Source organism: Talpa europaea (assembly GCF_964194135.1).
Source record: "Talpa europaea genome assembly, chromosome: 2".
NCBI lineage: Eukaryota > Metazoa > Chordata > Mammalia > Eulipotyphla > Talpidae > Talpa > Talpa europaea.
Window position 1 is genome coordinate 69,698,314 of NC_140068.1, and position 72,089 is coordinate 69,770,402.

A 72,089-nucleotide genomic window follows, 5' to 3' on the forward strand; every position below is an offset into this window, starting at 1 on the left:
TCATAGCCTTTTTAGTAAGAATTACTTTAAAATTATTAAGTAAAGCTTAAAATGCTTGTTTCCATTGAGATCAAAGTTACACAATGTCTGTTGTGACAAAACATCTCTTTTTCTCAAGAACACTGGCAGCAACTATAAAGGTGTATCTTAACAAGGTCCCAGGAATTTAACCTACACTTTAATCCTTTCAGTAAACTCACAAAGCAGATAATATCACCAATGAGAGACCAGAGACCCTGAGAATTTATTTTACCCAAAGCCAAATATAAATGATGTTGCAATACGGACCCGGTAGAGGTGCCCTCAAAGCCAACTCACCCCACTAAACAAAATGTATCTTTGCCCTAATTTCTTACCCTTTCAGGGCTTTTTCTTTTTCATGATAGTTGAATCATCCATTCAAGGATCACAGACAACCAGAGTGTTCTAAGGTAGGCTGTCAGATCTCACTTAGTTCACCTCATCTACCACTTCCTCTTTGATTTTCCTACTTCCTCTAACTCTTCCCTCTCCAAAGATCAGAGTAGACAAAAGCTATTTCAATCACAACAAAAATGTGTTATACACTATTCGAAGAGAAAAATTTGTATGTTCTGTAGTAGTGGTGACTATAATTATAAAAACAGCTGACTGCTAATTAATGTTGCAAAATTAATAAACCTAGTCTTCCTGAAGTTAAGTCAAATTGATGCTGACTCTCTAATCTCTCTCTTTAGTAACCTATTTTAAAATATACTCCCAATTAATCCTACTTATTCATGGGGATAATCCCAAAGGCAGGAGAATCTTTACATGTTCACTGTGTCATCAGTTTGACGCCTTAGTCACAATTGCCAAAAACCTAAAATCACCCACAAGTTGGGGCCTCTCTGGTGGCGTAGGGGTTAAAGACAGCACTATCAAGCTATGCCAGCCACTGCAGCATGCAGGGAGGTGACCCACATGGCACAGCAGACCTCTCCTGTCTCACCTGCTGCTCCCCTCAGAGGTGTATTTCAGTAGATCTGCCTGTTCTGCTCCCCACGCTGTCTCTGGTGAATCCTCTCACCCCTGCACTTCTGGCCTACACCCCAGCTCTTGTATGCAAAAATAAAAAAAAAAACTTAAAAAAAATAAAAAATAAAATCACCCACATGAAGTCAAACTGCTTTTATCTAAAGCCAAATCTTCTATCTAGGTTGGGATTTCTTTCCAACCCTAGAAAACCAAGTTGTCTGTTTTGCATACACTGGAGTCTTAAAAGTAAGGAACATATTATAAATCTCTTCTTCAAACACTAGCCCATATTAAATTTTACATTCTTGAAAAAATGCAGACTCAGTTTTGCATTTTTCACTATGCTGAGAATACCTGTTCTCTAAAGATTTTATGTTGTCTTCAGACATTCAACCTGCGGGAAAAAGAAAACCTCTAAATTTTCTACCATCGGAATATGGCCATTTTTCCCCATAATAGCTTGTGTGCATTTCTCTCTCTGCGAAACAATTCATCCAAAAGGCTGCAATTAAAATCATGCTCACTCACCACTGTGGTTAATTTTTTCCCCACTCTATCAATTTCTCAATTGTGCACAATGTGATTTAATTTTGACTTAAAATTTATTCTTTGTTCTCTCATTCACCCTTTCCTTGTCTATATGTATCAATGCAATCAAACTCAAATATCAAACTCATCTACATCCATACTGTCTGTCCTGTGACATCTAGAACAGTCTTCTCTCTAACTTCACAACTACATTTTAATTAAAATTTGATTTTTTTATTTTTACTGAGGTTACATTGGTTTATAGCACAGGCCATATTTTAGGATACAGGCTCATACCTCTTCAAATGTATGTTACCATACCATGTGCCAAAATTTAACTTTTTAAAAATACTAGCTCTCTTAAATGAAATGTCATTTCTGTTATTCATTTTCATTCATCTGGCATTAAAATAAAATAGGGAGCTAATAATAAACATACAAGTATTTACACACCTCACCTGTCCTCCAAAATCTCACAATAACAACAAAAAACACGTGTGAATAAGATGTCATCCTTCAAAACAAAATATTTCTTTTATAGGATAAAAGAAGGAAATGTTGATGTTATATGATAATCATAAAAAATATATGCACAGTCATAGGGAAAGAGCAAGTCACTTGGTCCAGTTATTTAAAAATATTTTAATCATGCAAAACCAACATAATATACTCTAACACAATGCTAAAATGTTAGCTAAGATTAAGTGGCTTTTATTCATTTTACAGGATGTATATTTGGCGATAGTTTTTTAAAAAATTACTCTAAAGGAACTCTAAATGTATTTGTTTAGAAACAATATTCTAAAATACAGCAGTAAGCAACAGAAACTATTGCTCTTTATACATTTTTGGCATAACACTGCCATACAGTTACAGAATTATAAAATAAGTGTTTCATAGTACCATACAGATCCAGAAACTGGTTACAACTCCTACCACATACACATGGTATTGGTACTGTCAGACATGCACAGCATCCTGTGATTCACACTGCAGTGAAGACAGACACAGAGAAGGCCCAGCAGCTGCTGGAGAATAAGCGCTTAAGTGGGAAGTAAAACACAGCTTTGCAAAATCACACCCATTTTCCTGAAATACTTAAAATACAAAGGACACAATAGTTTCCAAAGTGGAATAGTAACTAGACACAGCCTGCTATATGTCTTCTCAGGTAATACTAAAGAACTGCCAATATTTCACTTAGGAGAAAAGTAAACGTCATTTATTTTTAAGGGGGGAAATGCTTGTTAAAGCACTAACACTTTACTATTGCTTATTTCTTTTCATTGTAGTGCCGTACAAATAATATGCTGCCAACCCTTGATGATATGGGAGAGACTTTATTTATAAACTGTCTATCACTGAATCTTATCTGCAGCTAGTCCCTCAATTTAGCTTCTTGTTTAGAAACCACCAACTGTTGGTACATACCAGCAAAAGAAATTAAACTTGGTAACTTGGTATCTGATCATTTGATTTTTCTGTCAGTCTACTGGAAGGTTTCACTTTGGAGTAGGCAGAATTTATGGTTCAAATGAGAGTATTGATAAGATTCTGTTTCTATACCAGTCCCTGATCTCCATGACACAATATATAGAGCTTATTCTTAAAGCATGTCCTTACCATGAAGCTTTTGTACGTTATCCCTCATATGCTTCCAATAATTCTGGCACTTGTATAGCCTGTAATTGTTTATATCTTACTTTGTGGTAAGTTTCTTGCTACTGCTTCTCATCTTTTGTTAAATCCATCAGCACTGAAAAAAATGCTACCTTGACCAATGAGTGCAGAACTGGACTGTTTCTTAACCAAAGCTTATTATAAAACTATCCTCTCTAGTTAAGGTAAACTATTCCAAAGCTTCACTGTAACTTAAAAAAGTAAACAATAAAATTTCATAGTTTAAATATATTTCATAAGGTTTCTGATTTTTTAAAGGGATTATTTTAGCACAAGTGAACATTGATGTCTTTTCCCCTTCACTTCATTTTTAAATCATTTTATTTAGACTTTTCTATATATACCTATGAAAGTACAACCCCAAAGAATTTTGATTAATCAGGGAAAAGAAAAGGCAGAATTGGTATTTCAATATGTTTCCTAAGATAGTTATAAAGATTCAGTTATACATAGCAGGTGCTCAATTGCTCACAATTTCCTAAACTACAAAATGGTAGCAAATAAATTGTTACAGGTATTTTATGAAGATGGAAACCAATTAAAATTGTGTATGGAGTCCAAGTGGCCTGCCTTCCCCAGAAGTCAAATGGGGCCTAACACCTTCATTATCCACAGGAGGCTCTGAGGAACCTGTGTTGCCTGCATTTCACTCAGATGCACACTCTGGTTCTTGGTCACCTTTCCCTCTCTAAACTCTATTTCCAGGCAGAGTTTGGGTCATAAAACAAAGCACTTAACTGTATCCTCCACATAAAAATTTTAATTCCAAGTAACAAACATACTAAGAAGTTATTTCCTACAAATAACTAAAACAATAAGTTCAGCAGAATAGTAAAGAAGTATAAGGTGACAATGAACATTCTCTCTAATCTGGGGAAAAAAAGCAAGAATCGTGCATATTAAATGTTTCTAATAAAACTATGGCATAAAAGTTTTTCAAACTGATTTCAGATTCCCCCAAGTATCTATTGAAATTAAACTTTTAAAAATTCCTCTAAAAGAAATCCATTTCTGCATCCACCTGTTCCTAAGAACAAGAAATAAAATACACATAAATACTATTTATAGTAACTAAGAAATGTTTAAGATGAAAATTGTAGCAGGTATCAATAGTAAAAAAAAATTGCAAATATAGTAAACAACATGTTTAATCTTTCTTAAACACTTTTTGTCAAATATAACTTTGTTGAACATTGTAGTGAATACATTTCTTTAGGAGCTGATGCTATTGTCACAAATGGAGATCTCTCCAAAATGAAAAAGCACCAAAGTAAATTTCATCCAAATAAATGGTATGCATGGTTTGGAAAGTTCCTTGTGGTTAAGATTTCATAATGGAGTAAAAATTTAAACTTCTGAATGAAAGCCATTTACATTAGGTAAGGCACATCTGGACACCTCCAGGCATTCTTATTTATAATTACTATTAACTTCTGTAATAAGGGATTTCTGAAAACATAGTCTGTCCTGGACACAATCTGCTGGGTGGGCTGGATAATTAGAACAGAGGAGGCACAGTAGTACTCACTGTCACCCTAGAGTACCCACACAAATCTGTCCATGTAATAATCTGTACAGGATCCACAGCACACTCCTAATTTTCCAGATCCTACATTAACCCAGACCATCTTTCTCTACAACTACACCTACATTTGAAATGATTATAGCATGTCTAACTCTAGCCTACTTTATATTTAACACATACACCCCAAAAGAGAAAGGGAGATTTCCTAAGTGGGAAAAATAGAAATCTTTGAAACTATTCTTATAACAAAGGATGTCCACTCAGCACAAACAGACATGAAAGATCCATAGATGTGTATAACCAAGCAAAATCAAGAACGCCCTTCTTTTCTCAGGTTAGAAAATAAAGCTTTTAGAAGAGCAGCAATTGTAACAGGGCAAAAAAACCCTGCTTGATTTAGTTACTCAGTTGATTATAAATACAACCAGAACTACACTATAAACTCAGGAAATTTAACTTTAAGCAATTAACCAAATATGCTCTGTCAAGTCAACCAATTTTTGACTGTTTGATATGGAAGTTTACTTACTAAAATGATTTATTTAAAAAATAACTCAGGTGTACTACTGCACTGTTTTTCCTTTTTCACCAGATAGTACTTTCACTCAAAGTATAAAAGCTAGAAGCAGAATAGGTAATTTCATATAACAAAATATAAAACATGACTATGATATATATTGTAGCATTTTCATATTTATAATTTACTACTTAGCAAAACATCTTAGAATTTCTCTATTAACTCCTGAGTTGTAGGTTTTATTTTCTCTTTGAAATTCAAAAAAAAGTAGTTTCCAACCCTAAATTCAACATAAAACTATACAAAATAATTCTTGAGCTAAGAACTGAACTTGATGTAGAGCTATTTTTCACTTCTATCATGATTCTTTTGAGTTTGTTATGAGATTAAGCATGAAAATGTATGATGGGATGATATGCTTAATGTTATAAACTTTTCCTCTACTGTACAGAAATATATCTTATAATTATATATCATTTTACAGTATTTCAAAATATTTTCACATATATCATCTTGAAGATACGAAAACACAAAAATTAGAAATGTACGAGATAACCAAGCAGCATAACATCTATTTTTTTGTGAAATGCAAGTTAATGTTTATCAATAGCCAATAGTTAGTATATTTGCAGTCTGTGGTACAATAAAGACTCTACATTTGCAAAGACTCAATAATATTTCTAGCTATTTGGCCATGCTTCACTGCATTTTTTAACAGCTTCTCACTAAATTTCTGCAGGCATATGGTTTAAAATTTAAAAATACAAAATATCAGCGTCAAACCCAGAGGACGGTTTCATATCTAAGACACACAGAAATACATATCTGTAGCACTTATTTTAAAAACTACTAAATGTACAAAGTATTCTTAATAGAAAAAATTCTAGACGCTGATCATTTTTATCTGCAAGAGGAATGACATCCTCACTTGTTCTCCGCTGAATCATTCTTTCATTAGTTATTTACAGATTAAATGTAGGAAACATACTGTTATATGTGAATATGCATTTAAAAAACAACATGTTGGAAAAAGGCCACTGTTTCAGATGGAGCCAGGCAGTTTCCCCCTTAAAACTAAATACTGTCAAATGGCACTATCTAATCAAACCCCCAATTAGGAATAATATTCTGCAAGTTACACTTCTGAACGTAATGTTTTTACTTTTAAAGGTTCTGATATGCTAGTGTCTAAGTCATTCAGATTATATCCACTTATTTTACTAGCTGGCCACTGTTTAGTAAAATGTTAATATCTGGTCACAAATTTTTAATATTATGCACTTAGAAAGTAGCCTGAACATGTTAATGTTATTATGCTTCCAAAATGATAAGATGTTTTGAAAGGAATTAATCATCTTCCTAAAATTCAACCTTATGCAACAATCTACCCTTATTCTCTAACCCTGTAAAACTAGTAAGCTCAGTGGGGACATTGCTACAACTAACACCACGTGAGAGGATCCACGTAGTTCCTGTATGTGAAAAAGAAACTGAAATGTGAAAGCAGATTGTTTCCCTAAATGCTGTACTCAACTCACAAAACAGTGAAAAACAAAACAAAATTTGGCGTAGTATGGGAACTGAAAATGAGAAAATGTTCTATATTTCTTGGAATATGATATATCACAAGTGTCATTAACATTAAAAAATCAGGGTTAGGCAGCTGTGATGTTTCATGTAAACTTTAAGATAATAAAACCCTATTTCTAAAGGCATATGATTGTGTTTATTTTCTAAAAATCCTGTGCTGAACATGTGGATAAATGAGGTAAGTGAAGATATGATGTGATTAAAAAATAGGATATTGCAAAAATGCTTTGAGGGCTAAAGTGAATAGAACTTTTCTTAAAAGCCTAAGAGATACACACAAGTCAATCCCTTTCTATGTGAAATGAAGTAAAAAAAAAAATGTTTTCTACTAATTGGTTTAACTATACTTGTATGTATGCTTTGAAGTTTTTACCATAGTTTTGTTTTATAATAATTAGTCATAATATTACAGGAATTAATATTATTTGCTCTTACCCACTATTAATATATATTAAGTGCTTCTAAAACTGAGTATATGGAATTTCAAATCTATTCTCAATTTCAAGGTTTGGTAACTTAAAGCTGTACTAAATGGTGTGTGTATGTGTGTGTATTTTTAAGATACACTGTGGATTAAGCAATAGTACTAGTTTCATAATCCACATAACACTGAGATATACTTGGTTTTAGGGACCACCACCTTGTTGCCAATGCAGGAGGTTTTTATTTTAAATAAATCATTTCCTTTCTTTTTAATTTTTCAGTCATTTGTACTTACAAACAAGCACCAAATTTATATGGAAGCCATAAAAAGCAAAATTGTTTTCTTGAACTTTTGCATCAAAATTTGTTTTTAAGCACTTAATGGAAAAATTATTTTTATTATTTTAATCAAAGAAAATTCTAATAATCAGACAGTTGAAATTGCCCTCTTAGTTCCATTTAAATTTCAATATAGGAGACCATCTGAATGTACACTAGAAATGCACATGCTAACTGGCAAGATGAGGGATTATGCTAAGTGTGGATTTAGGGGAAAAGAAAAAGTCTGTGGGACCAACAAAAGGGATGGGAGACTAGGGCTCCCCAAGAACATCCATTCTACTTCAAAAATAAACATGTTGAGGCGTTGTAATGAAAACATCCAGATTACTTTGTTAATCCACTTGCAATCAACTTCTTTCTTCCCACTTAAAAAATTTAACCCATAAATCAGGTAAAGGTTTGGCAACACATAAAATTATCCTCTTGATTTTCTTCATGTAGATTGTAATCTCTCAAAATAATCTGACATATCAAATACGCCATGATTATTTCCAGATAGGTTGAAAGCAATTTTAAACTAATTGTTGTGTATAGAATTTGAAAAGATATCCTAAACATGTTACAGAATATATTCCTTTATTGGGTCTTGCCTTAAAATTAATTATTCATCACATTGTGATCCAAAATCAAAAACAAGGAACAACAAAACGCTTACAACAGAAATCAGAAACAGATGGCTAAAACCTGAAATGTGACTTCTATTCTTTAAGATAAGTTGTAGAGTCTGTTTTCCTCCCTTACCTAAACTTGTGGATGGGATCTCTGATATTTCACTGTGATAGGGTATCATCATGAGAAAATGTATTTCCAGAATTTTCACAGTCTTTGTTGTGATTTTCACCTTCTTCATCTTTTTCAGAAGTAGATGCGTTCTCTTTTTTCTCTGCCAGATTATTCATTGCTTTTACGGTTTGAGGATTTGAATTTTCAGCATTACCATCCTTCTCTGTGTTTCTTGGCCTTGCAGCTTCATTGTTGAGCTCTGCACTGGGCCTTTCTGTCTCTTCAGGATCTCGAGGTGCTGCCTTTTTATCTTCAGCTGTTTTGCTATTTACATTAACTGCTGAGGAAGAATTTTTAAGGTCCTTGGATTTTTTGTGCATAGAAGTTTGGCTGTTGTGACTGGAGGCTGGAGGGGCAGGCATTTTCTGGGTTTTACTTCCTTCTGACTGTTCTTTCTTAGGAGGTCCCCAGATAAAATTCTCTGAAGGCGTGTAATGTTTTTGGGCAAAACGTAGGAGCTTTCTCCTTTCTCTTCTGTCTCTAATTGTATAAACAAAATACTCCAGAGCACTCTGTTTAATATTGGGAATAGTATTTTCCACAAGAGCTTCGTGAAGAATAAATTTCACAAGAGGAGATTTAAAACTTTCATATCCAAGCTCACCAAGGCTTTTAAGAATACGAGTGATTCTTAAATAGTTGTGCTGGGACCTGGAAGAAAGAATTGAATAAAATGAGGAGGAAGAAAACAGGTGGACGAACATAGGAGTGAAAATGATTGGAAAACATTTTTTTATGGAACTGTAAACCATAGAAATAAGCCTTGTAATGACTTTAGAAGTTATATAGATACCATAAAGAACAAGTTACAAGGTATTAAATCCCTATACCTCAGTGTAATGTCAATCTATGTGAAACTCAAATGTGTACCATAAATTCTTCTTGCTTCTATAGATCTTAATATTTGAAAAATATTTACATATAAATATTATTCCCACTGATGCTGAATTGTTTGGTTTTTTAAGTACACTGAAGATGAATAATGTAACAGCATTTATTTGCAACAACAGTATTGTAGCCATCATAGGTAATCAGTGCTGAGAATACACGCAACTTTACCTATCTGCTGAAATACACAATGTATAATGTGAGCTGATAAGCAAAAGCCTCCATGTTAGCCAATTCATAAGGAAAACAATAAAAAATACTCTACCTTGCTAGAACAATTCTGACAAAGGATGCAAATCTGTCTCATCTGAAGAGGTGTGAACCTCTTCTACCAAATCATATACAGTGTTTGCAAACCAATGTTACCTCAATTAAAAAAAGAAGAACGTGGAGTTTGAAGTCACCTCAGTTCACACCCTGGTTTTCACTTAGGATTATAATGTCTCTCTAAAGCTCAGTATCCTCATCTATAAAGTAGCCCATACCTCACTGGACTGCGGTAAAAATCAATTGAGTTCATATGCAAAGCATATAGAATTCAGTTCAAATATTTAATAGCAATAGTAATATTAATGTTAAATATTATCTAACATTTATTAAGGGCCACCACATTTGAACATATCCCAGCATAATAATTTAATTATTTTCTATCCCTGATCTCTCCCCTGCTCTTTTCCTATCAGAGAATTTGAAATTTGCTTCTAATGGCATTGATTCCAAATCTAATATTTTCCCAAATTGCACTAAAATCTTTCTTCTCCTAAAACTAAGGCCATCATCAGATGTCATAATTCATAATCTGCCTCCCTTACCTTACTCAGTATAATAGTTGCCTTATTACACATGCCTAGCTTGCATCCCAAAGGAATCCTCAGCTACATAAAATAATGATCTATCTCATTAACAGTCCAGGTATTTACCCAGTATCACTGCAGTTATTTCCAGTATTCATAGCTATCACTAATTTCTAATTTCCTAAAACCTGTTTTACCTCAGACACCAAGTCTTAGATAACCATTGCCGATACCTGCCCTGATTTTCAGAAGTGCTTGCAGTATTTGATTTAGGAATGACTAGCAAATTATTTGGGAAATGAGAAGGATGCTGAATTATTTGAGGGATTGAAGGAGTAGTTCCATGGTCTTATATTTTAAGAAGAGTTTGTACAAGATAAAAATCTTAATGATTCAGGCTAAGCAAATACTGAAAAAGACAAATCCGGAAGTTTTTATTACCTCCTTCCTTATGTGTATTTACCAAAATAGTATTAATATTAAACTCTTTGAAAGCCAAAAAATAAAATATATAGCACAGATGTGTTTCAGTTTTATGAATCTCTTTTTTCAATAGTTAATAAGAGTCTTTTGAGACAATACAAATTGGGGTGACATTAAGATAATGTGACTTAATGGTTAGGTTGGTATAGAATTTGTATACTCTAAAAACTTGAGTAATACCTACTTCATAAGTCTGTGAGAAAGAAATATATGGAAGAGTGGAAGAATATATTTTTTAAATCTCAAGGAGTTATATGGTACAACAAAATTTACTATATTTGCAACCAGTTCAATTTCATAAATATAATTAAGGTGAATAGCCAAGCTAAAATATCTGTATTATCTGAATCTACACATTCTTCAAACTAAAAGATTGGTATTTACATAACAGTAAAATAGGGCAAGAACTTGGGCTGAAGAGAATGAAGGTCAGGATTCTGGAATAATATTAGTTGAGAAAGAAATTGGATTTTCGATATGATTAGAAATAATTATCACAAATAAAGACAAAATGTGGGAAGCAGTCTTCAGGATTGCACAACAGATAAAGAGAGAGGCTAGGTTTCCAGGTAAGGAGAGTAAACAACTAAAGCTGTCAAAAAGATTAGGTAGGTGAAGAAAAAAATACACAAAAGGCAAAACCCACGGGATGGAAAAGAAAAGAGGGTATTCCAGGATCTAAAATTGGCTCAGTAGTCCAAGATGATTACAAATAAAATTGGAAATACATCTTCATAATTGGTCTGTATATTTGTATTCTCACATTTGAAAGTATTTCATCTCTTTTAGTTATGGTCACTTGTACACTGAACATGATTTCATTTTATTTTTTATCAATAGTTTTTGTTTGTTAGGCTACTACAATATATTGAATTCCCTACCTATTCTTACAAATTCAAGCTACATAATAAAACACAAAATAACTTACTAGGTTTGAGGATAAATCGGAAAAGAATGAAACCACAGAAAGAAAACAGAAGTCCAATATATGCTGAATGGCCAAGTTAAAATGTCTATAGTATGTTCAAATCCAGTCAGAACAATTTTTTTTTTTTTTGCAATTAAATCAGAAGGGAAATTTGTTCTTGCAAGATTCTAGGCCATTAATTCACAGCTGGAAAAGATCTGAGAAATGCCCACGGAAAGGAAAAAAAAGACAATGGATGGAGGAAAGAGAGTTGCATAGAATAGAGGAGTGAAAAATGACCGTTCAGGCTTCCCTCCCCTGACTTGAGAGATCATTTAACTAAAGTCTTCAGAAGTGCTCTATTTCAAACTCTCAGTTGGAGAATCTGACAATAAAACCCCAAGGAGGATTTAGCTAACATACCTTGTTCATCATTTATTCATCAACAAACATTTACCAAATGAAATTGCTATTCCAACCAAAAACAAGTTGAAGATGGAGACTCTAAAATGATAAACCATATGCATATGACTACATGGAAGATGAAGATTCTCTCCAAAGATTTACTTTTGCTATCCTTCATGTCAGTAGGCTACTTGCATAAAGCTTCATTTGACATATGATGTGAGTGCTTAGAAACTTTATTCAGAGCTAGCTATCTGGCTGCTGAGGCAGAGGCATATATTCTATAAGTACCCTATATAAATCAAATTTAACTTGAGTTATGAGTTATTGGGTCTTCTAGTCAGGATCATAAAGCTTTATGTCCATGTATTCCTTGTTTCAGTATAAGCCCATGATGTTGATTCTAACAATAAAGTAAAAGGAAAGTTTTATATTAAAAATTATATTTGGGTGCCTCCCCGGTGGCGCAGCGGTTGAGTGCAAGGTTGCGAAGCTGCCCGCAGCCTCTGCAGTGCCGGTTCGATCCCCGGCCGCTGGGTGAGAGTCCCACATGGCACGCAGACCTCTCCTGCTGCCCGCTGCTCCCCTCAGCAATGTACTTCATCAGTCTGCCTGCTCTGCTCTTCCCTCTGGCTCTGGTGAATTCTCTCACCCTCCCGTGCTTCTGACTGTACCCAGTGCTATTATAAACAATAAAATATATCTTTTAAAAAAATTATATTTGGGCCTCCCTGCTGGCACAGCGGTTGAGCGCCGTGCTGCAAAGTTGTCCGCAGCCTCTGCAGTGCCAGTGATTCCCCACCGGCCAGGGAGAACCTCACATGGTGCAGCAGACCTCTCCTGCCTTGCCCGCTGCTCCCCTCAGCAGTGTACTTCGTCAGTCTGCCTGTTCTGGTCCCTGATCTGGCTCTGGTGAATTCTCTCACCCTCCTGCGCTTCTGACCTGTACCCCAGTGCTTGTATAAATAAATAAATCTTTAAAAAAAATCATATTTATTTTACCAAAGCACGATAAAGGTTCTAGAAAGATAATAGTTAATTGAAGCATAAAACTCTGATTTGTTTTGGGCACAGAAACATTCCTTCGGTTAGCCTTAATTTTTTTTTCTCTTGGTACTTGCCCAGTCAGTTAATTATAATGTGCTAACCAATGCTTCAAAGCTGTTGGTTTTATAGTCCAGCACTTGTAAGGCACCCTATAATTAAAAACAAAAACATGAGCCAGCTTACATGCAAAGAAAGTAATAAGAAAACGACACTTTGGTTATAAGTATTAATAAAAGTTATATAAATATCCAAGCAAAAGCATATAGCAAATTATTCCAAAGAAAGCATTTTAAAATTTTCTTCACAGGTTTGGGATTTATTAAATGGGCTTTTGTTTTTGACCTAGATATAAAATATTTTAATTTTTCCACTTTTTAAATAAAAGGTTGGGGTACATTTCAGGTTTATAAAATGAATTTTACATAGGTTTAATTCATGGATTTAATTTAAAACAGTACCATGCTTGAGGATGTTAGATACAGACAGCCACAAGAAGCTTACAACCAGCTACAAAGGGGATTCAGAAAACCATATGCAAGAAATAATAGTAAATGGAAATAAACATGGCATAACAAGGAAGAGGCCGCATTTGGCTATGGAAGCCAGGAACAAACAGCTCTGAAGTTTAATCACCGTATTTCTACCTGTATTTTTATTTTTCTGTTGTTTTGTCCTGTTTTGGAATATAAATGGGGACTAGAATGCTTTTCAGATTAGTCTTTGAATTCAAATTCCTGAGTCCATCTGCTAGTTGTTCCTATGTTCCACAGATAATTCCAAACAAGGGAAAAAACATGCTGGCTCCCAAAGTATCTTGGGAAGATTTACTTACTCATTCAGATGCTGAAATCTTTCCTGCCAATTAACAGCCCGAGCAACGTTTCCAGTTTTATCAATCAGTTTTATTCCAAAAAACTCTAACATCATTTTATAAGCCAGGAGGAATCGTCTAATTGCTTCTTTTGTTTTTTTGAATTCCTATTAAAAGAAAACAAAAATGCTGAAATGATTCAGTAGCTACCAGACAATAAAACAGCAATGTTATTTGGCCATCTCATCGAAGATAATATGAGTTACATTACCTCAATTTCATATGTAGTTAGTTCTTTAGCATAGAAGTTCAAGCCTTGTTCTCTCAGAGGAAAAAGCCTGTTTTTCAGAAAAATAATAGTTTTACATTAAAAACGGGAAGCATACATGATTAAATAGCACATGGTTCAAGATAAATAATGAATAACTGACCATTGAATGTAAGTGTGGTTGTGCTCCAGCTTTTCATAATCTCCTTTCCACTTATTTAAAACTTCTTCAATGTAAACACCTAAGTATTTGGAAAATGGATCAGATATTTAAAACATTGCTGAAGGCATTTTAAGATTTCATCACTTAATTTTTTTATATTAAAACTTAAAAAAAATTAACAACAGCACACAAAAATAATGCTTTTAAAAGATGAACATCATATGCCATACACTTAGTTTTATAATAAATCTAATATTAAAAAAGTTAATAGCACCTCAAATTGCAGAAGGTTCTAGTGGACAGTGTTACTCAATAGCAGAGGTAGGCAAACTATACCATGCCATCTGTCTGATAAAGTTTTATTGAAACACAGCCATGCACATTTATTTATGCATTTTACATAACCACAGTAGAGATAAGTATTTACAATAGAGACCATATAGCCCACAGAGCCAAGAATATTTACTACTTGACCTCGTACCAAAAAAGGTTTCAAATCTCTGTGCTAGGAGGTGATACATTTCTTTAAATACCAGATCGCATCAAATTGAAATGAATGGGGGGGCGGGTGGGGATAGAAACAGGAGAGGAAGATAAAAAGGAAAGCAAGGAAAAGAAGAAAAGGGAGGAGACAAAAAAGAAAGAAAAAGGTATTAGGTACCGACAATATGCTGGGCCACAGGGTATACATCGTCCAGCTTAATCTTCACAGAACTCTCCCAAACCAGTAATGTTATCCCAGTATTACTAATGAGGAAATCATGTGATATGTTTAAAGTCACATACTAATAAAAGAATATAGAACACAGATATTTCTGTTTCCAAAAAAGTAAGCCCTCTCCACCACATCCTGTTGCTCATCTCTAAGGATTGTAACAAAATCTTCCACTTCTTAAATCTGTCTATGTCTTTGAAACTGATTATGTGGCCATTGAATAGGGGAAAAAACACAACATACTATTCCTCTAAACATAATTCTTCTCATTTTTGTGACCTCCAGATTTCACGAGTTTGTAGTAAAGGGCAACTCTTGGATCATTTGGTAAAATGTTGCCTTTAACAGCATGTTACAACCATATATCTCCCTAAGCTCTCTTTTGTTCCCCTTTTCAACTACTACCCCTCTTACTTATTTATTAAAATATATTATTGCAGGATTATGTTTACTGGAAAGTATGTGTGTATGTGAGTGTGTATATGCATATACATACTGGAGAAGAAATTGTGTTGAATTGTTGCAATTTATATAAAACTAGAATAACATTTTATGTGACCTTAGCTAAAATTCCTTATCCCTACCAATCTTGTAAGATTTCAAAATAAATATTTGATGAAAATTACAAAATAGCTAATGCACTGCTTGAAGTTAATGCTTTAAGTTACTACCTCAAAAAATAAATTCACTGTTAGGAACACAAAAATAACTTAGTTAAATACTGTCATATCTGTGTTCAATATTTTTAATATTTGAAGGCATTGCTTTACACAAATTTTATTAAATTCAAAATAAAGTCAAATTAATAATCTATCATAATATGTTTTCAAATGGTTTCCTTGCCCAAGTCCTAAAAAACAAAAACTAAACTAAAAGTTTAACTGATACTGTTTCAATTAGTAAATAAAGCAGTATGTTTCAACCACTAGTAAGTACAACAGACCATTTTTAACCAGGGTTTTCCTTCCAAATCAGAGCGGAATTTTGGGACACCCAAAAAATAAATTAAAGACACATGAATCTGGCCATTTCTGCAACTTTCTTAGGTTCTATTTCCCAACCGGTGCATCGCTTTGCTAAGTATAGGGAATTCCTCCTCCTGGCGCTACCAGCCTTTAGGTTTCTTTCCTCTAGTCAATTCACCAAAGTGTCAGAATACAAGGTTCTGACACTTGAATAGCTTTGCACTCCATAGCTTTCATTCCCTGACATATTGCTGTGGATTTGGCTCGGTTTCCACTGAGAGCAAAGAGCAGGAGCCAGTGCCATCTGGTCACCTCATGGAGAAAAGGGCTTTAGGGATAGAAGCCAGCTTTTCTGGCCTGACCTGGATAAAATTAGGATGACCACCATAAACACAGCACGATGTCTCTGTGAAATATGTATATACCATAGGGGCTACATCCTCTCACTCCAGATTTAAAAAAAATTCCTGAGGCCAACTGTAGAGTTGTAAAGGCGAACGAAAGTTTATTTGGCAGTGTTACAGAGATTTACTGTACTGTAGATCCCTTCCTACGAAAATAGAACATTGAACTGGGACCCCTGAATCCAAAAATCAATAGCAAAGTTAATTTAATAAACATCACTTTTCAATTATGTTCTAAAAAAAGCTCTAGGTATGGCACAGTGGAAAGAACAATGAACTTGGGGAACCAAGAATCAACTCTACAATCAAATGACCCAACACGTCAGTCATTCAAACTTTAACTCCAACACGTCAGTCATTCAAACTTTAAGACCCGCTGACCATCTTTAAAAGAGAAAGCTGAATTTGATGTCCCCTAATGTTCCTTAATAATCTATTATTTTATAGTTCTATAAATTTCTTTCCTTTCCCTGTCACAAAAATGGCCCAACTGCCTTTCAAATAATGAAAGATATTGTTAATCCATAGTTAATTCTCTAGCATTTGCCAAAGTTAATGCTCACGATTCTAGGGTGTAGGACTTTAGGGACACATTGGACTGCATTGCAAAGTACAGTCAGTCAATGAACAAATGCATTAAGGATGTACTGCCCATAGAATTATGAGTCGGCTGTAATATGTTTTGAAATGACCCCTCCCTGTTGTAGCAGACAAGGAAGCAAGATCATCAGTATAGACTTGAAGTCCAAAACAGCTAAGCAAAATTGATGCCTTTAGATAAAGCCAGTCTTTTCACCCCCACTGATGACCAGGAAGCCAGATAAAGGTTTACCAATGCTTAGCCAATGTTTGCAGCTCTGTGGCGCATACTTTAAAGAGGAATACATGAAATCCTATATTGCCTTCCTCTTTGATCACATACCTTTAGATCAGGACAACTCAGAACTAGAAGCCCTCCTTGTCAGGAATAATTGTAATTGTTATGTCAATGACTCACTGTTCCTGCCTATATAAATTAAATCCAGCACCCCTAAAGGTGAAAAATTGCTAAAATTCTCAAAGAGTAAACTCTGTCAGGCTGCTTCCTGGTTCGAATCCTCACTGGTTATCTAATAAATTCTTTGTCTGACTGTCATTAAGACTATTTCCAGTTAGACTAAACAGCGAATAACTATTATACATTATTAAGTCAAGTTAGCCTTTACCAAAGTAGTAGATTACTCACCATCTGGCTTAAATGGAATTTTATTCTTATAAAAACGAAGATTGCTCAAATCATTTTGATATCGGATATCTTTGAAGTTCTGCTAAAGGAAAAAATAAATCAATCTCCAGCATTTGGATAGGTAAAAAAGGCACAAGGACCCTTGTAGCATGTTTGCTCATCAGCACCACAAATAAGGTAACAGAAAATATTTCACATTTTAGAAAAATCATTCTATACTCTTACTGGGTACTGGTGTCGGTATTTGTACAAATCCCTCGCAGCATAAAAACTTCTCTTTGGTTTGGCAGATGCTTCAGTGGAATCACCACCCTAAGGTCAAAAGTAAATTTCCATTTACATGTTGAAGCAAGATAATTTCCTGATTAATTTCCAAAACAAAATTAAAATAATGAACATCCATAAAGTCTGAGAAGTATCAAGTTATCCAGGTTAATGAAAATATTATAAATGTCCTTTTAATATTGCTTACAGTCACTATTTTCCTGATTTGATTTAAACCCAAAGTCATTTGTCCTAAGGTGCTTACTAAATAAGAAACATTTTACCAAAAGCTTATAGAACTATAGACCCGCCAACTGTTAAAAATTGGTATCCATCAAAAATAGAACACAAAATGAAGTCAAGACATATATTTTACCACAGGTTACACAAGTGATTCTATGACAAAATTTATTTTAGAACACTTTACATAATACTTAAAGTGTTGAGATAATTCTACAAAGAGAATTTTCATTTTGTAACATTTAGCTTTGCTTGTTAGTCAAGTAATATTTAAGAAGGGCAAACGGGCTTTTAAAACAAACTAGTTTCTAAACTTTATCCTAAAACACCATTAAAAAGTACATCAAAACAATCTGCTAATTCAGTGATAATAAAATATGATATAAACCAGCAAATATAAAATGCACAGACACAGCAATAAAAAGCTCTCAAATGAAATGAATTTCCAATTGTAGTAGCTTATATGTGATATTTTAATCATGCTATTTATATTCTAAACAAAATTTCCACCACTATGAAGTAAATTTTAAAGTATAAAATGCAGGTCACTATAAATCAATTATGGCCTCTGTAAACTTTATGTAGTATGGCAATACCTAAGAAAGTGCTTTTGTGTCCAGTGTCATGCAGTCAGGACAATGAGACTAGTGACAATGATTAAATAGAAGACAAAATTTAGATATGAATATTCATTAAGAGTTTCATCCCCAATCGTTGTCTCATCACCTCCACCCCCCATCTGCGTTGACAGACTGGCATCCTGTAAGCAATTTTCGCACATTTTTAAAGTGGTGCAATTCTCACTATTACTACAAGTACAGAGATACTTTAACACCAAAATCTCTGATGTTTAACATTAGCTACTCTGTCATGTTACATAAGCAAGGAAAAGCTTAAATTCTGGTCCTTGCCACACGTTTCAAAATAGCTCTGCCTAGCAAGTTTCTGAAGCTATTTAGCCTGAGCTACAACCACATGAATCATCATCCTACATTTGTATAGAAAGCACTTTTCCATTTACAAAGCACTTACATGTATATTATTTCATTGGATTCTGATAACACACCTGGCTAGCAGTTATTAGTGTTACTGATAACTTAAAAACAAGGTAATCTAGGCTTAGAGAAGTTGATCAAGACCGAGATCCCAGGAACTACAATCCCAGGCTGCAGCCTCCAAGTCCAACTAATTAGATGTGATTATTTCAGGCCCACTTTCAGCACCCCTAAAAGTGAAAAGGATCATAATCGGAACCCTGGTACAGTGTCAATAGCCCATGATTTAGAGTCAGGTGACTTGGGCAGAGTCATATCTCTGCTACTTATTTGTAAGGCCTTACGCAAATCACTTAACTGGATCTTAGTTTTATCATCTGTGAAATTAAGGTAATGACTCATGTCCTACACACTTCTTGGGATTATCATGAGAATGACTGAATCCTCCAACTTCTAAATGTACCAACCTACCAACATCCATCCTTGCTCCTCCAACTTCTGCTCCCTTTGAAGGCTTTTCTATTCCTTTATCATTACCAGCTCATTCAAGGATTTTGTTTCTTAACACTTTGAATCATCAACATTTCCTCTGTTCTGGATCATTCCCTCCAGCAAACAAACAAGACAAGACGTAGTATCTCTAATCTTAAACACATAAAACCTTCCTTGATCTAAATCCACCCTCAATTGTTGATCCTTAGCTTTGCTTCCTTTGACAGTAAAACATCAACAAAGAGTTGCTCATACTCCATGTCTCCTCCTCACCTCCCAAGACCCATCCCAATCAGGCTTTCATCCTTAGCATTCCATCAAAGGGGCTCTTGTCAGTGTCACTAACTTATCTCTATCTTGCCAAGACATTGCTCAGTGCGGAGCTCAGCTGACCCTTGAGCTACATGGAGTCAGTTAATGCCTCTCTCCTTCCTGAAAGTCAGATACCACACCTCCTGGTTTTCTTCGGGGTTCATTAGTTGTCCCCCATCAGCCTCTTTGGCTCCTCCCCCTCTTCAACTGCACTAAATGGAGGAGTGTTCAGGGTGTGATCCTTTGTCCTCAGCACTCTTTGATGACCTCCTTATCGCCCTTGACTTCAAAATACCACCAATATCATATGCTAATTCCAGTCCTAGGCTGAGGCTCCATTCAGAGACTCAACAACTGCAGTTGGGTGTCTAATAGGATACCAAATTCAAGAGAATTCTTGATTTAATCTCTAAAGATGTTTTCACCCTGGACTTCCCCATCTTAATTAATGGCACTATCATTTGTCAAATAGTCACCTGAACAATGACAACAGTAGAGATGGTGAGAAATAATTAGTCTGAGATACATATTAACTATAGATCCAGTATCTGCAAATGAATTAGACTGTGGGGACTAAGGCACAAATGGGATTTAATAGTCAAAAAGCAAAATAAAAAGATTTTTTAAAAGAGTTAGATGGTAATACTAACATGAAAAATAAATTGTTAAAGGGAAGAGGAAGAGTTAATGTGGTCTACCAGTTACTGGGGTTGCATAGATGGATCTAGTTAATTAGACTGATCTGAACTGGGTTTTTGGGGGAGGGTTTTTTTTTTTTTTTTGATAAACAAAATTCTTTAGAAGGTAACTTATTTTAGAAACAAGTAGAAGGGAGAAAAACTGGAAGATAACATCTAATATTTTTCTTGGGTTGAAACTGCAATACATAATGACCCGGAACACAAGGCGCAGAGGAACAGTCACAATTTCAACAGGTTAAAGATTGGTGTCATACACACTTGGGCCTGAATCATTCCCTCCCAAGTATGTTCTTGGGCAGGTTCTCCTAATCCTCAATTTTCTCTAAACCAGATTAAAAACAGCAACTCCCATCCCACTCCAAAATTGAAACTAGTTAAAATAACATGTTTAGCAAGGAACCTGCACTAAGACTTTATTTTTTCTCCCCCTAAACAGAGACGATCATCAAAATGGATGAGCTGAAATAAATTTAGTGGTGACTCCTCTACTCTAGCAAAGAATCCTGTGGTCACATTTGACTTTGGGCTGCATTTTTCACTCGTTTCCCCATCGCTGATAAAGAGCTGGGCCTAATGGAGAATCACAAACCTCAAACACCTCCAGGATGCACACTTCAGAGGGTTACACAGTTCCTCCTTTTTAAACTTTTCTGAATTATAAACGGGATATTTATCCCTTTACTAACCTCTCCTCCAAATTGTATTAGGTAAAATGACTTAAGCACAGTTGGATCAACAAGTCTTCTGGATGAAATACAATTTTTGAAGAGTGCCCTGAACTCCTAGGTTTAAGGCCTCACTTAGGGTAAGAAAAAACTGTGGCGTTTTAACTTCAATGCAGACTTCCTGCAATACTTTTAATGGCTGGAGACCCCACCGCAGGGGAAGAGCTCTCGCCGCCCTCAACTGCAGTCCCACCTTATTCTGGGTCATTTTTACCAATAACACGCACTAGCTCGGCTTTCACAACCCCCTATTTTTAGACAGTTTCCTCCCAGCCCACCTTCGCATCACCCAGCTGCGCTGCAAAGAAAACACCCGGAAAACACCCGTTCAAGTTGGGTTCTGCCTTCAGGGACTTCCTCGCCGCGCGCGCGGTCAGGCCCAGGCCGGCAGCAAGCGGCCGCGGCGCTCGGGCCACCGCAGGCCCCCGAGTCCGCCCGGAGGGGTCAGCGCGCGGAGGCCCCGCAGCCGCCCGGCGCCCCTGCCCTCAGCGCGCGCGGGGGCCGCTCGGCGCCGGCTCCTCGCCCCGGCGCGGTCCCTTCCTCCGGCGCCGGGGCCAGAGGCGCCCCGGCCCGGCCCGAGGCCACCGCGGGGCCGCGTACCTGCTCGGCGCCCGCCGCCTCGGCGTCCTCGTCCGGCGCGGAGCTGGCGCGGGGCCGCCCGCCGGCGCGCTCCGGGGGCTGCGCGGGCTGCTCCGACTCCTGCCCCGGGCCCTCCCCGCCGCCGCCCGGCCCCGGCTCCTCCGGCTCGGGCTCGGGCTCGGGCTCGGGCTCCGAGTCCGTCTGCCAGGTGGAGTCGCAGTCCTCCACCGTGGTGGGCTCGCGGAAGCTGACCCCGCCGAGCAGGTTGCCCATTGAAGAGGCGGCGGCGGGCGCGCGCTGCGGGCTGCGGGGCGCGGGCTGCGGCAGGCGTGCTAGGGCCCGGGCATGGCCGCGGCGAGGGCGCTGGGCGGCAGCCTCGGCGCGCCCGCCGCCGCACTGCCTCAGCGTGGTGAGCGGCAGACTGGCACACTTGCGGGGAGGAGCTGGAGGCCCCGGGACGGCCGCCACCGACGCTTGAACCCGCCCATCTGGTTCCCTCTCCTCCCCGAGAAGAGACCAGCCGCTTCTGGGCCCGAAAGCCGCGGCCCCTGGGACGCACCTCATTTTGCATCCCCCACCCCCACTCCCGACTTGCCTCCGCTCAGCCATCGAGGGCCCCAGGGGTAGATCTGGGGCCGCCACTGGCCCGCCAGCACCCCGGCCCCCGCCCTACCCCGGGCACAGACACAGCCCAGGGTGGACACGACCTGCCCGGGGCTCCTTCCAGCTGAGCGAGAGGGGTTCCCGCTGTGCCCTGGGAGAGGCGGCTCGGGTGGTGGTGATGTGAGGTCCTGGAAGGTGTCACCGTCTGCACTCCAGTCCTGTCCACACGCGCTCCCCCTCTCCAGGCTGGTCCAAAAGGAAGAGAAATTATCTACAGCAAAAGACAGAAGGTAATGGTGACCTGGCACCATAGAGACAGAAAACCCAAGCTACCACTTCTGCATTTAGGGCGGCAACCTAGAACTTGCCCAGCAACCCAAAGTCAAAGCTGTCACCTCATCTAAAGAGCAAATGTCTCCTGAAACAAAAGGAGCAACAACCACTAGACTTTCACCTTAGCCTGTGGTTAGTTTTACTAACACCCAGTCCAGCACTCTGAGTAGAACAAAAACTAAGACTCCTCTACCCCTTGGTCTGTTCTGTAAATGAAAAAAGGAGGAGAAAAGGTGTGGTAAAAGTACTTAAAGACAAAATAACATGATACAATGTGGCCTAGAGAAAGTAGCTATTGTAAATTTTGTATTAGGAGCTAACTTGAAGAGAAGACTTGAAAGACAGCCACGTTTGTAGCACCCATGAAACTTGATAGGGACTCGGTAAACATTGGTTAAATATGTGCCAGGAAAGCAGGTTAGATATGTGAGATTGGACTTGAAATAGAGTTTCTTGTTGAATGTTTCATGATAAAAGAGGTGGCTGAATCAAGGCAAATGGGTTCTTTCTAGGGGAAGCATAGTAAGCAAGGTGCCCATTCCATAGGTGCAGTCATTGCCGCAGGAGATCCCAGATGTGGCCCTTTTCCTAATTAGTTTCTGACATTGGACAGGTCATATCTGGGTTCATCTTCTGTTGCCAGAGGACCAGAACACACTGCAGAACAGAATGCCACTCATCTAATTGTGAGTATTTCAGACATAGAAAATCTAGGAATGATTGCTGTGGCCAGGTGCTGCTGCTTTAGGCATGTGTAGACTAAAGTGTGTAATTAATCATTTGCTTTGCTCTCCTCCTATTGAGAGGTCTAATCTAATTCTCCACCTTCTTGAATCAGGGCTGGACTCTGACTTGCTTTAAAACAGACTGTAGGGCCTCCCCTGGTGGCGCAGCGGTTGAGCGCTGGGCTGCGAGGCTGCCCGCAGTTTCTGCAGGGCCGGTTCGTTCCCCGCTGCGGGCGAGGGTCCCACCCAAAAAAAAAAAAAAAAGCAACCATGGAATGTAAAGGATTTTCAAAAATAGTACACCTGGGATTTTCAAGGTTAAGCCATAAAGAATCTTACAACTTCCAGTGAGATATTGTAGAAGCTACTGTCTGGTAACCCCAAGCCTCTGTGCAAGAAGTTCAACTACCGTGAGACAAAGGCAGTTGAACTCTGCCTTCCAATATTCCCCATTAGATCCTGCTGTTTTTTTTCTGGCTCCTCCAGGCCAGCCCATCCCTCAGCTGAACACCGGTGAACTTCACTGATGCCATGTGAAAGAAAGGAGCCAGCAGAAACCTGCTCAATCCCTACCAAAAAGTGATATATGGTGAAATAGCTGTCATTTTAAATGACTTAATTTTGCAGTTTATTATACAGTAGTTGAAAATGGTGGTGCAAAAAATATCAGCTTAAGGGTATATGTGCTTGTGTATTATAACTGCTGCAATTAATTCCTTACCTTTTCTATCATCTTTTGGCAAATATACCAATTTTTATAGGATTATAGATTTTGTGCCAACTTGTACAATATATTTTCTAAAAAACATAATTATATATGAAGTATTACAGCAACTTTAATAATTTAAAAAGTAAGTTTACAGGAATAATTAATCATATTATATTCAATCTGTTCTAATCAATCTGTGTATTATAATCAATCTATGTATTAAGAAGTTAATTCCATAGGTCTCTCGTCTCTAGGCTTGGAACACAGGAATTGTCTACTAAAAACCTGAATTTTTCATTTCCAAATTTTGAAAGTATTTAACATTTCTGCATTGACACTAAAGAAGCATGTCTTTGCTTCATATAAAAATAATTTCAACAATCAATGCCAGGCCCATGTTAATTTATCAGTATATGTATTATTATGTATTTATCATTATTTACCCAATATATTTTCAAAGAATATTGAATTTAACAATAATATAAATATATTTATACTAGCACAATGTCCTATTCCAAAATATAACCTCGATTCTGAGTATCCAGAATCTACCCTAAGGCTCTACAGATACTATAGTCATCCTCACTATAACTGTTTTCAGTCTCGTCATGGTTTCCATCACAGTGAGACCCTTGTAAGGAACTGGTGTTTCAGAAACTAAAATATTTGGGGGTAAAACCTAATGTATATATGACATACCTAAAATTGATTTTTATAGTGAATTTTTTTTAGCAATGTTAACAAATAAAGTTCATTTCTTACATAATTTTGACAAGAAAGGTTAGATCAAAGACCATGTTATCCAAACTTAGGAGTTAACTTCTCAATAGCTTCCTGGAACTTAAGACCTAAGGAGGAAAGCAATAGGGTTATGTATTATTTCTGGTAGTATTTGTTATTCAATAGTAAAATAAAAGTGTAGGGTGTAGATAACTGACATCCTCAAGAGTTAGATCTGTTCTGTCTACACTTATTAGCTGTTTTCCACATCCACAGGAATATTGGTTAATACCCAAAGCAATAACATACTGTATTTATGCAATCTAAAAAATAATTGATTCTAACATGCATTCTGTTTTAGAGATAATTAAGTCAGAAGAACTATATAATATAGAATCCATGCTAATAGAGAAGTTAAACATTTTTAAACATTTAGTTTATTCCTAAGAAATATTTTACAATTCAAAGACCAATTCTAGATTCATATACAATACTGAGTTATTTTTTTTCCAGGTATGTGACTTTTTTTTTATATTTAAATTTTATTTTTATATTCCCCATACAATTACAACCCCCTTATTTTGACCCCAAGCCCTCCTTTCCCCGCCCCCCACCCCCCATAGAGTGTCTCTGGTTCATAGTTGTTTGTTGATTTTGATATTTTCTTTCTTATAGTTATTCTTTTTCCTGGTCCCTTATTTAAGTTTTCTAGATTCCTGCTATGAGTGAGACCATCCGGTGTTTTTCTTTTTCTTTCTGGCATATTTCACTGAGCATGATCCCTTCCAGCTCCATCCATGTTGCTGCAAATTGAATGTGTTTATCTTTTTTGAATGCTTTGTAATATTCCATGGTGTATATGTACCACATCTTCTTGATCCAGTCATCTATTTTTGGGCATTTGGGTTGTTTCCAAAGCTTAGCTATTGTAAACAGTGCTGCTATAAACATCGGGGTGCAGGTGCTCTTTGGAATTGATGTTTCTGTGTCCTTTGGGTAAATACCTAGGAGTGGAATTGCTGGATCATATGGAAGCTCTATGTTTAGTAGGTCAAGAAATCTCCACACAGCTCTCCATAGTGGTTAGACCAGTTTGCACTCCCACCAGCAGTGCAGGAGAGTTCCTTTTTCTCCACACCCTCGCCAACATTTGTTGTTGCTAGTTTTATTAATATGTGCCATTCTCACTGGTGTCAGATGGTATCTCATGGTAGTTTTGATTTGCATTTCCCTGATTACAAGTGATGTTGAACATTTTTTCATATGCCTGTTGGCCATTTGCATTTCCTCTTCAGAGACGTTTCTTTTTTGCTCTTCTGCCCATTTTTTGACTGGATTATTTTCTTTTTTTTTTGTTGAGTCTCATCAGCTCTTTGTAGATTTTTGTGATCAGTCCTTTATCGTTAGTGTTGTGTGCAAAAATATTCTCCCAGTTGGTGGGGTTTCTCTTTGTTTTTGTTATTATCTCTTTTGCTGTGCAGAAGTACAATACTGAGTTTTTTCCCAGAGTAAAGCCCTGTGTACCAACTTTAGTGTTGCTAAACTAATGCTAAGTTATCACACTAAATTTATTAATAAGGTAAAGGTAAAATAAAATGTTCATAGAATATGAGTGTTGAATTAGTGTATAATCAATGGAGGTAGTTTGAAATTTATTTGCATACCTAAGCAAATAAATTCAGGTTGTAGACTATAAATAGTCATGCTTAAATTTAAAAATAAATAAAATTTATTAGCAATGTTTGTTCGTATCTGGACTCTTCAGGAGTATTTAGACCACATTAGGAACTTTTCATTAATTTAAAATGCCATAATGAAAACAAACTTACTAGACTTATTTATTTATTTATTTACTTATTTTAATGAAATGCCTTGCTCATTTTTTTCAAAGTATGGAATTTCTCTCCTCAGGTATGGTCACCTTAGTTCTCCCACCACCAAAGCACCCATCGTCCTCCTCCACAGTCCTCTGTGCTCTCCCCTCACCCTATTTTCTCCCCTTTCCCTTTCCTCCTCCCCCACCTCCTGCTCATTAACTGCCTCATATCTATGGTCAGCTTTCAAGGGTCCATTTTAAAGTTTGTCTGATCTTTTGTTTGGTTTCTCTATATTCTATATTTAAGTGAAACCATCCAGTATTTATCTTTCTCTTTCTGGCTTATTTCGCTTCGAGAGCCCTTCCAGTTCCATCCAAGAACATTCAAATTTTTAAGGAAAATTAGTACAAACTCTGTAAGTTGCAGAGCGTCTGCCCTTCTCTTTTAGTTACTTGTAATCTTGTGAAAAGACTCCCTCAGGAAGGTTCTCAGAATGGAATTCCTCTAGGCTGCTCAGAGTACTGGTGCTCCTATAAGACACATAAGAAATAGTAGACAAGTTGCCACTAAGCCCAGGAACATCCAGAGGGAATGCAGAGAAACCCTTGGCACTTTTTTCTAGGATTTAATGGTGGCATCTGTATACCAGATGACCAAGTCATACCAATTTAAGCCTTACCCTAATCTTGGACTCTGGTCTGGCCTTCTATGAAATGGGTGTGCCGTCAGCAAATAACTGAGACTTGGGTGTGTTTGGCGAGGTACAATTCATCCAGAGGACATCACTCGTCAGAGAGGTGCCATCTTATTTGACAACAGCTCTTTCTTCCAGACTTCATAGCTTATGGCTACCTTTAGAAGAATGCCTAGAGCATGGTTTTGTCTCAATTTGAAACTTTGTTTTCTATATAGACTATATATGACTATATAGTCTGCTTATTTTTCAAGATAGCCTTAATGATGCTCACTTCCTAATATTTATGTCTTTGAAAAGTCTCCTCTCACACTGAAAGAGGGCTGTCCCTGTGTGACTAGTAAAATAGGGTGGACATGACAGACATTGAGGCTAAATCATACCAGACATTATAGCTTCTACCTTATTCTCTTCCATTGCTTGCTCTGGGGAAAATAGAGGTTGCTAGTGTGAAAAAAAAAAAATATATATATATACATGTATAGCATATACACATACTATAAACATGCATAGCGTATACACATACTATATATAATAACATATCTTGTATATATAACATGTGTTATGTTCTTTCAAGAATATTAGTGGTAGATAGACAAAGAGAGAAAGGTCAAGAGCTTGGTTCTCCTTGAATACAATGTCCTTCATTCCATCAACTCCATTTGTTTCATTATCATACTACCCAAATACTCTCCTTCAATGATGTGCACACGAGGATCATTTGAAAGACTGTATGGCTCTTACTAGGTGGTATTTGCCATGGTGAGCTCAGGAGGTAGGGAGCTCAGGAGGTAGGTGGCCTCAGCCAGCACAGGCTCAGAATCTATTTGTCAATGTCACTGAGTTGATCTGACCTGGTATGTTCACTCATATAAATTGAGCTCTCAAGAGACTAATTCATAAAACCAGAATTCCAATTGTTAATATAAATGAGAACTATACTCACAAAATATCTTGTGTAAACTTACCATCAGGCTTGGTGAATGTCCTCCAATATTTATATGTTGAAATCCTAACCCCCATATTGTGATGGTATTAGGAGAAGGTGAGTCAGCCATGTGAATGGAGCTCTCATGAATAGGACTAATGCCTTTATAAAAGAGACCTCCACAGAGCTCTCTCTCTCCTTACTTGTGTGAGGACACTGAGAAATTGGTGGTCTATCATCCAGGACGCAGGGTCTCACCAGATTGCAAATCTGCCAGTGACTTGACCTTGGACTTTCCAGCCTGTGAGAACCACTGTGAGAAATATTAACAAATGTTGTTTAAGTAACCCATTTTTTAATTTTTTTATAGCATCCTGAACTAAGACACTAATCATGGAATCAGACAGGGAACACTATGCGATTTAAATGTTTAAAGCTCTTAAGATCCCAAAGCTTTCAGCCTCTTCTTGTCTACAGTGAGAATAGCCTCCAACCCAGTCACTGTTCTGTTAGGTACACTATGCCTTTTAGATTCTGTTTTTCTGATGATCCACCAGTGATCCAACTGCTTCTGAGTGGATTACTCAGAGAGGATATTCCAAATCTATAAAAACTTATACAACATGGGCTCCAGCAGGAGGGCTACAAGGCTGAAGGTTCCCTGTACTGCCAACTGCTTAATTGTGGGAGTTCCAAGGTAACCGGAAGAGGGGAGGAGGGCTAGGGCTTGGGAGTCATGACTGTGTAACAATTGACTATGACTAGTTCCATCTTAACTACTGATAGGCCAACTATAAATCTGCATGTATGTGAATACTGTAATTTGGTCAAGGAAATCTTGATGCCACTCTCTCTTTGTGGCAGTTGTTCATTTAAATCTGAGGGGGAAAATCTTTAGTTCTAGAGGAAAATGAGAGGAAAACGCTTTTCCAAATTCTTGAAGTCTCTCCATTATTACCTCTGGTACTAATTTTTTTTGAAGTTGCAACTTGTAATAAACTTGATTTTTTTTTTCCCCCTCGGAACTATCTGTTACAGGTAATACATGACAGGCACTTTTGAATGCTTTCTAATGAATATTTACCCTAACCTAATAGTGGTATTGAATCAGGCCTGGGGATCCTGGAATGAGTGCTACCCGGAGGGGCTCTAGTTCTTATTTTGGGGAGAAAATAATTCAATATGGAGACCAGAGTTAGGCAGAAAAGCAAGAAGCTTATTGATAGGTAAGAAGGACGGAAATGCTTTCTGAGCAGAAAGGTGTCTTGTATGGGTTGCCGAGAAGGCAAGAAGTAGGTGTTTATATGGGTACAGTGGGCAAGGAGTGGGGATTATGTTTCTTGCTGATTGGTTGAGGCCTGTGGGGTCTCCTAGGTTACAGAGACCCACTGAGTCTCCCAAAACAAGCTTTGTTCCATCACTTTGGCATTGTGTTTGTGTTCTGAACATTCCATTTTTCTCTGGGTTGGGGGACACCCTGACTCTAACCACCTGTTCCTCATTTACTTTGATAAATGCACTTGGGGCACCTGGGCTGGGGTCACCTTGATCCAATCTGACTGCCTGTACCCATTTCATACATCCTCATTCAGTATATCCATTTAAGAGAGATGCCATTTTGCTTAATATTGGTAGCTCTTAACAGTCCACATACCAACTACACCACATTCCCTCACTGATTTTAATTATACCTTTAATTATCTTTGAAGTTATGAAACAGAGAGGGGTGATTTTTGTTTTGAGTTTCCAAAGTTCAACAAAAATGAACACTTCCTTAAGTGTCAATGAGGTAGACTTTTAACTATGTCTGCATTGTGGCCACAGTCTTTCAGAAATGATGGGGAGGTCATAGACAGAGCCCACTGTTGTCCCAGGAATGTGAGCCATAATTGCCAAGTATAATAAAATAAATGGATTTTTTATTTTAAAATAATTATTAAATCATGCTGTCATTTTTCCTGCTGAAGTAATTGCATGAATCATTGGTCATGAGCAGCCTTTCTTTTCATGTGCTATTGCATCCTGTAATCCATTTAAATGGAAATATTTTTTCTTTAATTTCTTCTTTCATATTTTGTCAAATAGATGGAACAAAAAACTCAGGGCATAATACATTTCTGGGCTTGCACTAGAGAATTGTGGAAATCTGTATGGAATAATTCCCGGGAAGGTATTTTCAAGGTTCTACTTTAATAAGTAAAAAATGTCATTCCTAGGAATTTATAGTAGAAACCAATCAGTCTGCAAAGTGTGTAATGTCCCATACAGAGGGAGCTTCTAAATGCATAGGGTGATGATTGAGTTTATTACATGCAAAGTTTTAAGGTAAGAAAAAGCAAAACTGAGTAAGTTCAATAGGGAGAATTGGTCCAGAGTATTAACATCACTTATTTAGTCAAGTGTGTCCAAGAGTATATTCCTTCAAAAAATATAAATGTACTAACAATTGAGCAGGTTGGTTGCAAATCCAGATGATGAAAATTAGAGTGAAGATTGAAGTAGGAAATAGAATTCCGCAATCTCCTTCGAGCCAGGTCCTAATGTACCTTGCTGTAATATCTACCACTCTTTGCCCAACATTGTCAATCTCTCCTTTTTTACTGGTTCTATCTTACTCACACATACACACACCTTCCCTAACTTAAAAAGAGTAAGCTTGATCAGATGCTCTTATAATTACTATTCTGTTTTTTATCTTTCACTCACTACCAGACACCTACCATGATAAATGATCTATTTGTTTCTACTTCCTTATTATTCATTCCATCCAGTTTACTGATGCTGCTAGAAGTTATTGCACAAGCTTCATAATCTCTATTGACATGGTATTTACCATTTGGATGACTTACTCCAACTCTAAACTGCTTACTCCATGCTTCCTGGATCACATACTGTCACGTTAATAGGATCATGTCATATTATCTCACTTCCAAATCTTCCCTTAGTTCTCTTCTTATGTCCTTGATTACCTTCTTGTTTTGCTCTCTGTACTGATTCCCTTAGGAAATTCAACAGTTATTATCATATCAATTGTAAAAGTCTAACCTTTATGATGATGGCCACCATCCTGCATCTTCAGTCTTGTCTTCTCAGTCTTGTCTACTCTTGGTAAAAAATATGTGTATATATATATATGTATATATATATATATATATCTTTGAAAATGGATCTTTTTTTAAAATCTTTTACAAGTTGCACTCTCTTGATTGTTTCTTCTTGGTTAAGGTAAAGGCTTATTAGAGGAAGTCAGAGACACACATCTTCCGAGGAAATGTATGGCATGAATATGTATAGAAATTGATGGAAATGATGCATTTTGTATCATGTCCATTGCAATTTTGCATTGAATTGCATTGCTTAGGAGAACAGTACATTGAACACATCATGTAATTTCATTTCATGTATTATAATGCTCTAAAATTTATGATTAGAGGAGAGGAGAATATGAGTAAATAGAAATGGCACTAGGTGAATTTTGGTGGTGGAACTGTTCTGTATCCTCATTGTTAGTGATTGTGTGAATCAATACATGTGTTAAAACATATAATTGCATAGAAATAAGTTATTCTATGTATAGAAGTAATATAATCATATCAAATTAACAAAATTTTAAGTTATAAAAATAATAAAATTTGAAATGGCTACGTATAACTCCAGAATAATCTCTGCTATTATTTAGTTTGTTTAGAATGCTTTGCTATTAAAAAGTCATGAAATTAATGCTAGTGATTAAATTTAATAAAATTATACTTTGAGTAGTTGAAAATGTTATAGTCACCTTTTCAAAGGTGATTTTCTTTTGTAATAGAGTGTCTTTAATATTAAAATAAGAGATGCAGATGTACAATACACTTTTTATGAGTAGTCATGAAAATACAAAAAATGTGTAACTTTTATGATTAGAGATAATAATTATGACACAGAAACATTACATATAATACCAGGTAATAAAACAGTAATTATGATAGTAGTTATAATAGTGATGGATTAAAAGATCAATTGGAGGTATAATGACTGCCATATAGCTTAGTTTAAAATGTTACAGTAAATATTCGATGAAGATAAAGATCATAAAGAGAATCTGTACATGGTAGAGGCTATGTCCTTGTAGAGAAGTGCCAGGTGTTCTGGCTAGTAGAAGGATTTGTATGAATATATTTATAAAACTCTTCCCAACATAGAGATTGTATAGAGTTGAAAATCATAAAACATCAACTTACAAGATACCTTTGAGCTCTAAACTGATAAGACTGGGATTTTCCATAAAACTCAATATACACTTTGCATCTTTAACCTGCCTTACTCTCTATAATACATTCAATATGTATTTATTGAGCACATTTGAATTAGTCTACTTTAGCAAAAATAAAACTAGTAAACAATACAAATCCAATCTGTGAAGAAAAGATGTGCAGGGAGATAGTGGTTGACATTTTAGATGACAAAGAAAATCCCACAGTATTGCTGGATTGCATATAAAAGAGACATGGAGATGACACACTTTCAGAATAGCTCATCTATAACTAAAACTGCCTGCTCTAAACTAGACACCTGACGACTATAGGCCAATTTTAAGTATACTCACCAAACTACTCTGACTATGAGCTGAATATATATATATATATATATATATATATATATATATAGTGTGTGTGTGTGTGTACAGTTGAATTTTTTTCATTAGTACAATTGTTAAAAATCAAAAATTTGGATTAGTGACATGGGGCAATTAAAAAGAAAGTCACTTTGCCAATTAGGACAAAAATTGTCAAGCTGACTACAAGTTCATTACTCTTCTTGAACTCACCAGAGAACTGAGATTGCAGTATAACCAACTAGCCCAAAACCTAAGGAGACACAGTTATCTCCAGGGAGACAGACAATATAGTCATTTGCTTAACTTGGGAAGTCATAACCAAACATTGGTTATGGACTAATTCAACCAAAATAAATAGCAAATTGGTGGAGGATGAATGTGGGCTGGAGGGAAAGGTGGAAGGAACCTTTGGGAATTGTAGGTGCAAGAGAGTTTATACCTTCTTGCAGCCCCTTCTTCATGAACCCAGTCTAGAGCACACTGAGAAAAAAAATCCCTGGTTGTAGAGGCCTAAAGAGTGGAATAGCAGGGCCTCCCCGGTGGCGCAGCGGTTGAGCGCTGGGTTGCGAAGCTGCCCACGGCCTCTGCGGGACCAGTTCAATCCCCGGCTGCTCCCCGGCCACCAGAGGAGGGTCCCACATGGCGCGCAGACCTCTCCTGCTGCCCACTGCTCCCCTCAGCAGTGTACTTTGGTCCTTCTGCCTGCTCTGCTCCCCGCTCTGGCTCTGGTGGATTCTCTCACCCTCCCATGCTTCCGACTGTACCCAGTGCATGTATAAACAAAACAAACAAACAAACAAATAAATAAATAAATAAAACATGCCTCTATTAAAAAAAAAAAAGAGTGGAATAGCAGTCTCTGCAGATAGATAAGACTCCCCCACGTCCCCTGCCACTAGACCTATCTTCTTTTTCTCATCTATGGATCAAAAGCCTTAAGCTATGAGGGAAGAGGATAATAAACACTGTCATTCTTAAGACACTGGTGAAAAATCTATTGCAGCTGAGAAAGGAAACAGAAAATAATCCTTCTACTCCTCGTTTTAGAGCCTAGGACAGACATAGCACTTTCAGTACTAAAGCTGAGAAAGTCCCTTGGGAGGAGTATGTCACTCTATTTCTGAGTCAGGCTCTACACACAAATCAGTTGAGGAAGGGCAGAGTACAGAGGAAACCACAATCCCCAGACTCAGTGCTGGCGTAAGACTGATGCTTAATAACAGAGGACCTGTCCTTACAACCAACCTCGCAAACTGAATAAGATGTGACAGAGGGATATTGCTGGAAGAGAGTATAGAGTATGGAGACAGAGCCTCCCTGAGGTGTAGTGTGAAGGGAAAATCTAATGGTGGGTAAGATGTTGAGAGAAAACTATTGGCAAAACCAGCTCTGGTTGAAAATCTATTTTCACTAAAGGAATTTGATGCCTATGGTGCATTGAGGATAACTACTGAAATTATGGAAGACACTATACACTCACCCCAACTCCTAACTCAATTTCACACACTAAAACTCTAGCAGGAAGACAGGTATATGCTTTTCCAGGCATGTAATTTAGTTTCCTCATCTCTTCTATCCTAATCAAGATGTTGACTTTCAACAAAAAATCACAAGGCATACAAAAACATGATGAGAAAAAACAACACATAATCAAAAAATAAAGTAATTGACAACCAAATTCAGATATGACAGAGATGTCAGAACTAACTAGCAGGGAATTTAAAATAACTATGACAAATAATAATGTTCTAATGGAAAAGAAGAACATGCAAAACAAGATGGGTAATTTCACAGAGAGATGGGATACCATAAGAAAGAATAAAATTGAAATACAAGTGAAATTCACAAAAACACAGGAAAGCACGCCTTCAATGAACTCACCAGTGGACATAATAAAGAATCAGTGAACTTGAAACTAACTGAGAAAAATGACCTAAATTGAAACACAAAAAGGAAAAATAAATGTAAATCTCCTAGTATTTATCCAACATAACTGAACTTGTGTTCACACAACATCCTACACATAAATGTTTATCTTGGCTCTATTCATGATCACCCCAAATGGGAAACAACTGAAGTATGTTTCAGTGAATTGATGAACAAACCATGGCATGTCCATACAGTGAACTTCTGTTCAGCAATAAAAAGGAAAGAATTATTAGTATTTGCAACAACATTAATGAGTCTCAAATATATTTCAACAAGTGATAGTAAGCAGACCTAAAAGATCCTATATTACATGATTCCATTTATATGAATTTCTGGAAAAGATCAAAACAGGGATAGAAAACAGATGAGTGGTTGCAAGGACTGAAGATGGAAGGAATGATTGTCGACAACCAGGGAGTATGGGGGACTTTGAGGGTGATAGGACTGTTCTGCATCATGACTGTGGTGGTGGATACATGGCTTTAAGAATTTGTTAAAACCCAAAGAACTATATACCAAAACAAGTCAATTTTACTTTATGTAAAGTAAATAAAAATGTAACAGGGTATTGGAATATCCCAAAATGGAATATAAACTCTAACAAATATTACTAATGTAGCCTACTTACAGATGTTGAATAACATCACCACACTAACACAGGTGGGGAAGAAAAGAACTAACGTAAGTAACTTCAGAAAATTATATTTTGATTAGATACTATTAAAGCAAAAGGCAAAATCTATTGTACAGATATACTGTATTCTGGTTAGCAAATGTGTTTCTCACAGAGGTATAAGTTAGCAATTCCCTAGTATGATTAAACAAAAAGTAAATGTATTGTAAACTATGAGAAAAGGTTTTTAATTCAGAAAAAGTATAAACCCTATGGCTTTGGATTGAAATGGAATAGGTAGAGGTTGAGATAAATATATATATCAAACTATATATATATATATATATATATACACACACACACACACACACACACGCACATATATATATACACACATACATAGCATGGGGTTGATAACAAATATATATTATACAAACATATGTATATATATATATATATACATATATCTACTATTTGTTGATTCAAATTTATGTAACTCCTTTAAGACCAACTTAGTACTACCATGCTATCAGTTGCAAGTTTCACCATTTCAGATTCTCATTTCACTTTGTAAATCTCTAATAGCATGTATTTGATTAGTCTTGTACATATCTTAGATGTTCTTCCAGATAACAGACTCTTGGAGCTCTTGTTTGGCACTTATCTTTTTTAATACTATTCATGAACTTTTAAATATGTGCTCAAAAACTTTATTGAATGAAGTTTCTCAAATTATTTGTGGTAAAGAATCATATTGTTTCCCACAACCTGTCATGGAATTATATTTTGTAAAATACAATTAAGAATACTGGAAAATAACTTTAAAGAAATAGACCTTATTTTTATGCTTAACAGATGTAAAGGTAATCTGTCTATGAAATTGCTATAAATGTTTCAAATGCTTATTTGAAGCCTTTCTGCAGATCACATCAAGTTTCAAGACCAATTTATTGATGGGGATTGATCTGTGGGCTACTGAGTAGCCCTGTGTTAGTCTGTGTATAACTGATTCCATCTGCTATTACGGTCTTGGTTTAAATGTCACTTTCTCAAAGCATCTGCTCCAACCATACTTTAGATCCATCTCCTTTTATAATATTTTCTATCACAAATGCATTCTATTTGTTTTATTCATAACATTTATCTGAATTACACAAAAGGGCCTCCCCTGGTGGTGCAGGCGGTTGAGCGCTGCGCTGTGAAGCTGTCCGCAGCCTCTGCAGCACCTGTTCGATACTGCCCGGCCGGCGAGGGCCCCACATGGATGGCAGACCTCTCCTGTCTCACCCGCTGCTCCCCTCAGCAGTGTATTTCGTCTGTCTGCCTGTTGTGTTCCCTGCTCTGTCTCTGGTGAATCCTCTCACCCTCCCGTGCATCTGGCCTGTACCCGGGTTCTTGTATAAATAAATAAATAAATCTTTGAAAAAAAAAATTACACACACACACACACAAACACACACACACATTTCTCTGCTTACCTTTTCCCCTGCCTCTTCCTCATAAACTTCAGGTCACAGGGACTGTAACCATGTTTTTCACTAATGCATACCAGTTGCAAAGTAAAAACTGATTAATTTCCCAGAGCCTTTAATATATTAATATGAAGTGTGAAATTCCCAGAGAGTTGTAAAATATAGAGTTTTCCAAACTCATTTTATCAATAGACCCTTTCTTCAGGATGCATTCTGTGCAATATGCTGTAGGAATTGATGAGCTGAAGAAATATTTGGAAATTTTATCTATGTAAAAACTACTTTTCCAGGTTATAATGTTTGTTTATGATATTGATGTTTAAACTTAAACTTTTATCATTATTTCATGAGTAGAAAAAGTAGAAAATTAGAATTACTTCATAGATTTGGCAGGATAGGGGTAAATGACTCTCATTTGCTATTCTTTCTCTTGGCTTCCTTTCTGCCTTTTCATATTGTAGGACTCACAACTGGAAAATTATTTTTTCCAGATTTTTTTTGCAAGATGGTTTCTGGATCAGTTCTTTCAAAAAAGGCACTGGCAGGAGACTAGAAAGCCTAAGGAAAAAGAAAACTTTCTTTTATATAAGAGATGATTTTGTTTTCAACAACAATGGGTATCATCAGCTTCAGTGAATGATGGTGGGTAGTTCCAACTACAACTTTGTTCATAGTTTCAGCATCAGAATGCAGCCTTGAAACCATGATTCAAGTAGAAAAATGTTAAGGGAAACACCAAGAGCAAAATGGAATAAAGAATTTTGGAAATAATACTATGAATGAAAATGCAAACCCAACCTTCTAATCCCAGTCAATCTTGGGGTGACTTCTGCAAGTCATTTCATGACTCTGAACCTGACTGTCCTTCCTTCCTTCCTCCTGGTTGCTTCCAACACCAGGATTTGCAAAGGGGCCCATAGACCTCCATGATCTCTGTCAAGGTACCAGAGCCTACTTCCAAATAAGCAATCTAAGTAAATGTCATGTGCTCACTTTGCCAGTGCAATTTGCTTGTTTCCAACTCTCTCTCTCCAACTGGACTAGCAACCAAAACCCTATCTAAGTAGAAAATCTGAATTTGCCACTATTCAATGGCTATATGTTAAGGAATTCTGTGAGTCACTAGGCAGGTGGGAATAAGCTCACATAATGATGTGTGGGAGACAGTGATGTAAACAAATGATGGTAGACTTTTGAGTGAAATAAGCGCTATCAGAGAGATAAAATTAAAGCAACAAATACAGGGAGGAGGAGAATTAACCTGTGGGGAGCCTACCAAAAGGTTCACAGATAATTCATTGACATAGCAGAGCTCAGGCACATGGGGCTGAATGAAAAGAGCTGACACCCAGAAAATTGGAATGGGATCAGACTGAGTGGAACCTTCAGAGACCAACCCACACAGTTACCCTATCAGGCATCAGGAAGCCATCAGAAGACTTTGAAGGCAAAAAAAAAGTCACATAGCAAGGCTTTATACTGTTTTAAAATTTGAAACATGTAAATATAGAAAATGATTATTGAGGAATGATGTTACTTGAAGAAGAAAATATTGAGAATTTTATAATGTTTTTATATATCTGCTACATAGGGTGTATGTATATTATCCCATCAGTGGGATGCTCAAGGCATGATAAACAGAAGGAATTGTCTTAATAAATTTTCATAATAATGACAGTCAGGTCAACTGAAATGTTGTTGGAAAGAAATAATTATGTTAAAAGACTAAAAATGCCATTGCAAGAAATAATTTATTAGCTCTTTGAACAAACTAGAATGAAAATAATTTTTTTAAGTTTCTAGATATCACTGAAAGGATACTGAGAAATAATAATAGTTTATGGATCTAAAGCAACTGGAAAGCAATATCTTATTATTCAATATTGCATAATAAGAAACAAATGACAGAAATATATTCTGAACTCATTTAATTCCTGCATACTCCATGATCAGTGAAAGAACAGTAACAGCATAGGGATTTTTGAATGCCATTACATGGGAAATTAGTTATGAATTTTCAAAGTAAAATGCTAAAAACACTGATAGAGTCAGCACTATTCAGAGCTATATATAAATGAGTAACTCTAATCCAGATGAGGAAATTTTAAATCCTCTCAAACAACCTGAAGATAAATTGCACCAGAAATATCCCATTTACCTTTAATTAACACTCTATCAAAAAGATGGAGACAAATTGAATGGAGAACTAAGAAAAGCAGTTTCATCTTGAGGAAACTGATTTATGAACAATATCATAGGAACAAAATATGTGCAACTTTGCAAAGAGATGACTAAGGAATAATGACAGTCTATAAATATTTGAAAGGTATAAACATCCAGTAGGGGAGGAATTATTTAGCATGTTATAAAGAGCTATAATTACAGTTTATGGGATGAAAATAGATAACCAAGATTTAAAGCATTTAAAAACCACCTTTCTTGGGATACCGGAGACCTGTATTTAAAAAGAAAAGAGTGTGACCTTTGGGACATCTGAATCCTTTATCTGCCTTTTCATTTATATTTTGAAAATTATAATCACTCTAATAAAGAGAAATAGTCATAAATCTCTTCTTAAGTGTAAGTATAATAAACACTTGATTATTTTATTTTGCACACTCCCTGTTCTAAAAGAATCTCAGCTACTCAATTATTGGGCAATAGAAAACACAACAAACAAAATTCACAACTACTCCCCCATCTGAATGTTAATCTTTTCCACTAGACCTACTTACTAGCAATGAGCGAAACTCAGTAATTGGAATTTTGCCTAAACATTACTTACAAAGGGATAGTAAATCATTGACTTAGACAAATTGGAGTTATGCACCTAATTGAGTTAAAGACAAATGCTGGCTGCTTTACACTGAAAAGAATCAAGATTTTATTTGCACTTGACACTAATTACTTTGTCTTTCTTGAAAGGTTTCTTTCCCTATAAAAAGACTAAATATCCAGCCACAGCACTTTAATGCTCACATATTGTATTTCTCATACTTGATGTTCTGCTGTTTCCTTAAACTTGATAGACTCCAAATCAAATTCATTTGACAAAAAATAAAATTTGCTGCCCACTTTGTATAGTCTAGTTCCTGCGCTACTGAGCTAGCAATAAAATCCATGAATATGAAAGAATCCCTATGGAGAGGAGATCCTAGATCTTTCCTTATTAACCATTTCCCAAGTTTAAAACTACCTAATTTTGTTGCAAATACTATCTAAGGTTGGGTTCCCAAGAAGTACATGATTTATGAAGATTGTGGTGTTCCTGATTTATTGAGAGTGCCCTCAGGATAAAACGAGTAAAGTAAGCAAGAATGTCAAGGAAAGTAGCTAAGCCCCAGCTGGGATCCAGCTTCAGCCTGATCCATGAGGCACTCTGGAGCATAGATTGTCCCCCTGAATTGCTGCTACCTAAAAACAAGAAAGATTGCCTTTGTGTTTCTATGTCAATTAATCATTGACAGTAAGCTACTATCTCCCCTAGAGAGCAGATGTGTAACCTCTCAAAGTTTATACGCCCATTCTTTCAGCAGATTGTAACTTTATGGGGAAAGGGACAGCTTTGAAAAACTACCAGCCAACTCTTAAAGCAGCTGAAGGATCTGTGCACCACTCAGTGAAAGATACCTGCCTGGCTGGCTACCAACCACATTTACTATAAACACCATCACTCCTGTGGCCACTGCAGGTTACAACTACTATTCCTGTCAAGCCACGCTGGTCTAGTCATTAAATCTTGATAATTCTGCCTTTATCATTTCTTTCCTGTGTTCCTCCTTCCTTATTTTTTCCCAGCTACTCCTTGGAGCAGTCTAAGTTCTTACTCACATTTACTACAACCCTCCGCTCCTGACTTGTCTCAGGGTGTCCAGAGACTCAAAAGGGCCACAGGTGGACAAAGCCACTGGGTGGGGAATGAAGTTAACTAGAAAATATATGTTCTGGTGAACAGGCCGTCATTATTCAGCTCCAGATGTGAGAAACTGCATGGAATGTTGCAGAGCTTCTGATATTTTAATAGAAATTAGAAATCCAAATTTTTATGTGAAGTCTTCTAACTCTTACATGTGACAACTAATTCTTGGTTGTTTTAGTTTTTTATGTAAGTTCTATGTGAAGTGACAGGAAAACTACATCTCCAAGTCAAAGTACCTATCAGAGCAATTTTGCAAATTCTAGTCAAAAGCCTATGAGAAGAGATAACATTTAATTTAAAAACTATAGTTCAAAGTAAAGGGTGTTAAGGACTGATCACAAAAATCTGCAAAGAGCTGATGAGACTCAACAACAACAAAGAAAATAATCCAGTCAAAAAATGGACAGAAGAGCTAAAAAGAAACTTCTCTGAAGAGGAAATGCAAATGGCCAACAGGCATATGAAAAAATGTTCAACATCACTTGTCATCAGGGAAATGCAAATCAAAACTACCATGAGATACCATCTTACACCAGTGAGAATGGCACATATTAAAAAAACTAGCAACAACAAATGTTGGCGAGGGTGTGGAGAAAAAGGAACTCTTCTGCACTGTTGGTGGGAGTGCAAACTGGTCCAACCACTGTGGAGAGCTGTGTGGAGATTTCTGGACCTACTAAACATAGAGCTTCCATATGATCCAGCAATTCCACTCCTAGGTATTTACCCAAAGGACACAGAAACATCAATTCCAAAGAACACCTGCACCCCTATGTTTATAGCAGCACTGTTTACAATAGCTAAGCTTTGGAAACAACCCAAATGCCCAAAAATAGATGACTGGATCAAGAAGATGTGGTACATATATACCATGGAATATTACTCAGCATTCAAAAAAGATAAACACATGCAATTTGCAGCAACATGGATGGCGCTGGAAGGGATCATGCTCAGCGAAATAAGCCAAAAAGAAAAAGAAAAATACCGGATGGTCTCACTCATAGCAGGAATCTAGAAAACTTAAATAAGGGACCAGGAAAATGAATATAAGAAAGTGAAAATCAAAATCAACAAAAAACTATGAACCAGAGACATGTTTTGGGGGGCAGGGGTGGGAGGGGAGGGATTGGGGTCAGAATGGGGGAGCTGCAATTGTATGGGGAATATAACAATAAAATTTATAAAAAAAAAAAAAAACAAAGTAAAGGGTGTTAAAACATCTCAAAAGACACCAAGTGAAACTGCTGAGGGGGTTCAGAAGAAGGGAAATAGACCCTGAGCCATCATAAGCAAGGATCTTGTCTTTATTCGAATTTCCATCTCTGATTTCTAGCACAGTTCATGGCACATAAAAATCCTAAACAAATGTTTACATGAACAAAGGGCCTAGAGGTTAAGTCCTGGTGGCCTAGAGGTTAAGTCTCAGCGCTGTCACCGTGACAACCTGAGTTTAAATACCCAGCCAGGGAGCTAACCTACATAGGGCGGGCATAACAAACCTCTCCTGTCCCCCGCTGCTCTCCTTAGAAATGTATTTCAGTAGATCTGCCTGTTCTGCTCTCCACTTTGTCTTTGGTCAATCCTCTCACCCCCACACCTCCAGCCTACACCCCAGTTCTATGCAAAAATAAATAAATAAATAAATAAATAAATGAAATATTTTAAAAGTAAATGAATAAAGGATCAAACCAAAGGAATGTGTATCTTGGTATGGAAGTTGGTTTGCAAAGGTGTAATGATAGAGCCCATAAGCAAGCAATCATCTTAGTGTCCACTGTCACACACTGCCCTATGGGAGTTTTGTCATCCAGGGCACTGTGGCATAGTTCCCATGTTCATTCTCTCAGTCTCACCTCCAGTACAAAAATAGGTATCCATTTATTGCTAAATGCCACCCCGAGCTTACAGGCAACAGCAGCAAACAAAGAAAAGAGCTTAGAATTAATTTCTACTAGTAGACTTTGGTCCCATCTACTTTGTGGGGTGTAGAGAGCAGCAGCCATCACTGCTCATCTCAGTCTCCTTCAGAAGGTATACTCCTCCAGTATACCCCAACCTACCTTAAAATGGGTAACTCTTTGTTTCATGACACAGAATTCTGATTGCCAGACCTTCTTGGAGGACCTGAATCAAAATCAGCTTTTTACTGAAGTTCATCATTACCTGGAAGGTCTCACTTCTTGAGCCAGCATCATACTAAATCCTGCAAATGCCAGTGAAAGGGAGCTTAGCTGCCAAAAGGCCATTCCAGAAAAACTGAACAGAGCTGAGACCAGCAATGCTCAGTGCCCAGTTGCGTGGCTCAGTCATGTTCTCATGCATCCTTCCTGCCAAAATGGGGTAGTTTCATAGCAGTTTGCAATAAAATATTTCCCCACCCAAATTGGCACCTAAACATGAGGATGCTTCACTAAGTGGGTCCATCTTTTGATGTATGGGCCTATTTCTCTATTTTCCAGTAAGACTGAGATTAAGTTGGAAATTTTCCCTCTATTCTGGAATTCTCCATTGCCCAAGTTTTAGAAGGGGGCCTTCAGGACTTTCCACTAGCCTGATAAATGTTAATAAACCCTGAATGTGAGTATTTGTGTAAGGCTGGTTATTTAAGGCTGGTTATTTGAACTGCACCTTAAACAACCCTCTGGTCTCCCTTCTTGCATTAAAAAAATAAGATTATTTTGTTACATGATTGAAATTCTTTTCACTATTTGCAAAATTAGCTTTTGACAAATTAGCCTTTTACTAATTGGCCTATCTCTGCCTTCCTCCCCATATGCTCCTAGAAAATACCTATTTGCCTTCTCCATCCCACCTGTCAAAACTCCAATCTTGAATAAACCCAGCTCCCTACCTGTCTTGCCTCAATTCTGGATTGCTGAGTGCTGAAAAAAAATCATACTTTGAACTGAGTCTTAGTGTTCTTGGTTGTTCTCTTGGTCTTCTTCCTTCACAGAGTAATTAGAAGCTGTCAGGCAGGAACTTCCCTAAATTTGAGCTCACTGCACATGTGACCGCAATTGCATCAGTGGCCCCTTCCTCCTGTGCAGAGGAAGAATGCCCTCTTCTGTGGGTTCCCCTCACTGATCTCTGGAGTCCATCTTCCCACATCCTTTCATCCTCAACCTCTCCCTTCTCCACCGCCACCTTCCCACCAGCATTTGGACAAGCCCATCTCTTTCTACATCAAACAACTACAAAATGTGGTCCTGTGTTCTCTTGTCAGTGTTTAGTTGTCTCCTTTCTTCTTCTCCCCAAAACTTGGACATCACCTAAATCTGCAGCCACTCTTCCTAACTTTCCTTCTCAATGCTTCCTTCTCTGGTTACAGCTCCCATTAATTTGCTCCAGGTTGCCAAATCCAATAGATACTCCAGGTGATTATCTTGCACGGCCTCAGCAATATTTGATACAGTTGAGCTCCCCCTCCTGACCCCATGGCTTCCTTATCACAACAATATCTGTCCTTTTTACTCATCTGCTTCTCTTTTTGTGCCTTGCTGTGTTCTCACGGCTCTAACCTCCTCTTACTTTTTTGTATGCTTTGAAATTCTATGTTAGGTATCACTGTCATTGTACTCTAAGTAATTTTATTGATTCTTGTGGCTTGATTTGTGTTCTGTATGCTGGGAGTTTTAAAAAAATGTTGTATTCATGTTCATAAAAGTTAGACGTGCCCATGAAATAAGTCAAAGATTTCAGACATTTTATAGAGAAAGTGCTCTGCTCTCCTGAGCAACTCTTCCTCACCCAGAACCATACAAATCAGAAGCAACTCTTTTACTGATATCTGTGATTTTCATGACTTTTGGACAGTATCCACTGATTTCCCAATATGAAAGGTGACAATAAAGTTTACTAGGTGCTCATCTCTTTCTTCTCTTCACCCTGCAGTATCTGCCTTTTTTACCATCCTTTTTTCTATAGGTTATCTTTATAACTTTAAATTATAAGAATTAAATCTCTAATTTTTTCCATCAACCTTTGAAAATATTCTTTTTTTAAAGATTTATTTATGCACACAAGAGCTGGAGTACAGGCCAGAGGTGCAGGGGGTGAGAGGATTCACCAGAGACAGAGTGGGGAACAGAACAGGCAGACTGACTGAAATGCACTGCTGAGGGGAGCAGCAGGTGAGCCAGGAGAGCTCTGCTGTGCCATGCAGGTATCTCCCTGGCTGGGGATCGAAATAAAGTTGGTAATGACGAAATGGTTTAATGGGGGCTCCCTGTTGGCACAAGGGATTAAGACGCAACCTATGAAGCTCTCTGCAGCCTCTGCAGCACTAGTTCAGTCCCCGGCCAGGGAGCAACCCACATGGCGCAGCAGACCTCTCCTGACTCACCTGCTGGCCAGCCCAGGTGCTGCAGAGGCTGCGGATTGCTTCATACTGCTGTGCTTAACCCATTGTGCTACCAGGGAGGCCCCCAAAAGTATTCTTAACTCCCCTTCTGTAGAATAATAATATGAACAATCCTATCATCCCTTCCTTTTTGCCTTCTATCTTGCATCAACCTCAGTTGGACTTCTTCATTACCCTTCCATCATCAACAAATGGCATTATATTACTATAGTTCTGTAAATACTGTCCATTGTTGAGTAAATATTGGACTGCAATTATACTTCCTTCTCCAATTTCATGACCATTATGCCATTGCTGGACAATTCTAAGCATTAAGTCAAATGGATTAACTTTTCTTATTACTTAAAATTATGTAGCATTATAATTTCCTTCATTTTAAAGTAACTTTCTTATATATTTTCACTTAAAATTTCAAACTGTTCACTTGATTTCTTGCATCATCTTCTTCACATTTTCAGGTTAAATCTATCTCCCTTTCCCCCAGACTTCTAGCCTCTTGTTCCAATCTAGCTGGCTTTTGTTAGTCTTCTGCATGCCTCTTATCTATCCTAGAACTTCTCTTTCTTGCCCTTTTGAGTGGAAATCAGTGTCTCCTCAATCAGTCTTCCTTTTTCCTGGATATTCCTTTGTTTTCCTGGAGTGCATGCTGAGGTGCCTTCTTTTAACAAGATGTATATGAGGTAAATTATCTGATTCTTTGCATGTTTTAATGTTTTGTTCGGTTTTGCTTTGCTTTCACCCTTGGTGGGAGTTTGACTGATTGCAGCCTCTGAAGATATTGCTCCACGGTTAGGCTGTTATGTGGTCTCTGGAGTTGTTGATTACAGAATGGTTTGTGCTCCTTTATAAAGTATGTGTGTGTGTACATTTATAATTTTTTAGTGGAAGCTCATAATCTTTTCTTTATTTGCACCTTTGAAATTTCATGCTGACATGTCTAAGAGATGGTCTCGTCAATTCATTTTCGGGGTACCTTAGACTCCACAGCAAAGGGTCCTCGCCCATGCCCTAACAGGCCAACCCTAAATCCTGGACACTCTGGTCTTGCTTCCACCCACGTGGAATCACGTGAAGGGGCGGCTGCCTCAGAGGCCAGGGTTGGTGCCAGAGATGGGTTCTGCCCCAAAGGTTGTACAGAGGAGGAAGGTCTAGAGGCCAAAGTCCAGAAGTGGAAGAGTGAAATGAACATGCGTGGGCCATGAAGCAGAGTCTAAGACCAGGTGTAGGGTAATTGAAAAAAACATCAGGCTTTTCTGCCCTCCTGCCATCAGGATTGATGGTGACTCTGCTGTCCTAAATACATGCCTGATGGCGGACACCTGGAATAGTGCGTGGGCATATGTAGATGGGATTCACCTGGGTTGAAACCGGGCTTATAAGGGCGCATCACGGGGATGCCCACAGAACAAACGGAAGAGCAGAACCAAAGAGAGAAGAGAACGAACAGCAGAGTGAAAGGAGGGGAGAAGCAGAGGCCACGAGAGAAGGCCGGAGAGCCCAGACAGAGGGAAGACTTGCTGGGGGCTGGGTGGCCTGCCAGCCTCCCGGCCCCCCAGGCACCTCTGCCTGCCGTGTACCTGGTAAATCCTAATAAAAGCCTGCAAAAGCCACTGAGGGCTCCAGGACTCTCTCCTCCTTTATCCCGTCTGCTCGGATCATAGAAAACCTGCACTGTGCCCATCCTGCTGGCCGTTACCTCGGGCACCAGGTGTGTCTCACTCCAGGACTCGCGGGGACCCTATAAGGATCCCCAAGATCTGGCGAGATCCGGCTTCCTCTGGGAAAAGCAGTGGCAGCTGCTTTTGACAATGTGAATTGTCCCAAAACTTCAGAACTGAGGCCGGCGTTTTCTGAGGAGCCTTATCCTGGACCGGATGCCCTGGGAAGCGGCGCTGAGGTAACAAGCTGAGTCCCGGCTGGCGGAGAGCCAGAGAAGCAAAAGTGCTTGGAAACGGGGGTGAGGCAAGGCCGGAGGGCCAAGTGACTAAGAAGGCCACAGCTCTGTGAAAAGCTGTTGTAGGGTCCTGCAGGACAACTTCAGAAAGCTGCTGTCCCCACTCAGCCTTTCTGAAGGGAATGAGCCTTTAAAAAAAAGAATTTATTTGCCTATTTTCCCCTCGCTTTTGGTCTTACTGTTGCGTGGGTAACTGCCCACAGCTGCAGGCCGCTTGCTTCCTGGCGCCAAGTGGCTCAGGAACAAGCAGCAGCCGGGGTTAGAGGCCGCACGCTTGTGTCCGGGGGTGCCAGAGGGCCTTTGGGTGCCTGGGGATCGCATTGGGCTCTGTAGCAGCTGCCTCCGGCCTCAGGGCCCCGGGCAGGCCTGTGAGCGCCGTCGCGGCGGGTCCAGCGGGTGCGGGACTGAAGGCCGCAGCTGCTGTGCTGGTAGTGCTGGGAGACGTTTCTCGTTTTTCTGTTTTATTTTGCTTATTCACATTGTCAACGTTTAAGAGCTCTTTCTTGGTGTCTCCTCCTTTCTCGGAGCATCCTGTTCTCGTTTTAAGTACACTGCTGAGGGGAGCAGCGGGCGGCAGGAGAGGTCTGCGCGCCATGTGGGACCCTCCTCGGGTGGCCGGGGAGCAGCCGGGGATCGAACCGGCGCTGCAGAGGCTGCGGGCAGCTCCTCAACCCAGCGCTCAACCCCTGCGCCACGGGGGAGGCCCAATGATATGTGTTTTTTTTACTCGAGCTAACTTACCTCTAAGTACTAAAAAAGAAAATGGGTTTTCGTTTTGAAAACATCACTCTAAAATTGTGCCATTTAATCTTGTTAGAATGTTAAAAAACTAAAGATGGACTCTGAGCTTTAAGTGAAATAATGTTTGTAGCATAAAGCTACATAGCTTTGACATCAATAATAGACCAATAAATAAACTACCTTAAACGCTTTAGTATAAATGAGAACTATTAACGGCTATGTCAGTGTGGAACTTAATACCTGGTACATACAATATTATTAATAATCGATGATTAGGCTTGTAATATTTAAATAGCACGGTTTGTCCCCATGTTTCCCAGAATAGCTGAATATGCTAACATTAACAATGTAGCTGGATATGCTAACATTAATAATGTTAGCATATTAACAATGCATATAACATTAACATAGATAACATTAACAATGTTAGCATGCATATTCAGCAATTCTGGGAAATAGTGTATGTCAAGTTCATTATCTTTTGTTCTCTCTTCACCTTGTCTTAGGTTGGGATAGCACTAGGTGGGATACATAGAAGTGGCCCAGGATTTGGTAGTCCTTTATCTTTTTTCTCTTCTTTCCAAACTTTGATAAAGGTTTGTAAGACCTAGTGACACCTCTACTAACATGTTTTTATACTTTTCATTTTTTGAGTCTGCTTTGTTTTTCTGCCTTTCAACTTCTTTGCCTATCTAGAATTTTCAATTCAAGTTTATATAAATCTCTTCCTTGAAATCTTGTCATTTTATCAGCAGCAGTTTTCCTTTTTTCTGCCTTTCCCTATGTCCTTTTAAGTCTGTTTTTTCTTCTCCATGGTGTGACTTACAGCAATTTCAGTTTAAACAAAATCTTTACAGAAGTTATGCACTTGATAAAGCAATTAATTAATTGTGTGATTATAAGTAGAATGTTTTTATTACTTTAAAATTATGTCCTAAAATTTTTTAATTGATATGCAGTTGACCCTCTAGAATTGAGGGTAGTTAAAGAATCATTGCAATATTTGGTAAAAATTTTTGTATATATTTTGTGGATTTTTTTGCGTAATTCTAGAATTACTTGTGGTTTATTATAGATTCTTTACTTTTATTGACTCAAAAATGGGAGAATACCTTTTAAATTTTTTCCTCTGAAGTAACAGTCTATATCTGGGCTACCTACAAACCCAGAAGAGGAGGAGAAGAACAAATAAGGAAATAATTCTTCAGTGCACAAGCTCTATGACTTAAAAATGGAGTAAGAACTTCCTGCCCTAGTGTTAGGAGATGGGCAATAGTGCTGCATATTTCTCTATTCAGTTAGATTGTGTAACTTTTTATGGTATCATATGTTTTTCTGGCTTGAATTAGGACTTTCAGAGTTTTGCCAAACCAGTTTCCTTTACACTAAGTTATAATCAAATTTTCCACTAAAGATTCATGAAAAGAGCACTGATGAAAAGTCAGGGTAAAGAGATTTTTAAAGCTAACTTTTCTTCTGATGTGTGGCCTTAGAAACCATTGTTCATACCACACCTCCATTTCCTACATAATTCATATGCTTGGAAGGTAGAAAGAACTTTCTGCAAAATAGTGAGTTTCCTGTCATTGACGTATTCCAGCAGACTTTTGAAAACCTCTTCTAGAATTTTTATGTAGTAAGAATATTTAACCCCCCCCCAAATCTCTCTGAATCCTGAAACTCGATGATTTTGTGTTTTAGTTTTATGTTAAAAAAGGAGGGTGACAAGGAATGAGGAAAGGAATTAACATAGATATTCAGCCTTGTGTGGACTTCCGCCTTGGTCTTTGGAGTTACCTCAGGCTTCCTGAGATTGTGCTCTGCCTGTCCAGTCTGTCTCCATACTTAGGTCCATTTTCTGGTGTAGTATATCCATAATTATATCTAAATCAAAGGCAGGTAGATACATGCCATTAGCTAGAGATGTGACCAATCAATATAAGCACAAAATTTCTTTGAATTTTTACTCTTCATTTAAAAAATATGGGAATTTAAAATTTTAATGTAAAATAGTATTTAAAGTGTTAATTATTGGGGGTAGGAAAGGTGAACAATTTGACCCAGTCCATTTATAAGAAGATGTGCCTCTAGTTTCTTTGTATGCACAAGGCAAATGCACTCCAATTTCAGAAACTCAGGCCCTTCAAGATTGAATTCTGGGTTATTATCCATGGTCTTTTCACACCTCCATGAGACCTATTTTCTCCAACATACCAGATCCTGATTCCACAGGAGAGATCATATCCTGGGAGAGGTTCATATTATTTCAATAGTTCCCTCCCAGCACATTTATTCATCTCCTTTCATTTGACTCTGTGAGCTGTTTATGATAATATATTTTCGTAGAATTATTTCAGAGAATTTCAGAAACCCAACTTAATCTGGATATACCTCACTGAACTAATAAAATCCTTGCCCCTGAAAAGAGTGTATTGTAAGTTACATTTTGCCACAATTCATGATATGTCTTTGGAGAAGAATTGTGCATTTTATGTAATTTGTCAAGGACAATTTCAAAATGCGTAACATCATCAATCTCACTGACAACATCGCTAATGGCTTCACTCTGTAGTCAGAGTTTTGCCAAATATAAGCTAACACTCAAACCATCACACACCTGCTCCCTACCTATGGTTTCAGATGTATCATCTGTTGAAAAGACAACCAAGTTTAGGAAAAGAATTCACCCTTGAAGCATTCCTTCTCTAATTAAGTCCACAGAAATTGTTCAAGTATACCTGGGGAATTTATTACTTCAATTTTAAAAATTAAGAGGACTGCAAAGATCTGCCTTCATAACAACTACTTTTATTAATCCATGTCGCCAGCCTACTGTTGACTGAAATTGTCAAGAATTTGTGAAGTTCTCATTTTTAACAGTTTGAATGACGTTTTCTAAAAGTGTTTTCTGTTGAGTTATTGTCTGAAATTTATTGATCCCTGACTGGGTGTTGGAACTCTCTTATGGTGGAAGGCTAGACAAAGCTGACATGGCTCAAATACGCTTGAGAGACTGGTGCAGATGGCAGCTTATGGCTCTTATTGCCTCCATGGTTACTTGGAGGCAAAGAGCAAATAATAAAGTCAGAGATCAGTATCAGAAATGTATCACTAAGACAGTCACAAGGCAAGAAAATCTTGAGGCAACTGACTAGTTAACTACTGCAGCCAGTGGTTCAAATAGCCAGTGAAAATGAAGCAAGGACCTACCACTTTGAAGAGGTTATAAGTAAGATGGTAATTCTGGCAAAGAGCTAAAAGATGAGTTCTTGTTTCCTCCTGAAGTGTAAGTCAAAACAGAAGGAGGCATCCAGTACCCATTAGGCCTCAGTTTCTTTATCTCTTTCCTATGCTCCCTGTCTACTAAGGGTGTGGCAAGGATCAAACCCAATTTTATATACAAAGTTTAATCATCATTAATATGACTTTGATAAATAATGTGAACAATATAAGTATTTTCACAAGTCATCAAAGTGTGATATAAGTGAGAAATATATGGAAAGATAGATAACCTAAAAAAAAATCTCAAAAAATAATAACAATCAAGAAGAGGTAAGAATATTTTCTTTTTTGTGGCAGAACAAAATAGGACTAAGTATTGTAGTGTGTTATTTTCTTAAAATGTACTCTGCTCTTATTAGTTTCTAACCAAAGTATTTAATTAGCATCTGTGATTGCCAAGCATTTGTAATAGTTATAATTTGTGAACAAATTATCCATTGGCTATTAGTGTGTAAGTTCTAATACTTCACAAATCAGTATTTATATACAATGAAAAATCCCAATGTGAAATAATTAGATTTTTTTTTAAATACCAGGTCTCAAATTATCTATCTACATTGACAGTTTTAGCGTCTTGATTAAATATTTTATGATAATACTAGTTAAGATAAAATCTAAATACTAATTTATGGTGACATCTTTCTTTGTAAAAGATTCACAAACTGATTTATTATTAGGCTGAAACAAGTCAGTGAATACAACCATGTCTAAAGCAATGAGATTTCTCAATTTTCTTCCTCACTCCTAGTAAAACAACTTCTACTAAACAATTTATATGCAAAATGCAGTCTTTAATTTCACAAGACTCCATTTTATTTCTTGTCTCCAAGTTTCATTCTTCAATTCTACTTAGTACCTGCTATGTTCTTTATTCATAAATTTAGACCATCGTGCCCAATTATAATTTATCTTAATGACTTCACATTTGAGAAAACTTTAAACCTCAAAGATTCAGACTTAGTTGTTCTCAAATTTAATTCTTATCATCATCCTCTGTAGTTACCAAATTGATGCTGTGATTTTCCAGTTTTCTAATTGTCTTTTGTTATTCTGATTATGTCTGCCACTAAATTTATTATGTTATATCATCCTGAAAGGACTTTTGTGAAAATACATGTTTGTAAATATAAAATTGTTTGATCATATTTAGTTGGGGTGGAGTGTGTCAAGGGACTACTTCAATGCTTTATTTTATAGTTACATATAACTATTCAACAATACAATTAGTAAAATAAAGCACAACAATATAGAATTTAATCTATAAATTCAGAAAATCTGAATAGTGATAGGTGAGTATTTTTGAGGATTAAGAGGATTTTTATGAGTAAATGTATTTAAGGAATTATTAAAGGGGGAACAAATGACATAGGATTTTTTATTTGTCATCGTTTGTGTTATAGGAGCATCGGAGCTATTGTAAAATAAAGAACATGGAGCCAAGAAGTTGCTATAAATAGGACAAAGCAGAGACAACATAGGCACAAGCGAAAGAAGCAATTGCTTAGGCCAGACAGCAAGATCTTATGAAACAGTGCATGACACAGGAGGTGGCAACAACTTAGTATAAATGGGAAAGAAAGATGTCTTTGCTGACAGCATTTTGGTGGGAGGGAACAAGAGAAAATAGAGAAGGATTAAGGACAGAGAGAAACCAGATGGGGATAGTATTGAGCCAAAACCCAAAATATGTCACAGACTCAAATTTTACCAGTAAACACCTATTGAGATTGAAAAATAACACAAACACCAGGAAAAAATAATTACAATAAATTAAAAAAGCAATATTAACAGGTAGCCATTAATCAGAGATACTCTTCAGGGGAGGGGAAAGGAGAGGAATCAAAACAGGGGAGGAAATGTGTTCTTACACAAGAGACTGTGGTGATGGTGCTTGGTGGTGAATTGGTGGGTGAATTGGTGGTGGGAATTTTGTAGGGACTATCACTTGAGAGGGGAAAGCATGCATTGCACAAAAAGGAAGAATGATGTAAAATATATATAAATTAAAAACACCAACAGAAAAGATAGAATTTATCCACATCAATTTAATGTACTTACATTTTATTTCATTTAGAAAACAAAATGGATTATTCAAAAAGAGGAGGAGATATTTACAAATGATTCATAAAATATAAAGGAAGGAAGAAGCATATGCCAATCAGTGGTCAGCAGAGAGGCTATGTTGAGCATAAAACCTAGAGCTTTCTACTAGCCATGATGAAGAAAGTGTCATAAATTATAAAAAAAAAAATCATTAAGTATCATCATCTAAAATAATTACCTATAAATATTTGGAGGATAAAATTTTCCTGGTAAGGGCCTCCCTGGTGGCGCAGCGGTTGAGCGCTGGGTTGTGAAACTGCCCACAGCCTCTGCAGCGCCGGTTCGATCCCTGGCTGCTCCCCGGCCACCAGAGGAGGGTCCCACATGGCGCGCAGACCTCTCCTGCGCCCGCTGCTCCCCTCAGCAGTGTACTTCGGTCCTTCTGCCTGCTCTGCTCCCCGCTCTGGCTCTGGTGAATTCTCTCAGCCTCCCGCGCTTCTGACTGTACCCAGTGCTTGTATAAATAAATAAAATAAATCTTTAATAAATAAATAAATAAATCTTTAAAAAAAAATTTTCCTGGTTAAAAAACATAGAAATGTGTGTGAGAATAAGGAGAATAAGGTACAGTTGATAATAACTTCAGTATTTCACAGCAAATAAATTTGCATGACTAACTTTGACCATACCCTAAGACAAAAATCCATGGCCAACATTTCTATAAAATCATTCACAAAAATGTCATTGTCCAAATGTGTAGCTTGGTCATCTGACTTGATCCAAAACCACTGGTATTTAACAATTGCTTATGCTGAGTACTGGAATGGAGCAGAGAGTTTAGGTTAAATCTGTAGTGACTTAACCATGTCATTCTATCTAACTAATTCTTAAGATCCAAACTTACTCCCTTTTTTTCTCATTGAGGGACTTGAGTGGAATAAGGATTGGTAAAGCTATGTTACTGAAAACTGATACCCATACATTGTAAGACATTTTTGTATGAACCATCTCTTTAGGATCCATAATCCTAGAACAATACCAGGGGATGATGCATGCACATCTTTCTTCCAAACATGTCCCCTTCACAGTATGCAGGATATTCACATAAACCTCACACTGTAGCCTGTCTCTTCTGATCTATAAATGATGAGTACTATTTAGTCAAAATGGGAAGCAAGACATTAAGACATGGCTAAGTCAACATGACATATTTTTTACAATTTTTTTTTATTTTTTACGTCATTGTTCATTTTTAAACAATAGTTGCTTCCCCCTCCCCCCTCAGGTGTAGTCCCCATACAGTTTCCTTCACCAATGCACCCGTGCACCATCATCTCAGTCCCCTGTGCTCCTCCCTCCCTCCCTCTGATCCCTCTCCCTCCTCTTCCCCTGCAGTATGTCTCTGATTTATAATTGTCCATTTTTGCTTTGTTGTGTTTTGTACTGTTATTATATTTTTACACCAATGTCTTTTTGGGTTCCCCTGTATTCCTGCTATAAGTGAAACCATCTGATATTTTTCTTTTTCCTTCTGGCTTATTTCACTGAGCATAATTCCTTCTAGTTCCATCCCTGTTGCTGCAAATGGCATGGGTTTATCTTTTTGATTGCTGAGTAATATTCCATTGTGTATATATGCCACATCTTCTTGATCCAGGCATCTATTTTTGGGCATTTGGGTTGTTTCCAGGTTTTACCTATTGTAAATAGTGCTGCAATAAACATAGGAGTGCAGGTGTTCTTTTGGATCAATGTTTTTGTGTCCTTTGTGTAGATCCTTAGGAGTGGAATTGCAGGGTTGTATGGTAGCTCCATTTTTAGTAGACTGAGGAACCTCCAGACAGCTTTCCATAGTGGCTGGACCAGTTTGCACTCCCACCAGCAATGTAGGAGAGTTCCTTTTTCACCACATCCTCGCCAGCGTTTGTTGTTGCTTGTTTTTTTTGATATGTGCCATTCTTACTGGTGGAAGGTGATATCTCAATGTGGTTTTGATTTGCATTTCCCTCATTATAAGGGATGTTGAACATTTTTTCATATGCCTGTTGGCCATTTGCATTTCCTCTTTGGAGAAATGTCTTTTAAGTTCTTCTGCCCAGTTCTTGACTGGATTGTTTGTTTTTGTTGAGTCATGTGAGTTCTCTGTATATAATTGTGACCGGTCCCTTATCAGTTGACTGGCGTGCAAAGATTTTTTTCCAATCAGTGGGGGTGTCTCTCTGTTTTGGTTAATGCATAACAGATTTTTTTTTGTGACTCATAAACTCACACTCACATAGGAAGTCAAAATGAAAAAATCAGGTATTTAACAACTAGATTATAAAGCAATAAACTCTGATGATTATACTAACTATCCTTCATTACACTTCTCATTCTCAACTGATCCTGCGTATGTGAGCTACCTCTTTCCCATCCACAGCATGTTCCCTCTCTTATTCCCTTTACTCCTATGGGGCTAATCAGCAAAGGTTTGAAGCTCACATATTTGTCCATTTTTTTCCTACAAATATTTACTATGTACCAAGCACTGTTGAAAGCACTGGAATTAATATTTTTTTCTTTTTTCAGAATACATAATTTTTGGTGCAAAATCGTATCTTTAATCTTTTTTAACTGGTAAAGTATGTCTAATTTCAAAATCAAATCATAATGTCATATAGTACAAAAAATTAACCTATAGGAATGTTCCATATGACATAATTTAGAAAGAAATAATTGCAAAATGACAACTATTTTCAGTGTTCCAATGGACAGAACGTTCTGTCCATTCCATTAGTACCACTACTATACATTTACAAAAATGTTTCAGATACATCTACAAAGAAAATCAGTCTCAAATGTGCTCCAAAATTTGGTAAACCTGGATATGTTATAGTCACCTGTGTTTCCATTTAGAAAAATTCAATTTACTTCTTCATTTCAAAATTTTGTGTACTCTGATCAAAATAGAACAGTTAGTTCATGTTTAATATACCTCCTCTAAATCAATATGTAGCAAAAGTAAATAAAAACATAAAAGGAAAAACCCATAACATATGTCTGGATATAAATCCTATTAAAAGATTGCCTGTGCACCACAAGCAGAAGAGAAATGCAAACAGTTGAGCAGGCCTAAGGCCATGCTCACTCCAGGCTCCTTTCCTGAAGAAGGCAGTGACAGGAATTCAGGGAAGGAAAACTGAAGATATTTCATGAAAATTAGAGGACAGGAGTCAGGTTAGAACATAGGGATTAGGTAGGACTCCTGGCAAAACAAGGTTGAAATCTGCAATTGCCCACTATCTGGGTTGATGGTTTTGTTGAATGTTTCAAAAGCAAGAGCATCAAACTTGTCTTATACATGAGCAACTGTACCACTTGTGCCTGATCTGGGAACAGATATCATATTCCTGCTGAAACCATAGACAGATGTTCCTCATTTCTGTACAGTATCTGGTTTGGAGGTGCTCTCTAAGACATTGAATGAACAAAGCTGCAAAGCTACTAGACAGTGTAAATAAAAAGAAAGGGATCTCATGCAAAATTAGGCTGCAAAGCAAAATATTTTTTAAAATGTAGAGAATTCTTATGCTGTGAAAGTGATCTAGTCAAAAAAACAACAATTGCAACATAATTTTATTACAAGTGAAAGTTCATGGACTCTGTCTAGCAAAAATTAAAAATGTAAAATTGAATGTTTAAGAAGAAAATGAAAAAATATATGAATTATTTTAGGAAAAAATATGAAAAAGTCAAATTAATTAAAAACAGAACTAGACATCCTGGGAAGTAAAAAATAAAAATCCAGTGATTGAAATAAAAAATTTAAAAATGGGATAAATTTTGAAACAGAGACAATAAAAGAGAAAATAATAAATTGGAAAATTTACTGAGGGATTTATCCATATCAAAGTATATGGAATAATATATTATTTAAAATGTTAAGCATAGCGATCATATACCTCCATATGCCTGGGGGAGTTCCACTTTACATCTATTATTTTTATGTAATAATGGCACTCCCTTAAATTTCCAAATATGTCCCAGTTTAGATAATAAATTCATAGTCATCCAAGTATTAAGAAATTCATGGAGCTGATTGAAAGAAATAGGACTGCCAAAAGAGTAGAATTTGGAGAATCACAAAGAAGCAATATTTGAAAAGAGCTGTAAATTTTCCACAATTTAATGAAGACCTGTGTCCTGAAATTTAAAGTGAACTGTAAGAATGAAAAAAATAAATTCACACATAGACTCATCATAGTGAAACTGGAAAGCAAGAATTAAGAGGCACTTTTTCCTGTTATCAAAAGAAAAGAAAGAATGCCAGCAAAAATGGTAATTAAACATTAAACCAAGCAGGTTTCTCACCAGTAACAATAGACACCATAAACAATGGGGAAATATATTCAATGTAATGAGGATATGTCAATGGAGTTAGTATATTATATCCAGATAACTAGGCAATGAAAACATACTGGAAAAGAAATATTCAACCTATAATTAGAGTATATTTAGGCTCTTGGGTTTAAGAAGAAAAATAATTTCAGAAAAAAAAATATAATTTTATTTATAAATGTAGCTTCTATGTTGTAAACAGTTATTTTTATGGATATTAACAAAGAATCTAATTTATCTAAATATGGAAATGTAAAGGACTACAGCAAGTCAGTGATTTCCTATACAAAATGAATTTTTTTTGGAATTTACTTATTGAAGTAACATTACATTATAAGTTTCAGGTGTGCATTATTATATGTCAACATGTGTCTATACTATATTAAGCTCACCATCGATAGTTCAATTCTATTCTTTATATAATTGACCCCTTTTATTCAACTTAGCCATCTTCCCCTTCCCCATTCCCTTCTAGTAATCACAAACTTTGTCTTATATCTACAAGTTTTTTTTATTTAATTCATTTATTTGGATTCTCTATATACCACATTTATGAGTGAAATCATACAATGTTTGTCTTTCTCCGTCTGACTTATTTCATTGCATATATTATTCTCTAGGTCCAACCATGTTGTTGCAAATGATTGGAGTTTGTATTTTTTATACATCTGAGTAGTCCTGTGTGTGTGTGTGTGTGTGTGTGTGTATCTACCACATCTTATTTATCCATTCATCTATTCAGCTATTCCAGCTATCGTTGGGTTCTTAGATTGTTTCCAGCTCTTGACTATTCTAATGCTGCAGTGAATGTGGCAGTACCAAATCTCTTTGTATTGATGTTTTTTTATCTTTTGGGTACCCAGAAGTGGGATAACTAAATTATATGGAATTTCTATTTTTATTTTTTTGAGGAATCTCAGTAGTGTTTTCCATAATGGCTATACCAGTTATATTTCTATCAAGTATACGAAGTGTTCCCCTTTTTCCACATCCTCTCCAATACTTGCTTCCTGTCTTTTGGATAATAGTTGTTCCCATGGGAAGTTTTGATAAGTATTTACATTATTATAAGAGATTATGATTATCTTTTCATATGCTTATTGGCTATCTGAATGTCTTCTTGAAGAACTGGCTGTTTGGATTCTGTGTCCGTCTTTTAATCAGGTTATTTGGTTTTGTTGTTGAAATTCATGAATTCTTTATACAGTTTGGACATTAACCCCTTGTCAAACATATGATTTGCAAATATCTTACTAGTAGAGTGACTTTCATTTTGATGTTAGTTTTGTTCCTGAGTTTCTAGAAGCTTCTTAGTTTGATACAGTCCCATTTGTTTATTTTTTGCTTTTGATTCCCTTGCCCCTGGAGTCGAATTCCCAAAGACGTCTCTAAGGTTGATGTCAAGGAGTATATAGTCTGTTTTCTTTTATGTGATGTGTGGTTTCAGGTATTACATACAGTCTTTAATCCTTTTTAAATTAATTATTTGTCAGCATGAGGCTGTCCAGTTTTTCCTATTCCATTTATTGAAGATGATTTTCTTGTTCCAAAGTATACTCTTAGCTCCTTTGACATAAATTAACCACATATGTTGGACTTGTTTCTGGGCCCTCCACTATATCCCATTAATTTGTGTGTCTGTTTTAATTCAATACCATGCTACTTTAATTACTCTTACTCTGGTGTATTCATATACTGGTTTCCTCTATGACACTAGAATATCCAACAACATAGATGAGTCTAACAACATAACATTGAGTAATAGGAGTCAGGCATAAAGCATTCATATGTTGTTATACCATTTACACAAAGTTCAAAACCAGCAAATGTAATATATAATAGGGAATAAAAGGTAGGGGATAGACTGGAAGAAGGCATAAAGGATAGTTTGGGGTGCTGGTAATCTTCAACTTCTTGGTAGGGCTATTGTTGCACAGATTTGTTTTCTTTGTGAAAATTAACTAAAGTGTATACTTATGTATGTAAATATGATTATTTCTGTATATTTGCAACACATAAAAAAATAAAGAAAAACAGATACCCAATATAGATATAGAAATAATCTTGATCACTTTCAAACTACTAGATGCATCAAAAGAAGTGAGAAGAGGAAGACAGAAAGGAAGAAAAATCAGAATATACATAATGCTTTATCAATCCCACAGGAGGTAAGAAAGAAGAGGGAAAAAAAAATCAAAGAACATGTACAGTAAGCAGAAAACACAAAAGGAGGTGGTAGAAATAAATCCAAATATATATGATATCAGCATGCATATAAACAGAAAAAAACTCATCTGTTAAAAGATGAGTTTGGAATAACAACAAATTCAGCTATATGCTGGTTAATAAAATTTGAGTATAAAGTTTTGAGAAACAGTATATTTTACATGGTACGTTACAAGAACAATTCCCGAAGCAACAAAACAATTTTGTACCTAATAGTATAACTACCTAAGAATGAAAATGCTATTTCATATGGTAGATCTATTTTTAATATTTTGAGAAACCTCCATACTGTCTTCTAAAGAGACAGGCAGGTGGTGGTTATGTGTACTCCACCAACAGAGCATAAGGATTCCTTATCCTCCATACCCTAGTCAACTCTTGTTTCTGGTCTACAGCAATACTCTTAATCACTTTTGTTTATTGTTTTTATTTTTCAGTAGCCTAGATTATTTCTCATCTATTTTCCTGAATAAAACACTAATATGTGGTGAAACATACATAGCATCATAGAATGTTGTAGTTTAAAGAGATCGTACATATTATATACTCCAACCTTCATTATACAGATGAGGAAATTAGGTTAAGTAATTTTTCTGAAATGACCAAAGCTAGTTGGTGTCAGGGATAGAAATAAAACAAATTTTCATATTCTCAATATATTGCTCTGAAATCTCCCACATTCACAAATGTTCCTCTGTGTTAAAAAGACTGTTTTATTAGATTCTACTGATGACAAGTATAAAATTGGCCATTATCCATTTCTTTGGGCTGTAATGTGAGAATAAATTGCAATATTGCATGTGATATACTTCAAGAGATTTGTATGTCAATCATTTTAAATGCACGGTAAAAAAGCAATATATACAGTGAATATATTTTAAAAGATAAGAATATTTTAATTGTCTGTATTACCAAATAATTCATCTCTTCTTTATGCTGGCAATTATTTTTTCGATACATTGCTATTATCTCCTCTAATTCCAATACCTTCCTACTTTCTGCACATAAAAATTTCCAAAAGGAAGAGAAAATTATTCTACCTTGTAATTTTGTCATCTGATTAATTTTTTGAAATTTTATCCGAATGATTCTACTGGTTTTTCACACTCCAATAGACAGCCACCTGCCACCTCCTTCATAAAAGTAATATCCCATTTAATTTTCTACTCTATATAAATAATTTCCTCCCTTGGAGGAGGGGAAAATGCATGGGGTGATATTTATCCTTAATTTTTACCAGTATTTCTGTTGAGCTTTATAGTGTTATGCTAATATAGTTTTTTGCCTTTGTGAACATTATATTTAATTCCTATTTTCCTTTGAGATCATAATCCCTTCCATCTAGTAAACTTTCAGTCAAATGCTAAATTTTTATTACTTTTGAAAATGTTCTTTGCAATGTTTTCTGTGCAATTATGAGACACCTAAGTGATTCTGTAATTAAGAATTTCCGAACTATGTTCTTTTAAGCCATGTAACCACTATATACCAAGAAAAAAAAAGTTCGCTAATGTCATTTATCCCTACCTCTGCTTGTGGGCAAACATAAATAAAGTTGTACTAATAGAGGAACTAAAACATATTTTCCTCTTACTCAGATGCACATGGCCTGGGAAAGATGGAAAGGACCACAAAGTGTGGCCCCTGTATTCCTAACTTCTCAGCAGATTTTTACTGAAGCCTTGGAAAGGGACAACTTTGTTTAGAGTGATGGCCAGAGATGGCTTTATCATGAAACTGAAGAAAATTAATCCCTAGTAACATTTTCAGTTATATGTCTTGGGAAAATTTGTAGAAGTTACACATTTTTATTGGAACCAGTTGAGACTATTGTCGTTTTTGATTGCAACTTCTCATCCATCATACCTCTGCTGGCAGGAGGTCCTATAGCAGCTGTGGAGAATGTTGGTTTAGGGGTATATACTTATGTGGTTTATAGTCAAATCCACACATAATCAAATCACTGCTAGTTATCCTACCTATCATTTGCTTCCAAAAAAACTACCATTTCCTGTGACAATGCATCCATCATGTTACACAAAGGTGCCCACAATTCCACATCCTAGAATTATGTGGGTAGTGAGCATAAATGAGGTTTGAAATATCAGGAAATATAAATTAATCTGTGGAAAATTCTTCTAATAATCAAATACATGAAATTGTGTGTGAAGATATGACTTTTATTAACTCTCAGTCAAACCAGAAATCCTCTCCTATTTAAAACGTAAGATAATAATCTGAAACAATGGGATTCACATGTAAAAGATAGTTGGTAGAGATTTTTCCAAATTTGACAATCCTAAAACTTCATGACATTAATGATAACAAGATGTGGAAGCAGAAAGTTTCAGAAAAACTGAATTCTATAAATTTTGATCAGTAATGCTTAGGGAAAGACTCAACTACCTGCCTCCTATTGTCTTTATAAAAATATTATAAAGTTGATACTTCATGAAAAGATGATCAAAAGTCTATAGTTGAGAAATAAAAAGGCATCAGTTAATTTTATATGTGTATGATTTTTTTTAGGATTTTTCTGTTTGTGGTATTAACTCTTGAAAGTTGTACTTAAATGTGACTTCTTTCTCATTCATATTTGAACTTGATTTTCTATTCATAACTAGTATTTTTCTTTAAATGGTTCACAAAAATCATATAAACTGTGGTCTCAAGAAAGCCTGGGTTCCCTTGGTAATGACATAGCTTCACTAACCTGGATGAACTTGCTAATTAGGAACAGCACTGGCAAAAGACATAAGTTAAAAAGGAAAATAGAAGATACTTTCTTCTCACACCCCGCCATGCTTTGGAACTGTGTTATTTGTAAAAATGGAAGCTCTGAGCTTTAACAGAACAGAAATCATTGTGTTCTAAGGGAATGATGTTTTGTGTTTTGTTGAATTTATCACAAGAAAGGTGATCAAAATTGATTCATTTAATGTTCTTGAAAACGTGAAGGCTTAATGCCTCCCAGCTCCATCCATGTTGCTGTGAATGGCATGAGTTTATCTTTTTTGATTGCTGAATAATATTCCATTGTGTATGTATACCACATCTTCTTGATCCAGTCATCTCTTTTTGGGCATTTGGTTTGGGATTATGTACAATGAAATAAGCCAGAAAGCAAAAGAAAAATATTGGATGGTTTTGCTTATAGGAGGAATGTAGGGGAACCAAATTAGGGATCAGGAAAAAAAATAATTTTAATAAATTAAAAAACAGGCAGCTATTAATCAGAGACACTCTGCAGGGGAAGAGGAGGGAGAGGGATCAAAACAGGGGAAGGAAGAACACAAGGGACTATGGTGATGTGCACCAGTGAATTGGTGATGGGAATTTCACGGGAACTACACCTTAGAGGAGAAAGCATACATTGTACGAAAAGGAAGAATGTTGTAAAATATATATAAAATAAAAAGAAAATGTAAAAGTCTTCAAGAGGCTTGACAATAAATGAAGACTTAATGACTTTAAGGAAATTCTGTTACACAATTTTCCACCTTAGCAAAAACTACTTATTTAAGGTTAAAGATGCTATTGCTATGGACAAAGGGTTGAGAAAAAGAAAAATGAAAATATATTCATCACTCCTGTAACTTGGAATGGGATCTATCTAATCACAGTCTCTAAGGAAAAGTTGCTAAATATTAGTTGAAAATGATGTGAAATTGTTTTAGGAGGCTTAATAGAGTAGAAACATGCTAAAAAAAATACTATTTTGCAGTGTGAATCGTTCATTTTAATTTTTAATTTAAAAAAAGTTAAAGCAACAAAAAATGTTCACTAGGATCACCAATTAATATTTTACCATATGTACTCTTTCCTATTTCTATGTATTTCCTCTTCTTCCACCCACCATCCCTACTCCAGCAGAACCCTTTGAGAATAGGTTGCTAACATCATGACACTCAACATTAATTATCATATATCCCCTAAAGAGAAAGGCATTTTCTGCATAACCACAACATCATGTCATAGCCACAATACCATAAAATTAGCAATCACCAAGAAGTTCACACCAATATAGTAATACCACCAATTTTGAAATCTGTATTCCAAAATATCTCACATCAGTTTTATTTTTTCCAGAATCTAATCAAGAATCATTCATTGCAGTAGTGTTTATTTCTCCATCATCTCTTTTAATATAAAATATCCCTACTCAATTATGCTAAGTGAAATAAGTCAGAAGGATACAGACAAATACCAGATTATTTCACTTGTGGCATATAGAAAAAACAACAACACTACACACACACACACACACACACACACAAACTGACAAAACTAAACCAAAAAAAAACCCTAGAAATATGACTGAAGAATTGAGGCTACTAGACAAGATGGAAGTGAGAATAAATGATCTAGGGCAAAGTTACAGGTGTTTAGTGATAGGTGGGGGTGGTAACATACATCTGAGGAGGAGGGAGCCTATGCCTCTATATCATAAAAAGTGTTGTAAACCAGTGTTACCTTAATAAAGGGGAAAAAGATTCCCCCTCATAATTTTGTTGCTTTTTATGACAGACTTTTTTTTAACAGTTCAGGCCAATAGTCTTATATACAATGTCGCAAACATCAACTTCATCATTTCTTTATAATTGAATTCATATTAAACATTTTTTGCAAGATCACTGTATAAGCATACTTTCCACTGTTTCACATCAAGAAGTACATAGAATGTTGATTTGTCCCATTACTGGTAATGCTAACATTGATTATTTGGTTATAATGGTGCTCCTCATTTGTATATATGTTAATTTTATTATTCTCTCAGGTTTCTCAAAAATATTATCCCATCAGTTATAAATAGGAATAGTTTTAATTCTTTATTTTTCCTAACACCCATCACGCCTCTACTTCTTTTTTTTGTATCTGAATGCATTGTCCGGTACTCCCAATTCAGCATGAAAAATAATGAAGATAATGGGCATCCTTCTTAGGGCAATTTTTGAGACAGAAAAATGTAGTGGTGTTCCATTTTCCACAGTTATAGTAAGTGCAATGTGCTAGAGCAATTGGCAAGTGTCCCCAGGCAGGAAACCTGCTTTATTTGTGATACTCCAACAGATGTGTTTCTGTGGAGTTAAATTTAAGATCCAATTTTCTTTTAAGGTAGAAATCAAGGGAACTTTCTAATACCTCAAAGAAGTTCAGAGAAATTCTGTGGAATTACACATAGCAAATTGCTGTCTTTCTCTGTGTTGATGAGGTGGTCTAATAAAAGCCATAGAGTTTCTGGTGATAAGAATTGGATATGCCTTTATGAGAGCAAGTCTAAGGGCAAAAGTCAGATTCCAGTTACTGGTGGAATAATGGAAAACTAAATTCATTTGTGTTTTTATGATTATAAAGTATTTGATTCACTCTCTTCTTAAATGTGTATGTGACTGAAGATTTTTTGGTAGAGGAACCTTGAAAAAAATTTTGTCATAGGACAACAGAGAGTGTATCTTTTGTAATATGTTCTGACCAAATGCATTCAATGCTAAGGCTGTCATCTCATTTTCAAATTGCTGTTGTATGCAAGTGATCATAAATAATAACTTTTTTTGAGTAGAGGTTTTCTAGTGTAAGTATTTAATAGATCTTCTGAAATTTTATTCAGTAACAATTAATCTTGGGTGTAATTTGAAAAAAAGTTAGATCAGCATAGTACATGATCCAGAGTAATAATCTAATTTACAGTAAAAAAATAAGATAGCAATATTTATACATATAAAGTAACTGAAAGAGAAGTTATGTATCAACTCAAGGAAAAAGAAAGCTTAAAAAATACTAGTGTTTTCTTACTAATATACTTATGAAGGAAAAGTTTTTTCCCAAGCAACTGGTCAATAATGAAAATATTCTGCATGAATCAAATATAGAAAAGTTGTCCTTGAATGGGGAGTGTTTTCATCAGAACTTCTTGCAGTTGCTATTAAATTTAACTACCTTTTTTGATTGCATATAAAGGAAGTTCCATGCACAGGGGAAAGTCAGTATTTTGACAAAACTCTAAAAGTGGAATGGATTCAAGATAAAAAAGTGTTAGGGGGGTACAACTAAAAAAACCTTTGATAGTTTCATGGTATCATTTTGCTTTCATTTCCTACTTTAACATAAATTTTTCCCAGTTAATATTTTAATTTATGAGGCAAAAGACTTCATGTATTACCTTCATTTTAATCATGTGTTGTCTGTATAATTGCCTCAGTACTTCACTTTTCACATGTCAGCACAGCTTTTCAACATTTATTATGTGCCATGACTATGGAGAGATAGAAAATCGTCCCTGTTTTCAAGGAACTCACAGACTACTGATGGGGGCAGAAAGAGGAACTAACAACTGCAAGTTGGAGGCTAAAAAGGAGAGTACAGTAATCTCAGAAAGAAGGGCAAAATTAATACTTCTGGGGGACATTTGGAAAAAAATTGTATCATAGAGACCTACATGGTAGAAGATGGGTCAAGGAAAAGCAGGACTTCATTAAAAAAATGAAATGTTTGATGAATGGTAAGTCCTCTAGAGTAGTGGTGACCACTTGTTTAATATCTGTCTCCCCATTTCAAGATAGATAAAGCTAAGAACTGACTTTCTTGTTCAACATGATATTCCCTTCCAGTGTCCAGCACAGTGCCTGGCACTTTTTTTTTTTTTTAACAGCATGGGAACAATGTTTAGGAAGCAGTAAAGATTCTGGATTTTAAATTATTATGTTTCAGTCCTGTTTGATGACCTTGGACACCTGCTTTAATCTCCCTATTACCTCATTGTCTCATCTGCAACAACAGATAATTTACATAGGACTGACTTAATCGGGTTGTTAGGAATTAATTTATATATGCCATATAAATATGTATGTGTGTCTATTTAATATATGTAAGTGAAGTGATACAATCCATTACTATTATTGTGTTATCAATTTTCTCTCTTTAAAGCTTGTTAATATATGTGTTATATATTTAGAGCTCTTATGTTGGGTGTATATATAAATGCTTATTATATCTTTTGATATATTGACTTCTTTATTATTATATAATGTGCATCTTTGTTTTTCATTACTGTATTTGTTTTAAAGTCTCTTTTGTGGGATGTGAGCAGAGAAGTACCATCTTTCTTTTTTAACTCCATTTGCATGGAGTATTTTTTTCTATCCCTTCATTTTCAGTCTGTGAATGTTCTTATCCCTGAAGAGTCTCTTGCAGGCAGTATAGTTGGGTCTTATTTTTAATCCATTCAGCTGCTCTTGTCTTTTGACTGGAGAATTTAATGCATTTATATTGAAAGTGACAATTGCTATGTATATATTCATTCACACTTTGCTAGTTGATTTCTGATTATGTCATGCTTCTCTCTTCCTTTCTTCTTATTTACTTTTTCCTTGAGGTCTGAAGTTTTTCTTTTCATCTTTGTGTGTGTGTGTGTGTGTGTGTGTGTATGTGTTTTACTATAGGTTTTACTTTGTGATTACCTTGAGAATCAGATATAAGGTCAAATGTAGATCTGTATTAAGCTATCGTACTTATATTTGAACACATTCTGAAACTGCATTTTTATACCCAAAACATTACATAATTTATATTTATTGTCTAAATTTTATGTAATATTATTCCCTTGACCAATTGTTATAACTTCAGTTAATTTTACCACATTCATCTTTGAATCCTAAGTCTACTTATAGGTGACTTTTACTGCGAATATATCTTTTAAAATGAGATTTTTTTCCTCTTCTGTATGTTTTCTTGCTTTTACTTATTGCCTTTCATTTCAATTTAGATGAGTCCCTTCAGCATTTCTTGCTAGGCTGTGGGAAGTGCATTACAGTAGCTGGGATGCTAGTAGTGGTGGCAGTGGCTTGCGCATGTGCAACCTACTGTTAAGGGTATGTATGGTGGTAAATTCTATAATTGAAAGTCTAAAAGTGATCTTTAAAATGGAATTTGGATTAATATGTAGGTAATATCAAGCAAGTAAAATTAAGGGATTTCAAGATTAGTAAAGGAAGCACCAATATTTTATTTAATAAGATGTCTATCCTGCTAGCCAACATACTCATAATGTTAAATAAATTATAGTTATGATGCAATCTTTGAAATTTATCTGTAGAACTAATCAAACAAGTGATTTTAATCATATAAAACTAATTCAATAGAAGAAAATCACCTATTTATATAACTAGAGTTAACCTTCATTTATTAATCTCTTTCCTTACGTATATATAATGTTCTGCAATTTAAAACATCTACTATAGCTACTATTGTTCAAGCATAAATTATATATTTAAATTAAGAGCTATGTGGAATTGACCATTGTGTATATATGTGCCACATCTTCTTGATCCAGTGATCTATTTTTGGGCATTTGGGTTGTTTCCAGGTTTTACCTATTGTAAATAGTGCTGCAATAAACATGTGTGTACAGGTGGTCAAAAAAAAAAAAAAAAGAGCTATGTGGAATTGAGCTGAAAAGATAGCCTATATATAATTTAACCAGCTGACCATTCATCAAAATTTTTCCAAAACAAATCCATTTTATTAATATCAATCTCTATAATTTCTCTTATCATAATCAAATATAAAAGAAAATTTTACTGCATCAAAATCTATCTTTTTAAGCTAAATTAATCATATTAAACTCAATGATCGATCATACTGGATTATAGTTTTTCTTTAAAAGTGTTATCCTGGATTCCTCATGCTTAGTTAATTTCTTTACTTCAAAAAACTGATAATAATCGTCAAGGGGGTGCAATCTCTAATAACTAAAAAAAGTCATCTTCAGATTTTTGCTATTGGCATTAGCACATTGTTTACCTTGGCAATAAGGGAATAGAGAAAGGAAGAGAAGCCAAGGGAACATAAAGCACTAGGTAGCATTTGCAATATCCCCAGCAAAAATTTCTGGCAATAGCAGTATGTAAGCTAGCATCAAAAAAGTGCATCAGCTCTGATTTTATACATACTCTTCCAAAGAAGGGGAGGGAGAAGGAGCAATTGTGAGGTTGGCAATTTAAACCATGCCAAACTATGGGTCAAATTTTGCCCCACTAAATAAAAAACATCAGACACAGCTACTTACTTTTGCAGGGTTTAGTAGTAACCTTCATCAGGGTGATTTCACTGGGTTGGCACAAATAGATGAAGAATTATCTTTTTATAATATAAATCAAATCATCCAGTGTCTCTGCTTAACACATTTAAAGCAATTATTTCAAAATAAAATCCAAGTCTCTTATCCAGGCCCCTACCATTTTCTCCAACATCATTACACAATACTTTCTTCCTCTCACTATATTCAGGCCACACTGACCTTTCTTTTCCTGGAATATGCTGCTTCCTTTCCCAAGCCAAGGTAATTCTATAGGGAATTATGCTGAATAACCATATCCATATGAAAAATTAGCCTCAATCCATAAATCTCACCATACATAAAACTTAACTGGAAATGGATCATAGACATAAGAAGAGGATCATAAGCATAAGAAGTACAATTATAAAATATAGAAAGAAAAATCTTTATGACCTGGATCAGACAAAGATTTCTTATATAGGACACAGTAAACATAACCCTTAAAAGCAAAATAGAGTTTGGTATTTCATATTCCAGTAAGCGATCACACAATATTTGTCTCCTGTGACTTATTTTATTTAGTATGATGCCCTCAAGATCCATTCATGTTGTCATCAATGGCAGGATTTCTTTCATTTTTAATGGCTGAGTAATATTCAATTTGTGTGTGTGTGTGCGTGTAGACACTATATTTATGATACATTTTCTTTATACATCAGTGAATACTTAGGGTGTATATGTGTTGGCTACTATAAATAATGTTGCAATGAATGTAGGGGTGCAGTTATCTTTTTGAAGTAGTGATTTCATTTTCTTCAGAGAAATACCTAGAAGTAGAACTACTAGATCATATGGTACTTGCATTTTTACATTTTTGAGGAAACTTCATCCTATTTCTCTACTTTAGTGGATATATTTATAGTCTATTTATGACTTACATGCTTTTTAGTCAGTAAGTTATATATGCATGAATGAATACATTACCAAAAAAGACTTTAGATGAATATTAGGACCTTTTCCCAACCTGAGTGAAATTCTATAACTGTTTTTAAGCAAAACATTAAGATAGATAAAAGAAGTCTGGAAAGGAAAGTTTTTAAATACAGTCCTAGACCCTTTCAATTAGCTGTGATCTTTAATCAAACATCCTTTCTCTAAAATCCCTTTCTTATACTTACGTTGAGACATAGAATCAATTCAGATTTTCTCTATTATTTCCCACTCTCTAAAAGTATGTGATCATCATCATAAACACATAACCCTAACTGATAATTTACCCAAGTGCTGTCAAGTAGGATTGTTACCAGCCCTTATGTTGTAAACTCATAACCATTAAGTGAGACTTTTTGGCTTGCAAACTGAGCTGTTAATGACAAGCATGACTTATTCTCATAATTAGGTTCTGGATCCTACCTGAAATCTTCTTTGTGCTATTAATTTGCTTAGGGAACCATTCTCTTAATAATAAAAAGTTTAGATTAAATACTTTTACCATACTCTGCAAAATGTTTTTGTGACATGCCTCAAAATATTTTTCTGCTCCCCTGCTTGGTTTTTTTATCCTCCTTCCCACGCCCATGCTTTTTTCTTTCTTCAGAGAAAGAGCCTAGCTCTCTAGTTTTAATCTTCTATTTGAAAAGCTCATAAAACTTTTTAATTTAAAAATCATTACTCTTTGGATCTGCCTGTGAATCTTTATTTGAAACAGAAATAACAAGAGTTATTTTGAGATTTTGACAAAGATTGTAAATTCTTTAATTCTTTTCTCTATAAACCATTTCACTTATAGGCCTAGTTCAGGGATTAATGGACTATCTAGTATGAGTTGTTTCTTGCCTCTGGATAAGTAGGGTTTTTACCCCCAAAGTTTAACAAACTGAAAGTACTTATAAAAACCTTAATGTTATTAGCACTGTTAAGAAAGGCAAACTTTTTGAAAAAGTGTTAGTCATCCCTCCCTAAGAAAGTCTCTTTGGAGACCCTCTGAGCTATCGTGTGGGTCAGTTATTTATAATATCTTCTATGAATTCTGTTGCTACTTTGGGACAATGGGGTCACTTCAATTTTAAATTATCAGAGATATTTGGCTTTTGGTTTTCATCATTCTCTCCCTTTCTGGAAATAACATTGGAGTTACATTTCTTGGAATTAACACTTAAAATAACCAACCTAATGGAAAGCTAAATTACATACTTAACTAATTAGTTATTAGTGTGTTTTAATGACATCTTGACTTCAAATTTCAATAGTTTTCCACATCTCTCAGAAATCTCAGTACTAAAGAATAAAAACTCCTTAAAAAAGAATTCACTATAAAAGATAGCTTGTCGCATTATTCTTGAAGTGGATATACATTTCTATTTTCCCTCAAAAAGTTTATAGACTCAAAAGAAATTGAAGAGACCTTGAAAAGAAATGCCCTTAAGTCACCTTAGAAAGGTAATTACCTCTCTTTCAAAAAAAAAAAAAAAAAATCCAGAAATCTACCCAGGCCTCTGTTGATAATGGGGAATGTTACTGCTAACCCTCAAGCAGACATAAAACTCTTCTCCTGTTCTCTACTGTCACATTTTTCTTCCCTTTAGAAAAAGTCACCTTATCACCTTATACCCTCTATGCCAAACAATATCCCTTTTGTAATTTTAAATCCATTTTTTTCTCAGTTTTCTACATCCAAGAGAAGAGTGATCCAGAGAAAAACAAGTATATATTCCTCAGTGTATCTTGCAATTTCTTCTCTTGAGAGAAAGAGATACCCAGGTAGGAGTCTTGTCCCTGGCTGTGTTCCTCTGGATCCTTTCCCCAAGATCTGAAACAAAAGCCTCTAAGTCCCTAATCAGAATTTGTGAATTGAATCTAAAGGAAAAACAAGACTTACCCTATAGGAATGTCCTGCCCTCCTTTAGATCAGCCCATCTTGAATTACATGACGGCCACCACCAGCAGGACTCAACTTCCACCCCATTGCCTGCTCTCCCCAGACCACCATTCTAGTCACTGGAAATAGAGGAGGTCATAGTCAAACCATCTTGTTTGTCTTATAGTTACTCAGATTTTTTAAGTTTATAAAGATTTTGCACAAATATTACCTATGTGATTTTTGTAACAACCTTCTGAGGAGGCCAAGATAGGAAAATAGACCTGCATCCCCCTATTTTATAGAAGAGCTAAAGAGACAGTGTGACTTTCATAGCTTAGAAAGGTGAAGTTGGTACCCAGCTCTCT

General features: G+C 36.3%; 1 protein-coding gene across 1 annotated transcript; it reads right to left on the reverse strand.

Moving 5' to 3' along the window:
- Positions 1 to 8,371: 8,371 nt before the first annotated feature.
- Positions 8,372 to 22,040, reverse strand: OGFRL1 (opioid growth factor receptor like 1; the record flags this gene model as incomplete). Its single annotated transcript, XM_084229092.1, has 7 exons — positions 8,372 to 9,035; positions 13,741 to 13,886; positions 13,991 to 14,057; positions 14,151 to 14,229; positions 17,460 to 17,541; positions 17,685 to 17,771; positions 21,789 to 22,040. The coding sequence occupies 7 exons, from the start codon at positions 22,038 to 22,040 to the stop codon at positions 8,372 to 8,374; spliced, it is 1,377 nt and encodes a 458-aa protein (XP_084085218.1).
- Between the last annotated feature and the right edge of the window lie 50,049 nt (positions 22,041 to 72,089).